At 34.1% G+C, this 68113-nt stretch overlaps 6 protein-coding genes across 9 annotated transcripts; 2 read left to right on the top strand and 4 right to left on the bottom strand.

Annotated features, from left to right (window-relative positions):
- Positions 1–8193: 8193 nt before the first annotated feature.
- LOC136062896 (acyl-lipid (9-3)-desaturase-like) lies at positions 8194–10392 on the bottom strand. The gene has a single exon (XM_065762589.1). It carries the CDS (start codon positions 10036–10038, stop codon positions 8695–8697), a length of 1344 nt encoding a protein of 447 aa, XP_065618661.1. The 5' UTR covers positions 10039–10392; the 3' UTR covers positions 8194–8694.
- Positions 10393–19837: 9445 nt separating this feature from the next.
- LOC112016380 (UDP-sulfoquinovose synthase, chloroplastic) lies at positions 19838–23610 on the top strand. The gene is made up of 3 exons (XM_024048940.2): positions 19838–19970; positions 21085–22164; positions 22984–23610. The coding sequence occupies exons 2-3, from the start codon at positions 21118–21120 to the stop codon at positions 23383–23385; spliced, it is 1449 nt and encodes a 482-aa protein (XP_023904708.1). The 5' UTR covers positions 19838–19970; positions 21085–21117; the 3' UTR covers positions 23386–23610.
- Positions 23611–24386: 776 nt separating this feature from the next.
- On the bottom strand, positions 24387–30325 carry LOC112016399 (uncharacterized). 2 transcript variants are annotated; one of them, XM_024048962.2, is made up of 7 exons: positions 29795–30325; positions 28979–29097; positions 28118–28200; positions 26617–26738; positions 25845–26009; positions 25467–25560; positions 24387–25038 (listed from the first exon to the last, which is right to left on the bottom strand). In XM_024048962.2, exons 1-7 carry the CDS (start codon positions 29835–29837, stop codon positions 24789–24791), a joined length of 876 nt encoding a protein of 291 aa, XP_023904730.1. In that variant the 5' UTR covers positions 29838–30325; the 3' UTR covers positions 24387–24788. The 2 variants fall into 2 exon arrangements, with proteins under 2 accessions (XP_023904730.1, XP_023904731.1); XM_024048963.2 differs by lacking the exon at positions 28979–29097 and having other exon boundaries at positions 29795–30324.
- Positions 30326–32729: 2404 nt separating this feature from the next.
- On the top strand, positions 32730–33254 carry LOC112016373 (cell division control protein 2 homolog C). Its single transcript, XM_024048933.1, has one exon. It carries the CDS (start codon positions 32730–32732, stop codon positions 33252–33254), a length of 525 nt encoding a protein of 174 aa, XP_023904701.1.
- Positions 33255–42758: 9504 nt separating this feature from the next.
- LOC112016381 (ATP-dependent zinc metalloprotease FTSH 4, mitochondrial) lies at positions 42759–49657 on the bottom strand. Its single transcript, XM_024048942.2, is given in 8 exon segments — positions 42759–44078; positions 44081–44153; positions 45505–45981; positions 46815–46939; positions 47040–47276; positions 47499–47762; positions 47897–47984; positions 49416–49657. Coding segments are annotated over 8 exon segments (2145 nt in total). The 5' UTR covers positions 49443–49657; the 3' UTR covers positions 42759–43224.
- Positions 49658–61499: 11842 nt separating this feature from the next.
- LOC112016383 (protein indeterminate-domain 7) lies at positions 61500–65135 on the bottom strand. 3 transcript variants are annotated; one of them, XM_065762582.1, is made up of 4 exons: positions 65028–65135; positions 63931–64783; positions 63401–63797; positions 61500–62754 (listed from the first exon to the last, which is right to left on the bottom strand). In XM_065762582.1, the coding sequence occupies exons 2-4, from the start codon at positions 64109–64111 to the stop codon at positions 61824–61826; spliced, it is 1509 nt and encodes a 502-aa protein (XP_065618654.1). In that variant the 5' UTR covers positions 64112–64783; positions 65028–65135; the 3' UTR covers positions 61500–61823. The 3 variants fall into 3 exon arrangements, with proteins under 3 accessions (XP_065618654.1, XP_065618655.1, XP_023904711.2); XM_065762583.1 differs by lacking the exon at positions 65028–65135 and adding an exon at positions 64944–64958; XM_024048943.2 differs by lacking the exon at positions 65028–65135 and having other exon boundaries at positions 63931–64918.
- Positions 65136–68113: the final 2978 nt, after the last annotated feature.

Here is a 68113-nt window from a genome sequence, read left to right as displayed (position 1 = left end):
TTTTTTCTTTTTTGTGTTTTTTTTTTTTTTTTTTTTTTTTTTTTTTTTCAAATATATTTTTTGGGTAATGGGGTTTGTAGACTTTTGAGGGATTTTAATGATGAGAAATGAATTTGAGAAATTTGGGGTTCACAGGAAATTACAAAAGGACAAAGAGAGCCTTAAGATAAGACGTAAGATTTCAGATTAGAATTTTTGTTTTGTTAGTACAACTTTTTAGTTTTTACGGTTTGTTGCTGTAAACGATTCTGATTTACAGTGGTTATGACTTATGAATGGAATGCATTGTGGTAATACTTTGATAAATATTTAGGATTCTTTTATTATTATTATTATTATTTGTGGGGTTGGATTGTGCATTTGTGCTATCTATGACTATGACAGTTGGGCTTAAGATGCATGCAGTTCATTGTTTTGCCTAATCTGGAATGATCAAAATGTATGTGCTTGATTTAGATATGAGTTATGACTGGTGAGACCACTTTTATTACGATAGTATTACGATAGAATTCTTTATTTTTCAATAAAAAGGAGCTCTGAAGGCCTTGAAAATTTCAGGTCACTCTATATTATTGTTAATGTTACATTATTATATAATGATAAATGGTACTCAACTTTTTATATTTATTTTATAATTAAAATGTTTCACTTTAGCACATCTATATCCAAAATTATTTTATAAAGGTTTTTATTGTCTTATATAATGAATGAAAAATGTTAATGTGGTGTACAAAATTCATTTCAGGTTATAAGCTTTCATGAATCATATTTGTTAAATCAATCTTCTAAAAAAAAAAAAAAGGTTAAATCAATATTCTTTGTCATCAAAACTACCTTGGTTTTATGAATCATAATTGTTAAATCAATCTTCTAAAAAAACAAATGTTAAATCAATATTCTTTGTCATCAAAACTACCTTGGTTTTATGAATCATATTTGTTAAATCAATATTCTTTATCCATCTGATGACGCTAAGAAGTGATTTTGAAGTATTTTAAAGAAAAAGAAAAGTTTTGATATAAAACTAAGAACTTCTGAAAAATACAAGTTTGGGGAGCGGGGGCGGCGGTTGACCAAAATGCATATAGAGCAACCGACACAACTGGAGAGAAAAAAATGTGATTTATATTTTTCTTAATTTCCCTTTCAAGGAAAAAAATAAAAGGTAATTAATGAGCGTGACAACTTTTGGAAGTATTCATATTTTTAATATGAACCACTAGAAAAGAAAAAATGAAATTGGAAAAGTTATTGGTAAGGGTTAATAGCATGAAATTGGAGAAATTATTAGATTCCTCCCCCACCTCTCACTCTAGGTGTGGGCCCTTACGTGAGACTCATGATAGGGCCCATATCTTTGTGAGTTTAGGAAGGACTCTTCTCGTAGCCGTAGGCAGGGGCAGAGCTAGGGCAGTTGAGGAGGGGCAGTTGTCCCCCTTACCCTACCCTAAGCCCCACATCAAACTCAGATATACATTTGTTGTCACACGTTAGTTATTATCTCTACTGTGTTGATTTGTTGCCACACATCATTTATTATCTCTACTATTCTTTGTATTGTACACCTAGATGTATTCTTTTCTTTTTAATAATATTTCTAACATTATTAAGTCAAAATTGCTTCTTTCCTTTATGAAATTATGATATAAGTAGGCTGTATGTAAAGATAGCAAAATAAATAAGAGATTTTAAAAAGGTGGATCACAATTTTTTGTTCCCTAATACAGATTTAGCATGAAAACTTCTCCGTTAATTTACCTTTTTTTCATTCGTGTTTATGTGTTTTACTTGTTTAAAATATTTACTTAAACTTATAATCACCTTAGAATTTAGAATACCTCAAGGATAACAGTGACTATTAAATTTCAACTCTTAAATTAGGCACGGAAAAAAATTGAAAAAAGACGAGAACAAAATATAATTTACATGTACCTTTATATTTAATTTTACTCCCCCAAAACTATAATTTTGGCTCCGCCACTGGCCGTAGGCGAATCATTTCTCATGAAATTGGAAAAGTTGTGTTTGACATTTGTGGTTGTCATTGCCAAACCAGTTTAACAACAAAAGTGAATATAAATGACAAGTTTTTCTCGGCTTTATATGAACTGAATTGTTTGAGCTGGGCTTGGAAAAAAATTTGTTTATATATATTCATTTAGCAAACTAGTCAAATTCAACTTCAAACATGACAATATATTAATGAACAAGCTCATGAACATGAGGTTTGATTTGACTATATTGAAAATTTTGCTTATATATTGTTTAAATTAGTAAATTGGTTCATATGTATATTTTTTAAGTTCTTAAAATACTGACCAATGTGTATTTATTTTCGTATGTATATTGTTTAAGTTTGTAAATTGTTCGAGCTCAGCTTATATTTAAAATAAAATTAAATGAACAAGTTTGAACTTTTAATATATATTTGACTTGGCTTAACTCATTTGTAGCCCTAAATTCGGCCAAGATTACAACCAAATCTTCAAATTTCTTTTTAGCGAAGAAATGGGATAAGAAGTATATATGTTTCCGTAAAAAAAAAAAAAAAAAAAAAAAGCAAGAAATGTCATTTCACCTATGAATAGTTGACAAAAACTTTCAATTTATGACTTATTATTTGTTCTATTTTTTGGATGGCTTGTACCCCAAAAGACACGAGGAAAATCATAGTCATCGAAGTCAGTAGAAGAAAACAGAAGTGGAGATGACAAAGTCACATGTTTTTTGCTTATTGCTTGAGTGGTCATTCAAAAATGGTGTTAATGGGCTGGCATTGGGGGTCCAGTGATTCCCAGTTGCTTTCGTACAGTAGAGCTTTGTTTTGTTTTAGTTTCCATTTAGACTCACTACTCTTGATTCATATAATAGACTTTGGCATGTCCACAAAAAAAAAGAGTAGGCTTTTGAACACCTTGTTTTGTCTTTACTAACAATAGGGGAAGATATATGGTCTTTATCGTGTTAGTAATGTTCCCAATTAAGCACAGATTATCATCCTAGAATTCAAGGTTAACATCAAAAGAGATTGGGCTCTAAAGGCAGTTTTGAAGATCATGTCAATCTTCAGTGATAGTCTGGCCTAAAGATAGGAGCCCGACTTATCTTGAAGATTGTATATCTCTTACTTCATTTCATTTTATTTAGTTGCTTGTAAGTCTTGCAGTTGGCTTCAACTTTACATTTGCAATTGGATTATGATTATGATTTTAGATCTAATTTCTTTCCTATAGTGGATCAATATCTTTATTATGTTGATTTGTTTGAGTAGAAATACTAGTTTAGTTAGATGTCTACAATAGTTGAGGATCTTGTGCCAGTATAATAGGATTATGCAAAATGGAATATGATCCTCTTCATTTCTTGGTTAAAATTTTATTTCTTAAATCTAACAATATATAAAATGCTACGTCATTTAAAAATACAGTTAAAATAGATGATTACATATATAGTTATGGTATAAAATTTATCGATCATTTGTTATATTTAATCTAACGATATACCATATACCACTCTATTATTATTATATTTTTTGGTCTCAACCATTTCATGTAAATCATAACTTAGCAAACCATAAATTGAAAGTCGTTTTGCTAACGTTTCACAAGTCGCAATAAGAATCCACCACGTGCTACTTTAGATTTCCATATATAATAGAATGGAATGAATCTTTTGGTTATTTGATTAATTTAATACCGTTACATGTTGTAGAGTTCTGGTACTAGATTGATATTGTGATTTGTGACCCATTAGATATATGCTAACATTTTTTCAAAAAAAGATATATGCTAACAAACATTGTAGAATTGTTATCATCACTTAATTGATAGCCCCAAATTCTCACTGTATTAGTTTTTCATTCTACTGGGTTTGGTAACCTGTGAACAGAAATACTATACAATTGTTATCAGCACTTCATTTTCTTTCAAAACCACTATAAAATCATATTAGTTTCTAGCTTGCTATTATTAATTGTGAAATTACTTTAAAAAAATTTATTGTGAAATTGATGTGTTAAACATAAATATTTACAAGAAACGCTACCTGATGAATCATTGACATTAAAACCAACAACCTCTTTCTTTTTATAAAAAATCATGACAAATACTTGATTTACTTGAACACACCTGCCAATACAGGTTTTACATATTACATTACTTTGTTCTTGAAGAATCTCGTTTCAAAACTACCTTTCTTACTAAAATCGAAAAATTTCTATAAAGATGTGGGGTAAAACCCAAGTTTTACTACTTCAATCCTAATATATACATCATCATATTACATATTAAACAATTATTAAATTTTTTTTTTTTTTTTTTTTTTTTCGCAATACTACAAAATAAAGGGTCCGGCTCCCCTCCCGTTCAACTATCTCCCATTCTCTCCCATTTTAAAATAGATGAATGACATGTAGCACATAAATGATCTAAAGGTAGGAAAAAGGACACGTCAAACCCCATTTATTTCTCAAGCTATCTTCTCTCTTCTCTTCTCTGCCCCCTCTCTCTTCCCTCTACAACATCACCTTCGTTCAAACTACCTTCTCTTACACCGAGCACATTGCAAAATGCCTAACCTAAGTGAGGAGGAAAGCTTTCAGAATGATCTCGGTAGCAGAGCGATACTTTGTGGAGTGGCCTGACTAGATAAAAGGTAAGAGTTCGATGACTCTGGGTTCTTCGCCAACGGTTGCAAGATTTCTTTTCTCTAATTTTTGGTGGCTTGATTTGGTGGTAGTGGAATGGGTCTCGGCTAGGGTTGGTGGTAATTTGCAACGCTATTATTCTGTGATTCCAATGTGGGTGATTTCTTTGGGTGTTGATGGTGACAGCAAGGTATTACAATTGTTTTGATTATGGGATTACGGTGATACTAAGATTTTTCTATGGGTTTTTTAGTGGGTATAATAAGAACACAACGCAAGGAAGAATTTTTTTTTTTTTTTTTTTGGGGTTATGGGTTTTCTAGTGGGAATGGGTTATTGATTTCGTTACTCATTTCCTAATTTTGATTGTAAAAGTTCACAAAATGAGTTGAATTAAATTAATTTATATACAAGTTTCTAGCTGTGATTATTACACAAGTTTTGGTCCTTGAAAGTATTATATTTGCATTCTTGTAATATAAAAAAATGATCTTTCTATTGATTCCTTTTAAGAGCTCAGGTAGTTTGAAACAATGATGAATTTGTTAAAAACTCTTTGAATTTTTGTGTTGTGTTACGTTGCATACCCAATCCATTGGCAATGGGTTGGCACAGAGGTGATGTTGCAGAGGGAAGAAAGAGGGGAAAGAAGAAAAGATAACTTGAGAAATAAATGGGGTTTGACGTGTCCTTTTTCCTACCTTCAGATCATTTATGTGCCACATGTCATTCATTTATTTTAAAATGGGAGAGAATGGGAGATAATTGAACGGGAGGGGAGCCGGACTCCAAAATAAATAGACATAATATATTCTATTTTGGGGGCATTAGGTCGTTACTTAAATGCCCTAATAATTTGTTATAAAAAAAAAAATGGCCTAATGGTTGAGCAGTCCAATATAAACTAGACATTTAATGCTAAACTTCTATACCAATTATGATATTATCTATAAAAGTTTAACTATGTTGATCTTGAACTAGGCTTAGATTGCATTCAAAAGCCAACTCAAAACCGTTGATCGCAGCTGTATGAAGAATCGACGGAGCTGTAATCCATTTGCCATTGTGGTCACTGGTCCTTAACAATCTTGTTGTTTGTGAGCCCTCCATTGTAGTCTATTTGTTATTGTGGTCCATGATAATATCTTCTTGTTACCATTGTTACATGAATTATTTAGTAGGACTTTATAAGAGATGCTTTCGTGAACAGGGAATTTATGCAGGGTTTTTGCTTCTCACTTTTACCTTTTATAACTCTAACATGAAGGGGATATTGGGCTTTTGCCCTTATTTTGCAAAAATAATAACAATATGTCTTTGTTTTGAAACTAATTAGGTCCGTGTTCTTCTTCTGAAACTTAATTTTAACAAAATCGAGTTCTATGCATATTTTGCCGTTTAATTTAAAAAAAAAAAAAAAATTAAGTGAAACTCGACTTTGGTAAAGTCGAGTTTCAACTAAAAATTTACATATAACTCAATTTTGAGGATATCAAGTTTTATACCAAACTCAACATTGTTAAAATCGAGTTTCAAAAATAGGGACACAGACATAAATAGTTTCACAACAAGGACATATTGCTGTTATTTTTGTAAAATAAGGGCAAAAGCCCAATATTCAGGGATATTGGGCTTTTGCCCTTATTTTGTAAAAAATCAAGCACAAACCCTTATTTTGTAAAATATTCATGTTTTGAAACTATTTAAGCCCGTGTTCCTGTTTTAGTACTCGATTTTAAAAAAAAAAATTGAGTTACAAGTGGAACTTGACATTAGTAATGTCGAGTTCTATGCATATTTTGCCACTTAATTTTAAAAAACAATTTAAGTGAAACTCGACTTTGCTAAAGTCGAGTTTCAATTAAAAATTTACATATAACTCGATTTTGAGGATATCAAGTTTTATACCAAACTTGATTTTGTTAAAATTGAGTTTCAAAAACAAGGACACAGATTTAAATAGTTTCAAAACAGGGACATATTGCTGTTATTTTTTTTCACCTTTTGTTTATTCGAGATAGAAATCCTACTCTATCATAATCTAAGTATATGTGTGAAGCTCCCCACCCCTACTCCACTCCACAAGAACTTGTATTAGAGTTAACCAAGACGGTATTATTTCTAGTTTCCATTTAAAATACACAAGGACGTGGTTAGATCTTAAATTTTAACCATATATCTAACCTTGGTTAGAATTTTAAAATAACTATTACTAGATACACAACAAGATTTTAAAATAATTTTTGTTAAAATGGTAAGTTGTGAGTAATTGGCAATCACTTTTAGTGATCCGCCCCCAATACTTTTAATTTTTCACCTCTCACCCACCATTTCAATGAGTTTTGTGGAAAAAACTCAAATAGTGTCAGTAGACTTGTCTAAAAAATTAAAATAAAATTCAGGATAGGGTTGCCTACTATCTAGCGCTTGCTGCATGGCATCACATCAGGGAAAACTATCATTTCAAGCAAACATATCATCTTCTACGGTGAACTCAAGGCATGCCCTTTGTACTCTCTTGTTAGGAAGTTGCGTTGAAGGTTCAATGCTTGTACTAGGACAAGGAGCCAACACACCCTGTGATTTGAATGTGTGGCACTGGAACTTCTATCAATTTTAAAATCTTAGTGTTGAAAGGATGCACCAAGAACACAAGGAGAAATAAGATGATTGACCTGTATGGATATATATAGTTCTTATGAAAACTCCAATGTAGAGTTCTTAGAATCCAGTTCACTTATTTCAAAATGAATGAACAAAATTTTAGGAACTGCATGACAGAATTAATATTAGAACTCTAGTCTAAATGATACTAATCCAACGGGTATCTGCAAAATTAGAACCTTGGAAGGTAATGAAAAGCTTTATCATTTTTTCTTTTCTTTTTTGTTTGGCTAATGAGAGAAAAGTTTCATCATTGTTTGAATGAAATGACACCTCTTGTATCAGAGCAATCAACAAGATTGGACCTTGGACCTCATACAACATAACCCCAGTATAAAGAAAGAGCGGTTGGGATAATATCACATCTCTGAAAATTAAGTATGGGATCCTGGGTGCTATATTCTGCACATTCAATTATAATTACCAACATGCATCAAGTGAATGAGTTTCTTCAGCTGAAAATTCCAGCCAATTCAAACTTAATTAGCTGAGAATAGACACCTACAGGAATGTATTTATTATAATTGGCAATTATAGTAGGTTTGTGAAGATTAAACAGAATAGCTCTATTGTAATTGGCAAAATTGCAGGATCAGATTCCTACTGGACTCAAACAAATAAGACCCTCAATAAGTTTATTTGAATTGCTTCTTAATTCAAATAAATTTGAGATGCTAAATAGGAGGGACAAATCATCAGAAACATGAAAATAACAAATTGGTATGCCACTGACGGCAGTGTTACAATCTAGAAGGAATCTACAACCTCTGCTCGTAAAAACAAGCTAGTGCAATGAAACTAAACTGATATTATAATAAAGCTGGAAAAGGGAAATATAGTACCAAGTAAAGCAATCCAATAAAACAATAAAGAAAGACCAAATCTTGAAAGTTCAAACTAGCTTTGGCATTGAATAAAAACCAACAATATCAAATGTTAACAGTATTCTCAAAGACAAAGAAGTTCAAAACGCAACACAAATAAATAAATATTTATAGAGTGAGACTAAAAGCCTCCTAAGCACATACTGAGCTATCAAAAACAAACATTGAATGGAATCACAATCCTTTTCATCCCACTAATCCCTAACTGAGGTGTTGAGCGCAAACAGGAGGATAAGGAACTATATCAGCTTGCAGATAATCAGCACGAATTGTTTGTCACCTATTCCAAAAATGACATAAGCTGATCCCACAAACGTGGGAATCAGTAATGAGCGATTGAAGCCTTCAAGCAATGATAAAGATGGTTATTATTGCTCCATTGAAACCAAGGATGACCACCCTCAGATATCAATTGAAATACAGTCCTTATGTCAACTTAACATCAGATAGGCACAAATAACTGCAACACCAAAATCTTAGCAAGCTTCGGAAATGTCTATATCATCCATGAGTGTTGAAAGCTTCCCAAACCATATTCTTTGGAACTGGATTGGCAAGATCACGAGCCTGCAAGGCTGCTGTCCTGAGTGTCCCAATTGTCATTTCATTGGCCTTCCAGAATGAAGCACTGTTGTAAGGCAAATTGTGCTTCTTGCATAGTTCCTGAACCATTGGTGAGACTTTCCTCAGCTGGCATCGAGGCAAACGGGGAAACAAATGATGCTCAATCTGAAACTGCAGCCCACCATGAAACCAATCCATCCAAGAAGGGCAGGTTATATCCAATGTTCCCTTAGTCTGCTTGTCACACCATTCATTCCCACTAGGGTGGCCAACATAAACATTAGAAGAGAAATGGTTCAAACAGAACTGAACATGTTGAATTCCGGTGACCGAAAAACTTATAATAACAAACATGATTCTCTCACCCCAATTAGGCAGGCAAGAAACAAGAAAGGGGTACCAAATCCAAAACACAAGAATCCCCAAGACCTCCTGGCCCCTATTGGCCACCCTTCTCTTAGACAACAACAACATGAATGATTGTGCAAATAAGTTAATCCTAGCCAAACACATGACAGGATAAAATGACCAATGCTGGTAACTAACCAAGAACCTAGAAGCAGAATCAAAATTCAGCTTCCTATCATAAAAATAAGAAGTAAGTGAATTGAAGAATTTCGAAGATACCACAAAGAAAGGCATGTGCTGAAGATCTGGATCGAAATCCAAGCTGTTACATGCAATGTGATGTGCATTGTGGTTCCACTTCCACCAAGCAATACTAATCCCTGCAAGACAATTCCCACTAAGAACTTGAGCAAAGCGATTGAATCCAGTGCTGCTCATAACCTTGTAATGCCCAGAGTCATGTCCAATCCAACCACTTTGAATCCAAAGAACCCCCATTAACGCACCACAACCAAGATGCACCCACATGCTATCAGAGCACAAAATACCATAAACACTCACAACAAACAACAGTGCTATCGCTGTAAGTGTATACAGCGTCACGTGTCCCTTTTTATCAAACAAACCCATCTGAGTAAACTCAGACACAAGCTTCCTGTAATCTTTGGAAACCTCTGAAACAGAATAGTCTTGGAGATAATACCCAGTAAAGAATTTGTCTAGATATTGATAAGCAGTGCCTGGATGGTATGCAACAAAAGCATCAGTGGCATCTTGGCCAGAGAGATTCAACAAAGGAGGCTCACCACCTGGGTGGTCTTTAGCCCAATCAGACACATCGTAGATCTTTCCCTGGATAGAGACCCATAGATCTCCTCGTTTGTTGTGCTTTCCAAGTTCTTCCTGTGAAATGTGCCTCCTTGACTCTGCCATTGAAAGGAACACACAGAAAAACAGAGATCTAAGAATAAAGGTCAAACCTTTTCTCTCTTTCTATGCTTCTCTTCCTTTCTGGGTTGTGAAAGGAAGAGACTTTAAAAAAAAAAAGGTTTATAACATGAGAGATAAGAGATGGGTTTTTTATTTTTTTTCGGGATCTTTATCTCTGTGATTGTATTTCTGCCATACAGTTTTGATTTTTGGCGATTGGGGATATCTTTTGAGAGATAAGAGGTCTGAGAGGGATGATATTTAACGAACCAAGAGTGGAGTTGGAAGTACAACAGCCAAGCGCAATTTGAAGAAGCGCCAATAGTTTAAGAGGAGTGCTAAATTGCTAATGATACAACAAATTGTCGCAGTACACTCACAACAGTCTGTTAGTCAAAAAATTGAGTCCATTTAAAATTAAAAACAACAATGTTACCTGAATTTGTTGTGTTTACACTTTATAGAATTTCTTTACTTTTAACTTTTAAACATGGTCTTCTAAGAAAGAAAAAAAAAATTCATACATTGAGGTGAAAAATGAAAATGTTTGGTCAAAACTCAAAAGGGTAAAAAATAGTTTTTCTTTATAGATATGATTTAATTTCAATTTATGTAGTTCATTTTATGCTGACTGTTTTTTATAATGAGATCATTTTTAAGGTTTTTTTTTTTTTTGAAAGAAGAAGATAAGTTTTAAGTTAACAAATTACTTTTAATTCAAATACCTAGCAAATATATATATATATATATATGTGTGTGTGTGTGTAATTCAAAGAGTGGGGTTTTAAAGAGTAATTTTTAATATAAAAATTTATTGATGTGTGCAAGTTGATAAAGAATTACATCATGCATATTTGTGAGTGGAATTTATTCCAAAAAGATACAGTAGAGAGAATTTTTTTCAGTAAACCTCTATTTTTTTTAGAGGAAAAGGTAAACCTCTAAATTTAGTTAGATATTGGCTTTATTTCTATATAATACAAATAAAATGTTCCTTTCACACACATAAAACTTATATTTGTAAATTTTACATATTTATCTTTGAAAAATGTTGCAACTTTATATGATCGAGAAATATTATTTTTACTACATTTTTACAAAAAATCATAATGACAGGTTATTATGGATTGTTATTAGTGTGAAAAAAATAATTCTTGTGATAGGTTTAATAATAAATTATCACTTATAATTTATTATGAAAATGTTATAAATGTAACATTCTCTTATACCGTATATTTTCTCAAAGATGAGATCACCTCATCTTTAATTAGGTCAAAATACAAGTTTAGGTTTAATAATAAATTATCACTTATAATTTATTATGAAAATGTTATAAATGTAACATTCTCTTATACCGTATATTTTCTCAAAGATGAGATCACCTCATCTTTAATTAGGTCAAAATACAAGTTTGGATCTGAAACTAGGAGTTATAAATTCATTTTATGGATGAATTATTAGTTGTTTTAATATGTAACGAAACATATTACACAAGTGTTAGAAGTAGAACTTAGAAGACATATTACATATATGAAAAAAGTATCACGAATGTCACATTAGTTTGTTATTGGCACAATCGTGGTAGAGTACTAAAAATAAAATTGTGATGCAACCAATGTTCTATGAGCAAAATTGAAACTTTTTTTTTTTTTTTTTTGAGAAGGAGCAAAATTGAAACTAATGAACAGTTTAAAGACCAATATTGTAGCTTGGACCTTTAATTAGCATGCTTGTCAAGTTGGCAAATGAATTAATGGGCAGGAGTTATGTTTGTAGCAATTTTAGGTTATAATGTACTTGTTGCATTTACATGTATGGGTTGGAGCTTTTAAATTGCAATTTATTTCTCGCTAAGGATCCGGTTGCGACATATCCATATAGTCATCATATACACTGATCATGTAATGCAAAGAACTTGATCAATGGCAGCTGTTGTGTCAGGTATGACTGTGATGTGTTGGGCTTTTTACTGTGTTAAATTTTCACATATTCGTGGGTAAGATAATAAACCAGCCTATTTGCTAGCAAAATATATTTTAGATATTGTTAATTTTATTGCATGGATTAAAAAGACTCGTTACTTTATAAAATAGGCTCTTAAATCACGATGTATTGTTATTGCTATAACTTTTAAATAAAGCTTTTAGTCTTCCTATAAATAAATAAATATAAACTTGAAAAGAATGATGTGATGCTTTATTTTCACCATTTTAGAAAGAGAAAGTAGAGTGGTGCGATGAGATGGAAAAGCATGTCTGGCAAGTGGATCAATGGGCATAGGTTAATTTGAAATTTAAAAATAAAGCTACATAATAATTGGGATGTCTTTCGATTTTTTTTTTTCATTTATTATTGAGGCAAGAAAGAAAATAAGAAGTAACAAGTACCCGTGGGGGACTAATATCCACAAAGCTAGAAAAGCAACAAAACACGGAATGCAGATGGGGAAGACGAAAACAAAAGTAAATCCTCAGCTTGAACTCTATCCAAGGCTGTCAAAATATTAGCAAACCTATTCTCTTCCCTGTAAACATGCTTAGCTTCTATGTAAGGGATGGTCGTATCTTAAGAGATACCTAAAATCACAAGAACTCAAATCAGTGTCAACTTTAACATTGTTTAAAAAAGAAACTATCACAAGAGCATTCATTTCAAAAATTGGGATGTTTTTTCATTAGATATGGGAATGGACAAGGAAAAAAGAAAAAAAGAAAAAAAGAAAAAAGAAATTCATGAATAAATAAATGGCTACACCATCTAGGTGGATAGAATCTATCAAGTGGGCATTAAGGGATTATAATTAATGATTTTATCACTCCTCTAAAGAATGACACTTTAATAATGGCTACATCCTCTTGCTGAATAACATCTATCTTTGGATTTTTTGTTTATCAAATCAATCTTGTCAATAACTACTGCTTGAATTTGAATTTCATCTAAAAAAAATAATTAATTAATATCTCGATATGATAACAAAAATAATCTAAAATAGAAATTATAAATTCAAAATACTTTCATATTATTTAAAAAATGAAAAACCAATATCTGAGGGAGAGAGGAAGAGTGCATGTTTGAATAATGTTCAAAATTGAAAGTTTTTAGCGTTCAACATTTTTAGTGGGTCTCATACACTATTCATGGGATCCGCAATCTTTGAATAACATCTATCTTGGGATTTCTTTGTTTATCAAATCAATCTTGTCGGTAACTACTATTTGAATTTGAATTTCATCTACATAAAAAAAAAATCAATTAATATCTCGATATGATGACAAAAATGATCTAAAATAGAATTTATAAATTCAAAATACTTTCATATTATTTAAAAAATAGAAAACCAATATATGAGGGAGAGATGAAGAGTGCATGTTTGGATAACGTTCAAAATTGAAAGTCTTCAGCGTTCAACGTTTTTAGTAGGTCTCGTACACTGTTTATAGGATCTGCAAGTACTTTTTTTTAGCAATAACAACTTTAAAATTAAGTCTCATAATATTATTTACACATTTAAAAATTATTTTGTTACAATATTATTAATTTTTAATTTTTTGTAATAAACGGTATTCAATCCTACCGAAAGTGATGGATTATTGAATAAATACTGGTAGTTAGCAAATTAAGGAACATTGGAATGTTAGGTGAGGCAAAGGTGGAAGCAACAAGGTTATCCTTTCCAGTACATTTGTATCCTTGAGGAGGAGAACCATATGTAGATGCAAATTATAGATTTTGACACGCTAGCTACTCTCAATTTTATAATAATTATTTGCAAGACCCACTTGAGTTTGTACACATTAAAACGCCAAAAGAAGAAAGTATTTGAAGAATATGCTACATGGATATGCTATAACCAAAAATATCTAGCCTCCTTTGATGCAAAATATATATATATATATATCTAGCCTCCTACTAGCTGCTTATTACCATTTATAGTCAGATATCACTTTGGTTTTATCAATTCTCGTGCAGTGCAGTGCAGGTGCAGCCTGCACATGTTAAGTTGTGGGGGGTGGTCAAATGAAAAGAGGTTGCCATCAATCATCATACTCATTTTATTGTCTAGGTTTGCTCCCACGTTAGAGTGCTAAGGTTTTCTCTGACAAGCTTCAGTTGCGTACTCGTATCTACAGTTTTCATGTGTTAATTTGTTAAAGCTCAAGCCTCCGTGATATATTGAAAACCAAAAAAAATGCAAAGTCGTTACTTTTTTTTACAATTTTTGCCTTAATTTACTTGTATGACAAGTCATGAATGATAAATATATACTTGAATTTACAGTTTTTATGTGTTAAAGCTCAAGTCTCCGTGATATATTGAAACTAAAAAATGCAAAGTCGTAACTTTTTTTACGATTCTTATCTTAATTTGCTTACATGACAAATCATGAATAATAAAATTGAGAATCCACTACTTTAATTTCATTACTTACAAACAAAAATTATAGAAAAAATCGTGCTCTAAGTACTTTCAATTAAAACTTAAAGATGGTTTTTCTTTTTTTAATCATTCAAAAAGACACACAAGTTTGACATAAGTTCTAGGTGAAGGTCTTTGAACCTATAGAGGTTCAAGCTAGAGTCCTAGGATAACCCCAAAGCTAGGGTTGGTTTTTATTTTTTATTTTTTTTATTTTTATTTTTATTTATTTATTTTTTTTTAAGTAACGATATCCTTCTCTCTCTTAAAAAAAAAAAAAGAAGAGAGGTTCTACCTTAAATAAATAAATAAAGTAATGTCCTATAAAAAAATGGACAAAATTTAGCTATAAAATTAGTTGTAAACTAAGATTACAACCTTACTCAATAAAATAACCATTACTATATATTTTGAAAATCTAACCATTAAATTTTATACTCTTTATACTCTTAATACACATGTCAAATTTTGTGCCAATTAGATATTATTTACTATATGATTTATATGTTTATTTTCTATGCATAATTTTAAACTATAAAAACTTGCAATTTAAAAATTTTATTGATGATATAGTTATTGATTTTTAATTTTTTTAGAAGTTTTGCAAGTATGAAGAATAGAAAAAGAAGATGTCATCCAATGGTGAATTTGTCAAAATTATCCTCCAATAAAAAGATATTGAGTAAGATTGTAGCCTAAGGTTACAACAAATTTTATAGCTAAACTTTGTCCTAAAGAAAGTAAGAACTACCTAAATTAGCTTATAAGTTATACTGCTTAGCTTTATCCCAAACCGAGAGAAAAAAAAAACCTTGAGCTACTTTATCTATTTTAATACTCACTTTACAATACATTCAACATCAAATATTTTATATTTTTTACAGAAAAAATTTAGTTACAAAATTAGTTGTAGCCTTAATCTACAACCTTACTCAATAAAGTAAACATTACTACATATTTTGAAAATTTAAGCATTGAATTTTATGTTCTTTACGCTCTTATCACACATGTCAAATTTTGTGTCAATTGAATATTATTTATTATATGATCTATACGTTTATTTTCTATGCATAATTTTAAATTACAAAAACTTGCAATTTAAAAAATTTATTGATGATATAGCTATTGATTTTTAATTTTCTAAATATTTTGCAAGTATGGAGAATAGAAGAATAAGATGTCATCCAATGGTGGATTTGTCAAAATTCTTCTCCAATAAAAAGATATTGAGTAAGATTGTAGCCTAAAACCAATTTTATAGCTAAACTTTGTCCTAAAAAAAGTAAGAAGCTACCTAAAATAGCTTATAAGTTATACTGCTTAGCTTTCTCTCAAAACCAACCAAAAAAAAACTAAGTTACTTTATCTATTTTAATACCCACTTTACAATACATTCAACATTAAATGTTTTATTTTTTCTATGGACAAAGTTTAGTTATAAAATTGGTTATAGCTTAAAGCTACAGTCTTACTTAATATCATTAAACCTTTTACATATTTCGAAAATCTAACCGTTGGATTGCATGTTCTTTACACTTTTAAAACACATGTCAACTTTTGTGTCAATCGAGTATTATTTAATATATGATTTATAAGATTATATTTTATGCATAATTTTAAAATACAAAAACTTGTAATTTAAATAATTTATTGATGACATAGCTATTGATCTTTAATTTTCTAAAAATTTTGCAAGCATGGAGGATATAAGAAGAAAATGTAATCCAATTGTGGATTTGTCAAAATTCACATCCAATAAAAAAAAATATTGAGTAAAATTGTAGCCTAAGACTACAACTTATTTTATAACTAAATTTTGTCCATTTTTTACCACTTCATTTAAATATCATTTCTTTATTCATTTTCTACGCATTTCTCTCTCTCTCTTCCTATCTTTCTCTCTCTCTCATCTGAATATTTTGAAGTTTTAATGTTTAGCAACTAGTTACAGTAACTGTTACAAGTAACAGTTTACTATAGCAGTAAACCAAAAAAATGTAGCTATAAACACCATTGATGTAGGAGGGTTTTTTAATATATGAGGTGCTAAAATAACTTTTTAGCACCTTTAGTACCATCAATGTGGATGCTCTTAGAAACTACCTAAACTATCACACGCAAGAGCTCATTATAAGAGCATCCATAGCAGCTCTCTCAAATGTACCAAATGCCAAATATTTGGCACATTTGGCACACCAAACACTAAAACCCCCCTCCTATTAGATGTTCCAAATCTTATAAAATTTGCTACATGCTATAGTATCCTCACAAATTTGCCACGGTACGGACATATGTGGCATATCTTTTTATTATTTTTTTATTCCTCTTTCTCTCTAATCTCTCTATCAGTCTCACCCTCAAACCCCAATCCTCTCTTCTCAAACCCCAACCCTCATTGCTCTTCCACGCCGACGTTGACGTCGACATTGACGATTACTTCCACACCAATCTCTCTCTAGCAATGGTTTTTTTTTTTTTTTTTTTTTGGTGGTTTGATGGGTGGGTTTAAACGGTGATGTGTGGGTTCAGATTATGTTGGCTGGGTTCAGTTCCGACGGAGGTGGGTGGGTTCGGATGGGCTAGGCTATGGGTTCGGATGGATGGGTTGGCAGTGGGTGGGTATGGGTTTGTTATGTTGGTCGTTGAAGCTTTTGTGGTTGGGAGTAATGTCAATGTTGATGACGGCGATGACGAGGTCGGAGTCTGGGTTGACGGCGATGAAGATGGTGGGTTTGGAGTCTGGTTGACTTGGATTATGAAGGTTTTGGGTTTGGAAGTGGGTGTAGGTGAGGGTGTGGAGGCGGTGGGTTTGTCGGGTTTGTGGTTGAGGTGGTGGTGGTGGGGCTTCCGATTTGGTGTTGGTGGCTATGGGTTTGTTTTGAATTGTGTTTTGGGTTGTGGATGAAGATGGTGGTTGTGTGGTGGTGGCTGTTGGTTGTTGGTAGTAGTATGGTGGTTGTTGATTGTGTTTGATGAGTTGTAAATATTATTTTAATATGTAGTAAATATTATTTTAATGTATAGAATTGAATGATAAAATATCTGATAAATGGAATATTGCAAAATAATGTGGTAAAATAATAAAGTAGGCATTTGGTGTGGCAAAATGACATAAATTATGCCACAGTTGCTGTGGATGCTCTAAGTTCCTAATTTCCAGCATTTACACAAAAAATCTTGTAGTTTAGTTGCTTAATATCACTTGATGTTTTTAATGGAGATATTTAGGGTCAAATCTTCTCACCCCAAGTATTAAAATTTCCAACCAAAAAAAGAAAAAGAAAAAACTATCATTTGTAATGAGCTCAATGTGACTTGAGATGGGAGAAAAATACCAGTTGAGAGAGTGGTATAAAAGGTTTTTATAGTAATATGAAACTTAAAATGGTTCTCCTCTAGATCAGCTGCAAATCAATTTATAGAGGGATTTTTTAAAACTCACTATCATGATGTTTTAGATGATCTTTCTCCTGCACTATAATCATGTGATCCAGTTAATCATTTTATTCATGTAAAAACATGTGGATAGTCATTTGAATGACCATATGGTGAAATTGATGAATTATTCTCTAGATCAATTTGGAGGATAATTACATTCATAAAAAATTATCAAAAAATTATTTTTTCTTCGTTCGTGTGTCTCATTAACAAATTTACAGTTACTTAGATCTTTGAGTATTACATTTCTATGTTGCAATTTTTACATCCTAGTATTTTTCATCAAATTAACTCAGCCAACTCTTTTTCTTTAATAAAAATGTTGTAGACTAAAAAATAGAAAACCTCAAGAATATTTTATTTTATTTTATTTTTTACCATAATTATGATATACTATATCTCAATCTCACATAAAGATGAGTGTCATATAGGAGACTCATAAGTAAATTTTGTTCTCACGTGAGAGGAGAGCGTAGTACACCGATAATAATGTATATTTTATTTTTGTTTTTTCCTTCTTTAGTGTATCCATTAGAGCATTAGCATTGGAAAATGCTAATGCTACTCTATTTTACCATTCTAAAACCTCACTTTATCATTATAACATCCAATTTTACAATACCCCCTACACCCCAAACTTCTATTTCACTCTTTTACTCATTAAAATATTATTTTTATCCTTTCTTTATTATTTATTTTCAACCGTTTTTTCCTGGGTTTTTCAACAGTCTCACACAGAGCAAACCCATTCAAACCCACACAGAAGAGCCACATAGAGCTAACCCACACACACAGCCACTCACACACAGCATCCCATCACCACACACACACCGATCAAAAAAATCATCACTGGAGCAAACCCATTAAAAAAAAAAATCATCCCCAAAGCCATCGGAGCAAACCCATTCAAAAAAAATCATTCAAACCCACACACAGAGCCACACACAGAGCAAACCCACACACACAGCATCCCATCACCACACACACACCGATCAAAAAATCATCCCATCACCACACACACACCGATCAAAAAAATCATCACCGGAGCAAACCCATTCAAAAAAAATCATCCCCAAAGCCACCGGAGCAAACCCATTCAAAAAAAATCATCACCGGAGCCACCAGAGCAAACCCATTAAAAAAAATATCCCCAAAGCCACCGGAGCCACCATCGGAGCTCGCCATCAACCGATCGCAGCCCACCGATCCAAACCCAGCTCGCCGATCCACACTGATCCAACCTCCAACCTCAAAAATCCAAAACCCAGCATCGGTGCAATGAGAGAGAGGTCGTGCGATGAGAGGTGAGAGAGAGGCCGTGTGAGATGGGTGAGAAATTTCGGCGAAGCTTCAGAGATGAGAGAGTAGATGGAGAAACAGAGAAGGAAGAGAGAGAAGAGAACAGAAAAAATGAGAGGGATGAGAGAGAAATTTCGGGTATAAAAGGAGTAAAATATTAATTTTTTTTTTGCAATACTGTGAACAGTGCAATTCTATGTTTAGAATTGCACTGTAGCACTATTGCAAAAAAATTTGCAATAGTGCTGTTTGCAATCCTCTGATGCAGCTGGTTTTGAGACCAAAAATGCTAAATATTCCTTAGATTTGGCTTTAGCATTTGCCAATGCTAATGCTCTTAAGACTTGAGCTTGGAGGTCCGAATCGTCTAATTTCAAGTACATTGTTTGGATCTTATTTATAGTCTGTCTAGTGCATTTTTGTACTAAACACCTTACGATTCGGACACGTATCTATTTTTTAAAATGTATTTACGTAGTCTATTATAAGAAACATATGTCATAAATTAAAACTCAAAGAAACATAAGAACTTCTTCTGCGCAAAAAAAAAAAAATAATAATAATAATACAAATGATACAAACCATGCATTTTTTTTGTTTTTGTTTTAGTTTTTGCAAATTGATTATAACCATAATTATATTATCTCTTTAATAGATAAAACGAATATGCCTCCTCTTATTCTTCCTATACAGTCGCACACTTGAAAACTTATTCACTCAGACAGACCCCCTCCGCCATTTTTATCCACAAATTCTACTGAGCTCCCAGCAATCCCATTAAGGTACTAATTTTCTTTCAACTACTTCCTGCTTATTTTATTGTTCTTCAATAGTTTTATGTCTTTTTTTTTTTGGGAAAGAGCGAAATGAGCTTCAAAGAGTTTAGAAATGAATTGGGTATTTTGAAATTTGGGTTTACTTGCTTGTTATGCTATTCCAAAGGGAATAATATGCGAAACCCATTATTATTACGAGCCATAACTCAAGTAAAGCTTGGTTCTTTTGTGTAATTCTTTGGTTTGTTATTGATTAAGACTTCTGATATTTACAAATTTTATCTGTTATGGCTCATTTTCATTCTGAGGAAATCGTGGATTTTTAGGAGGTGCAAGTGTATGCATGTTTGTATTCAGATTGTTGGGCTGTAATACAAGTGGGTACATATGTTAGGTGTGTTTGATGAATCTTGAGTCCCTCTTGAACTTTTGAGTTGGGGATATAAAGGAAAACTTTACATGTTTGTTGGAGCTAAAGTTAAGATGCTTGAATGCACATTTGGTTGGACTGGCATGCATGTGAGATGAGCAGTGATTGGGAATGCCTTTGATGTTAAATGGTGTTGTTGGGAGATATGATCCTTCTCTTCTTGTCTCATTGGCATCGTAACATCCACAAGTGTATTTTTTCCCCTTCTTCCTGTTTGGGTTGGTATAGTTTTATGATTATCACCTTACGTGGTTTGTTTCAGCACTTGGAAGCATTGCTTTACCTTTCTGTTCTTGTCTGCTTGGTAAAACGTATCGGACAAATGTTGACATATATAACCATCTTTTGTTATAATAATCTCTCTCTCTCAAGTTTCTGCCATGTACCAGAACTTGGTGTGATCTGAACTTCTTTTTCTTCTGAAGTTTCCAAGAAATTGAAACTGTATTACTTGACAACAACAACAAAAAATAAACTTTAGTTCCAAAACTTTTGGATCAACTATGGATCCTCAATAGACTAATTAGGGTTGGCTACATGTATTTTTTTTCCACCATTCTATCCTACCCAAAATCATATGTTGTCGCCTTCCTAATTAATATGTCATTTTTACTACTTCTACTAACGTTATATGCATTTTTTTGCCAATTGGAACTATATTACTTGGTCGCTTGCATTTTTCCTTTGCAGGTTTCTGTATATTGGTGGAAGGAAGCAATTGAGATGGCACATTTACTTTCAACTTCATGCTCGATAAAATTGTCCTCTTGCTGCAAACGTTCCTCTAAGCCATTGAACCAAGGCTTAGAGGCATTTCCTACCTCTTTTACCTTGCAAGCTTTCAAATATCCATTTAGAAGCCTTGTCTCACAAGGGCAGAAGCCACTAAGAAATTATACTGTCCGTGCAACCACGCTTCCTATAAGTAAGGAAGCCCCACCTCAACCCAGTTCTGGCACCCATCAGACCTCCAATGAACCATCCAAGCCACAGCGGGTCATGGTCATTGGTGGAGATGGCTACTGTGGTTGGGCCACTGCCCTCCACCTATCCAACAGAGGTTACGAGGTTGCCATTGTTGACAGCCTTATACGTCGTCTTTTTGACCACCAGCTTGGCGTTGACTCCCTGACTCCAATCTCCTCAATCCAAAACCGCCTCCGCTGTTGGAAATCTCTCACTGGAAAAAGCATTGAACTCTACATTGGTGACATTTGTGACTTTGAGTTCTTATCAGAAACCTTCCAGTCGTTTGAGCCTGATGCTGTTGTCCATTTTGGGGAACAGCGGTCTGCTCCTTACTCTATGATTGATCGGTCAAGAGCTGTTTTTACACAGAACAACAATGTGATTGGAACACTCAATGTGCTATTTGCTATAAAAGAGTTTAGAGAACAGTGCCATCTAGTGAAGCTTGGAACCATGGGAGAATATGGGACTCCAAATATTGATATTGAGGAGGGTTACATTACAATTACTCATAATGGAAGAACAGATACTCTGCCTTATCCCAAACAAGCCAACTCATTCTATCATCTGAGCAAGGTTCATGATTCAAATAACATAGCCTTCACTTGCAAGGCTTGGGGGATTAGAGCCACTGATCTGAATCAAGGAGTGGTTTATGGGGTGAGGACAGATGAGACTGAGATGCATGAAGAGCTTTGTAACAGATTTGATTATGATGGAGTGTTTGGAACTGCATTGAATCGGTTCTGTGTTCAGGCTGCTGTTGGTCATCCGCTTACTGTGTATGGCAAAGGGGGCCAGGTAAGAACCATCTACTCAATAATCACTGTAACATTGCTGCATTGCTGCCAATGAGCGATAACTCAACTTGCACTTCTTCCTCCCATAATAATGGGATAGAGGGTGAGGTCATGGGTTCAAGACTCACTGGGTGCATAACTTACTAATAATACATACATACATACATACATACATATATATATATATATATATAAACCCATTGCTGCATTGCTCTAATATAAAAGTGAATGCTTGGAAGCAGTTATGAGGAGGAATGATTTCTTATGGTTGTAGGACAATTTGCAGTTCCTTGTGTATTTGATGCTGTAAGAAAACTCTCTTAAATTTTTATTTGCAGCCCTAGCCCTGCAGTTTTACTCGATGCCTCTTTTGCAGTGTTTCAAATTGTCCCATTTAAGCTTCTTTCATCAAATATTTGGATTTCTTTGCCAATGAGCAAAAGCTCAAATGACACTTCTTCCTTCCATATTAATGGGGTGAGGCTAAGGACCTAAGGTTGTGCTTTAAGACTCACTTGGTGCTTGTGTAACTTAGCAATTAAAAAAAATTAGGAATTTCTTTGGAAGAAGGTTAATGTAAAACTGTTATGATTGATCATTTCTACACATGTACTTTTATGGAAAGCTTTTCTACAGAAATTGGGTAATAGGAACTGGAAAAGGTTAATATTTTCCTGTTTATTTTGATGCGGTAAAAGCAAAACATGCTAAGGTCAATAAGAACCAACCATCCACTGGCAATTTTCTTGTCATTCATTATGCACAAGTTTGTTAATGTGTTTTACCTGTTTTATGTTAATTTATTTGTTAATGTTTTCAGACCAGGGGATATCTTGACATAAGAGACACTGTTCAGTGTGTTGAGCTTGCGATTGCAAACCCTGCACAGCCTGGTGATTTTCGGGTTTTCAATCAATTCACTGAGCAATTTTCTGTCAATGAACTTGCCACACTTGTTACAAAAGCGGGAGAGAAGCTTGGGCTTAATGTTCAGACCATTACTGTGCCAAACCCAAGAGTAGAGGCAGAGGAACATTACTACAATGCCAAGCACACTAAACTTGTTGAGTTGGGACTTGAACCACACCTTCTTTCTGACTCTCTTCAGGATTCATTACTCAACTTTACTATCAAGTATAAGGATCGTGTTGACACAAAACAGATAATGCCGAGCGTTTCTTGGAGAAAAATTGGGGTCAAGCCAAAGACCATTACAGCATAATTTAGATGGAATTTATAGCTATAGACATTATCTGTTGATAAATTTGGACATAACAATCTTGTATCTGCCTCTTTATTTTCTCTCTTTTGGTAGGTTTTGTTTTGTTGCACCTTTATGAACTTCGAACATTAATCTAGTCTATGATTGCTTTGTTGCAATCTAAAAAATGGCTAATGACAGTATAACTAGATATCATACCTCCATATTTCTGAGTTTTTTGTATCAGTTTGGAAGTTTTTGATTAAATTCAGAATCCAATACTGTGTGCTCATATTTTACAATTCTAACAGTAAAGTGGATATCTTCGACAGATAAGCATAGACTTCTGAAAAAGTTAAATTTATAGTCTCATTCATTTAATCTAATGATAGCAACTTAAACAGCTGCTTTTGACAAGAAAATGTGTGTTACTCAACATCCCAAAAGTGCTTAATTGGAGAATGTGTCTCATGCATTATATATACGCATTATCCCCACATTATCCCTCTCACGGTTGGGTGGGTGTATGAGGTCCACCCATTGTGAGAAGAAGGATCCATGTATTCAATGCATGAGATAACTATTAATTCCATTTAGATTAATCCGCATGTGAAGAGTCTTAATATGAAGTTCAGTGAATTTGTATCATATTTTCCCGATGGTTATTTACTTGGATCTAGTCTATGTCATGCTGAAATTTTGGGAAAAACATATAAAGCATGTTGACCATATATGATGCCCCTCTTCTCTCTCTCTCTCTCTCTCTCTCTCTCTCTCTCTCCCCTTCTCATAATTCAATAATTACAACAATAAGGGAGGAGAGATTTGAATCCTGAACATTTTCGTTGGGAACATCAGGAAGAGCCAATTGAACTTTGAACTAAAAACTTGTGGTTCTTACCCTTCTTCTTTCAGCTCTTTAAAATTGTACACTCCAATAAATTTGCTTTACGAAAATGTTGCAAATTATGACTTTCAGATGATACACAATCATGGAAAGCAAAGCAGTATGTGCAAATGTAGAGCAGAAAAGTTTTCTTTGACAAAAGGGAAATTTTCTGATAAGTTCAATGAGATTAAAATATAAGGAATACTGCAAATGTACCCATTAATCTATAACTATAGAAGTTGTTATATTGGGCTCTAAACCGTAGCATAAGGATCATGCGTATAATACAATTTGAATTCCAAATCCTTCAACTCCCAAATGGATAAAATTGCATGATGCCCAAGCAGGAAAGCCTTAAGCTTTGTCTCTGTGGATTGACAACTTCCATCTCTAGTGATGACCTTTAGGTCAGGAATTGGGACATAGGTAGAATAAGTCAACTTATTCAACATCAGGGCACTGGCACAATGTATTCCAACCAATTTCTGCTATTTTTCTGTTGTTATTGAGTCTGATTTTAGTGATGAAAAATCTATCACAATCGAGATTGTATGGATCCATCCACTCTTGTGCATGAAGATAACTGCTCAGACATATCTCTATCCTGATGAGAATGTGTCCTAACAAAATCGACCACTACTGACGCCAACTCATCTTGACATGAAGTGTATTCATGATCAGCTCCTTCTATAATGTGTAGTTTATGATTAGGTATGAACTTAGCAAACTCCATAGCATCTTCAACTGGTACAATTCTATCCATGGATCCATGAACTGTCAACACCCTGTAAATAACAGCATCATCAGAAATGAAGCAGCATTTTCCACTAAAGGTGGTGGAAGAAGAAAATCTAGAACTAGTTTTGCACTCAAATGTCAGAAGGCTATTCCATCAGTAGAAGACCAGAGTAATTTTACAGATGAAAGAAGTAACATATTTTAGTGGGCCTGAGTCAAGGACTGACATTCCTGAAACATCTTGAAAGAACATCCTTTTTTCCTAGCTAGGATTTATGCTTGTAGCCTGAAGTAAAAGATGGTTGCTTTACCAATAAACAGACCAGTACAAATTGAAACAAAGAAGGCACATATAGATTATAAATTACAATATGAAAACATTGTGTCTGACATATATGGTTGAACCTGCTGGAGATGATTACACAACATCACAAACATTGCAGATGCTGTAATTAAAGAAATAGGAATCACTGACCTGCAGTCTGGATAAATCGAAAGGCAGGCTGCTTGAGTATCAGTACTTAGTCGGTCCATCAAACTTTCTTCAGTAACACGATACTCAAACTTCCCTGTGAACAAAAAAAAGTGAGGTACTCATCTATCTAAATCAAATATATTATGGGCACTTTAGTAAATTCCAAAGAACTGCTGAAGACATCAGCCATTTTAATTACAAAGAATATGTGTTTATAAGTTATTGATCAGCACTCAATTTCGAAATCCAAGGTAATAATAAAAACTTCCACTCTATGTTAGAGAAAATGAGATGAAGTAGAGCTGAAAACACCACCAAATGACAAAACAAATAATGTCAACAATAAAATCATTAGACTAATAACATTTGATTGCTTACCTCTTTTATTCCAAACATCAATGAATCCAGTTTCCTTGATTCTTTGTAAAAAATCTTTACCCAAGCGGCCTTCAATGCCTCTCTCCAGATTGAAACGGCCAGACATATTGACAACTATAGGAACATCATTAAACTTTGAAGCATACAAGAGCACCACATTTCCCCCTATAAGAATTAAGGACCCTTTCAAGTATATAGTAAAGGAACTAATAGATGACTAATTTGATTATTTGAATAGATTTGCACAACTATCAAAAACCAATGAAAAATAAGAGAGACACAACAAAAAGTTTTTATTTTTCCTTTGCTGTTCAGAAAAAGTTGTTCTCTAGACTCGCTCTTTGATGCGTATTGCCGTTAAATCAATATTGAATGACAAGGGACTTCTTTGGAGGGCATGGTCAATACTCAAGAAGAAATTTGAGCTTCAAATTTAAGAGTTTCAATAGTAAAATATGGTAGTAACCAAGAAAACCTTTGTTTCAATATTTAATTTAAGGAAATATTTAAAGGTGGACAAAAAGAAAAAAAAAAGGCTGAAACATTAGCAATGACAAAACAGTACTTGTTTCACCTAGGGAAAAAATCTACAAGTATCCTGGTATCACCTCAATATGTAAAAAGATTAGGTTGGAGTAAGATGAGAGCTACACTCTACTACAATGTACTTCTTTCAAAATTTCACCTATCTTCGGATATAATTTACAAAATTGCACTCTTCATTTAGCAGTTATAAGTTTGATTTTATAAAGAGCAGGAACTATTAAAAGACCTTTACTGTGCCCAGTAATTGCAGTTATTACACGTTTCTCCATACAGAAGTGTTGGATTACTGCACGTAAATCATCAGCTTCTCTACGATAGTTACCATAACGGAAAGAACCTTCACTTTCCCTGGAAAAGATACAGCATCATCTAATCAGCATTGAATTGTTCATATCTTCCAAAATTTCAACATTTAGAGTAAAGGCAGGGAGGAATTGCTTCTACATTAAATTTTCTAGTAAAATAATGAATTAGATCCTTTCTATAAAAATACATGCATGATTCCATATAATTTCAAATAAGCATATACATGAATCTTCACGGACACAGATTTAGGTGAAGTAACATGAACGGTGATTTCCAATGAATTAATAGATTTGCAATTATTAAAAAAATCATAAGGGAATCTTTGGTGTAAGTATTCCGATCCCATATGGGGTGTGAGTGTTCTAATTGGAAACTTGTTGGTTGCTGTTTCTAATACCCATTTAGACCTGACAAACGGGTTGGATTTATTAGGTTCGGGTTAGATTGAATTTGAATTAAAAAAATAAAAAATAAAAAAATCGTCCCAAAGCCCTTCTGTGTAGCTAAAGGTTTAGCGGGGACTCTTTTTTGCTGTTGGATAAATTTGATAGTTATAACAAGGGAGCAGGAATTTGAACCATAGACATCTTTATTGGAAACACCAAAAGGTGTCAGTTAAGCTACAGGGCTCTTGGCAAGTTTAGAGGGAACTTTTCTGGCTGGAAAAATATAATTGGTATCCAAAACCTTGTAGCTCAACTGGCACCTCCTGGTGTTTCTAACATAGACATCTAGGGTTCAAGTCCCCCCACCCTCAACTATCAAATTATCAAAGAAAAAAACAAATATAATCGGTCTAAAGTTAAAGCCTTGCAGGGTGTTTTCACCTTCACTTCAGATCTGTCAATTGAGGGCATCTAAAAGGGGCCAATAAAATTGTATGTGGCCGGCAGAGGCCTTTCTTCCTTACAGCATTTACAACTACATCAACATTTTAGGAGACAGGCCCCACATGAAGAAAAATGAACAAAAATGCGAAGGAGGGGAAAAGAGAACTTCAAAGACTATGCTACTACAAGCCTAAATTATTTAATTTAAAATTTTCAATAAAGTAATTACCATAAAAAAAAAAAAAAAAACATTTTGAAGGCAAAATATGCAGACAAAAAGAGATTATTTACTTGGGCTAACTCAAAAAATTGAGTGTAGAAAAAGATTAGTTCAACATACTCAATGGTTATTGCACACTGTAGATTTAGACCAAATAATTTCTGAAAACAACAACAAATTCTTAGGTAGAGAGAATGCCAGTTGCTTAAGTCAGGGCAATATGTAGTTTCAAAGATTCATCCCTAAACTTCCAAGGAAATAGTGGTATATAAAAATACAAAGAAGAACCCACAAACATATGTTTTATGTTCTTTTATTGTAAACATTTCACTCAACAGCTTTTTATTATCTGTTTACTGCAGACAGCTTACCCATTGCCAGCAAAGTCAAAGCGAAAGGCACTGATTCCTTCTTTTTCTAGAGCAGCAGCAAGGTTCACCATCGGAATGCGTTCCTAGAAATCAACAATCAACTAATGTCTCAGATCAATGCACCCAAGTTTTTGACAGATATTATATATAAAATAATATGAAAATTATGTAAGCATATATTTTTTAAATGTATTTATAACAACAGAATTTTATATTGCATCATTAATAATTGAATTGAGTTCCACAATTGAAAACTTGTTTTATTGAAGGACATTCCTTTTTTCTTTTCAAAGGACACTAATAATATTGAATTTTACAAACTACATTCACTTAAGTATAAGATGAGATGAATTGTAATGAAATCATTAGAAAGGATCTCACAACTATGGCCATGTTGGTTTCAGTTGAAAAGAAAGTATAAGGCATGTGAGAGTTGGCATGTAAAGAAATTTAAAGGAATAACTCTACCAACAACTCTATCACTGAAAGGGGAAAAAAAAAAGAATTGAAGCACATTTCATAAGCCCAAGAAAGGGCTTTTGAAAGTTCTGGGAGTTTGTTGATGTATCTTCTGATTTTTTCGTGTATAAAGTTGATTAAACAAACTCACATATTATCAAATACCAATATATATTAGGCAAAATGTCTCAAAGTGAAAAGTTCTATAGCTATGTAGGTTTGCCAGCGAACTCCCAAAAGAGAAGATAGAGCCAATTTCATAATCACTAATCAAAAGTAGAACACAGCGCTATATTTCTCATAATGAACAAAATGAAATATTATGAGAACAAACAAAGCATCACCATTTATAATATATTGAAAATGTAAGGTGCTCAAGTTTAGTATGTCACAGTTAACAACCTTCCAGGACTGAAATCCATGGCACACTATAACAAGCTCCTTTGAACCTGTATCATGCAATATTCCCACAAGTTTTTCACCATGGTAGTTTTCTATTATAACTCTCTTCTGATGAGTCACTGTATGGAGATAAAAAAAAAAATAAAATAAAAAAAACAAGAGCAAGTTTTAATTACCAAGTAGAATTATTAGAATAATGCAGACACCTAAAAAAACAAAAGCAACTTGAATTCCAAATTAAGTGTCAATCAATCACGTGTATTATTGCACATTCTTATTTCAGCAAACATAAGCATAATTATATCAAAACAGCAAACATGTCAACCTGATATACCTTTTTCCCTGATGAATTATTTATAGGGGCACAAACTAATATATATAAAGAAAAATCTTAATCTTATTCACCCCAAATGGGCTCACAGTAGAATTTGAAAAAGCTAGAGCTATTACCCACTACCCACAATAACAAGGACCCATCACCAAAATCTGTGTAAAGAACCAAACTTGATCAGTAATTTACTTGTAATCAATCATGACCCAAGTAATTGCAATGCCAAATTCTCCAACTCATGAAATCAAACATTGTACATCATGAAATGAATCTTTTTTTTTTTTTTTTTGTTTTGTTTAAAATTTCCCTGAATACCCATAAAAGATAACATATACGCAAGCCCTTTGGTCATCTAAAATACCTTGAATTTGGGATATTCTTCAAATGCTTTCTCAATTGCCATTGACAAAATCAAAATCAAAATCAAAATTTTAATTTTTAATTTTTATCATATTTAGAATTCTGAGAAGAGAAATATGGCTCACCAGCGTGTTGGGCTCGTTCTTCTTGAGTCAGAGTTATCGACATGGGTTGGCCTCTCTCTGTGCAGAGGTATTCAAGTGTCCTCCTTCGTCCTTACAACGTTTGATTGATTGATGTGCCACTGAAGCAGCAATCATCTATGTTCATTCATCTCCATTTTTAAATAAATAGCTGATCGACACGTGTAAACTTCTTATTTTGTCATCGCTGCCTCTCCACGACACTGGCTCTCGCCAGACTGAAAAATATTGCACAGCATAAAACCAAAACCCACCGTATTGAAATCCCAGACCCAGATCAACCCAAGACCAAGAACAAGACCAAGACCAAGACCGATGCTTTTGCACTAAGGAGGCGAACAGTGCTGTGACTGTGATTCATGGGGATTGAAGAGGCGATATAGTACCTTAGCTGGATTTGTTTGTTTGTTTGTTTTGGTAAAATTTCATCAATTTAAATGAACCGGCGGTGGTTAGCCACTCCCTATAATATATATCCTATGCATTACATACTTTCTCATGTTTTCCAAACCTGTTTAGCACAAAAATGAATTGATAGACCCGTTTTCATTATTATTAAGATGGTAAGTTATGATCAGGAAGAACTATTTATCATCAAACTAAGACACAAATTATTATTATTATTATTATTATTATTATTATTTTGATAGCTCTTTATGTTAGTTGAGAACATAAATTTATATTACCGTCACTTTTTCATTCGTTAATCACAATTGACCACAAAGTAAATTGTGAAAAAGACTACAAAATAAGTCGTGTACATAGATTTTGAGATGTATTTTTTTGTATGGTTTGAGAATTTCATTAGACTCAAGTCTTTTATTTTTTATTTTTAATACAAGATAGAAATTCTGCTCTAATCTAATTTAAGTGTATATGTATGTAAACTCTCTTATGAAAACTTGAATTCTGGCTCTTAATTACCTCTCCACACACCCCATAAGCATTTATACTTGTGGAGTAACTATCGCATAAGGCTTTTAAGATTAATATTTATGTGTTTATATATAAGTATGATACTATAAAAATAATAACATAATATACTTTTAATTTATAATAAACATCATAATGGTGGCACTTAGAGATTCCATTTGGTAAGGGATTGAAATTTAGGAGGAAGATAATAGAAAGGATTGTAAAATTAAAGGAAAGAACAACTGTTATCTTCTAGATTTTTATTTGGTAGGGATGATAGAAAAGAGAAAAATTAGTTACGGTTGCATGTTTTATATAAACTTGCCACAAACTCATGCGTTGCGTGAGAATAAATAATTATTTTGTATTATAATATAATGTATAAATTTTTTTCTAAATTTGTTTGAAGATAAATTGTTCTCTTTAAGTATTAAACAATTTCTATTTGGTCCAATTAGGGTTACTTCGATCCCATTTATTCTAATTTGGTCCAATTTGTTTGACTTGGTCTTTTTGAAGGTTTTCTTTTCAAGTTTAGCTCAAAAAAAAAAAAAAATCCTTTGTTTTTGGGTTGAAAAGTATAAAATTTTATTATATTTGGGCTAAACTCTTTAGTTTTAAGTTAAAAAAAAAATACAAAGAAAATACTAAAATGGACATTAGAAATTAGAAATATGAGCCCTAAAAATGTAATAAAAATGATAAATATTCAAAAGTCTTATTCGGTCCACATTAGTTCTATTCGGTCCCTTCTGTCCTCTTCGGTCCAGTTGGGTCCTATTCGATCTATTCGGTCTTATTTAGTCCATTCTATACACTAAAGTTCTATTTGGTCTAATTCAGCTCATTCGGTCTTATTCAGTCCACCTCAGTCCAATTTCGTCCATTCAGTTCACATTGGCTCTATTCGGTTCACATTGGTCTACTTCAGTCCCATTCGGTCCATTCTTTCCACTTTGATCCACTTTTGTCTTATTTGGGCCATTTTGTCCACTTTGGTTCTATTCGGTTAATTCAGCTCACTTTGGTCCTATTCAGGACACATTGGTCCTATTCTGTCCACTTTGGTCCACTCTGTCTATTTCAGTCCTATTCAGTCTGATTTCGGTCCATTCTATCCACTTTGGTCCTATTTGGTCTATTCTTTCTTATTCAGTCCACCTTATTCCTATTCAGTCCATTCAATCCTATTAAGTTCATTTGGTCCACTTTGTTTCACTTGGTCCAATTCGGTCCATTTAGATCACTTCAATTCATTTTGGTTCACTTCAATCTATTTTTGTGCACTTACATAATGGGAAAAGACATGTATGGGTTGAAAGCACCTAATTTAAATCTAAATTTATTAAAAAAATAAATATAAACATCAAACTTGTAATATCTAAAATCTTAAGTATTGCACTTATTGTTACTATACTTTTGTTGAACCATATTAATGTAGTATTTCAGTTCACTTAAGTACGACTAAATTTGAGTAAAAGTCTTTCTAAACATAAAGGCTACGAGTATACAAATGTAATCTTTAGGAAAATTATTCATTTGTTTTAACGCCGTTATTTTTAAATGAATTACATGAGTTTGATTATACATTTAAGTAAAATAAATAAGGCGAAAAACCACTTTTAGTCCCTACATTTTCAAGCAATTCCCATTTTAGTCCATACATTTTATTTTTACCGCTTTTAGTCCCTATTCTGAAAAACGTTTTTCGTTTTAGTTCCTGCTGTTACTCATTTAACAGAATTATCCTACGTGGCAAACAGTCCAACAGTAAATGCTGACGTGTTCATTAAAATAATATTAAAAAAATTATTTACATTTTTAAAAATGCCACATCAGCAATTTAATTTTTTTAAAAAGCCACGTCAGATAAAAATAATATAAAAATTTCTAACCTAATTATTAAAAAAAAAAAGAAAGAAATTAGTTAAATTAATTTTTTTTTCTTTTTTTGGAAGAACACGAAGAACTCAGAAAATTTTTTCTAAGTAGAACCTCCAGAATGGACGCAGAAGGCGTTCCCCCAACCGCGCTCCGCGAAGTCTCCTTGCTCCAAATGCTCTCCCAATCTCTCTACGTCATCCGCCTTCTCTTCGTTGAACACTCCCTCAACAAACACGGCAAGCCTCTTCTCTACCTCGTCTTCGAGTACCTTGAAACCGATCTCAAGAAGTTCATCGATTCTCATCGCAAGTGCGCCAACCCTCGGCCTCTCCTTCCTTCCCTTGTTCAGAGTTTCCTCTACCAGCTCTGCAAGGGCGTCGCTCACTGCCACTGCCACTGCATTCTCCACTGCGATCTAAAGCCCCATAATCTGCTGGTTGACAAGGACAAGGGGATTTTGAAGATCGCAGATCTTGGACTCGAACGCGCCTTCACCGTTCCTTTGAAGAGCTACACACACGAGATCGTTACTCTCTGGTATAGGGCTCCGGAGGTTCTTCAAAACGACGATCAACCACATCACCAAAGGCTCTCCTTTGCTCTGGATCCATTCCCTATTCGTCATGTTCTTCCAAAAAAATAGTTTTGAGTTCTGAGTTCTTCATGTTCTTCCAAAAAAAAAAAAAAAATTAATTTAACTAATTTCTTTTTTTTTTTTTTAAATAATTAGGTTAGAAATTTCCAAAAAAATAGTTTTGAGTTCTGAGTTCTTCATGTTCTTCCAAAAAAAAAAAAAAAATTAATTTAACTAATTTCTTTTTTTTTTTTTTAAATAATTAGGTTAGAAATTTTTATATTATTTTTATCTGACGTGGCTTTTTAAAAAAATTAAATTGCTGATGTGGCATTTTTAAAACCGTAAATAATTTTTTAAATATTATTTTAATGAACACATCAGCATTTACTGTTAGACCATTTGCCACGTAGGATAATTCTGTTAAATGAGTAATGGCAGGGACTAAAACGAAAAACATTTTTCATAATAGAGACTAAAAGCGGTAAAAATAAAATGTAGGGACTAAAATAGGAATCGCCTGAAAATATAATGACTAAAAGTGGTTTTTCACCAATAAATAATTATATACATGTATGTATGTATAATTTTTATTTAAATAAATTATTCATTTTATTCAATCTCTTAAAAGAGATTATCATGATAATCAAAACTCATATCAAACTTATATTGAATATGAATTATTTGTTGTCTAAATTTTTTTGTAGAGAGAGAGACTACTTGAGATGGAGAACTAAAAAATACAACACCAAAACGTATGAACCCAAATTAGAGTTCTAAAAATCATAATGATTCATCAATATAAAGTAGAGTTGCAATAAATGATAAAAAAATCAAGAGAAAGAGAATAACTGCTTTTTCAAGAGAGAATGTGAGAGTAATAATAAGAATTTTATAGAAAATAATATGAGAAAAAAATAAAAAAAAAATAGTAATAAACACCAAATTATCCAAGTCATGTTATGTAATAAAATAACATTATATTTTTGTACACTATCTTATAATGCAATATGATAATATTTATGAAATTAAAAAGAATAAAAAAGATAGCGACTTAAAAACACAAAACTTAATCACATCACCCCAAAGTAGAGTTCCAAATAATACAAAAATTCATCAACCTAAAGTAGAGATGCAAGAAAAATATAAAACAAATCCACCAAAAATGAAAAAAAAATGAGAGAGAGAGAGAGAGAGAGAGAGAGAGAGAGACAACATTTTGTGTGTAGAAATGAGAAAGAGAGAGAGAGAAATAACATTTTGTGTGTGGAAATGAGAAAGAAAGAGAGAGAGGGAAATAACATATTTTGTGTGAAAAAACTATGAATAGAATGGAAAAAAGAATTATAAATTTATAATAAGAGAAGGGGAATAAGAATAGCAAAAAATAAAGGAAGATAAATGGATAAAAGTAAAGTAATATTAAGGTAAATAGTAGTGGGGAGATAAAAAGGTAAAAATGAAGAGAAAAGTTAGAAAATGTATTACAATAAGTTTGGAAATTAATAAAAAAAAATTAAAAATAAGAATTAGAATATTGAAAATGAGTGAATGATGTGGCTCAACAAGAGTATAACAACAATAAATATTATGCTTCAACTTTTAAATATATAAATAAATATATAGATAGGAGATGATACATAAAACCTAGTTTCTATCCTCCTTGATATCCAAGGACCAAAAATTTTGGTTCATATTTTGGTAGTAAGATTGTATTAGTCTATTAGATTGATCAAATGTATTACATCTATTAAATCTTTAAATTCTTTTTATTTTTTTCCAAGGTAGTTTGTTAAGAATTAGAGGAACACAATTGGTTCAAGCCCAATCTAAAGTGGTGTGAAACAGTCAATTTGCCGATCAACTAGTGGGATAGTTTTTCTTGCAAGGGATTGGGTGGAGTGGCGGTTCGACCACCAAATCGAGTCCAATCGACCCATGAGCACCAAACTAGAAAGTCTCATGTTGAAATGGAGTCATTTTCGTCTAGGTAAAATGTTGTCAAGGACCATCAATGATTTCACACTTTTTTGAGAGAGAGAGAGAGAGAGAGAGAGAGAGAGAGACAACATTTTGTGTGTAGAAATGAGAAAGAGAGAGAGAGAAATAACATTTTGTGTGTGGAAATGAGAAAGAAAGAGAGAGAGGGAAATAACATATTTTGTGTGAAAAAACTATGAATAGAATGGAAAAAAGAATTATAAATTTATAATAAGAGAAGGGGAATAAGAATAGCAAAAAATAAAGGAAGATAAATGGATAAAAGTAAAGTAATATTAAGGTAAATAGTAGTGGGGAGATAAAAAGGTAAAAATGAAGAGAAAAGTTAGAAAATGTATTACAATAAGTTTGGAAATTAATAAAAAAAAATTAAAAATAAGAATTAGAATATTGAAAATGAGTGAATGATGTGGCTCAACAAGAGTATAACAACAATAAATATTATGCTTCAACTTTTAAATATATAAATAAATATATAGATAGGAGATGATACATAAAACCTAGTTTCTATCCTCCTTGATATCCAAGGACCAAAAATTTTGGTTCATATTTTGGTAGTAAGATTGTATTAGTCTATTAGATTGATCAAATGTATTACATCTATTAAATCTTTAAATTCTTTTTATTTTTTTCCAAGGTAGTTTGTTAAGAATTAGAGGAACACAATTGGTTCAAGCCCAATCTAAAGTGGTGTGAAACAGTCAATTTGCCGATCAACTAGTGGGATAGTTTTTCTTGCAAGGGATTGGGTGGAGTGGCGGTTCGACCACCAAATCGAGTCCAATCGACCCATGAGCACCAAACTAGAAAGTCTCATGTTGAAATGGAGTCATTTTCGTCTAGGTAAAATGTTGTCAAGGACCATCAATGATTTCACACTTTTTGAAATGGAATGCTCTCATGCTCTCTTTAGGGAGGAACAGGAAGAACTATTGCGTAGTAAGAAAAATGTTAAAGACGTAAGTCATGTGGGCTTCCAAGAAAGGCTGGTCTCAACTGCTTCTTCTCTGAGGAACGATGGAGGTGTATGGAACAGACCCACATCTTTCAAAGACAAGCTGGTCGGTGAAATTCCGGGTGCTTTAACTCAAGCTTTCAACTTTGGAAGCCTCATGGAAGACGATGCTGACTCTAATGAAGAGGTGGAAGCCTTGAGGGAAGGTTTGGTGGCTGTGAAATTCTCTAAGGAGCTTAAATAGAGGATGCGTAGTCCGTGGTACAAAGCTCTTATAGTTAAGGTTTATGGGTGGTCTATGGGATTAAATTTCTTACAAAATAGATTGCTATCTATGTGAAGGCCGGCTGGAAGATTGGACTATGTGGACTTAAGTCATGGATTCTTTCTTTCCTTGAGAGAAGATTATGAAGCTACGCTGAAAAGAGGACCTTGGTTTATTGGGGAGCACTTTTTATCAATAAGACCTTGGGAACCAAATTTTTTACTAGCGACGGCGAATGTTTCTTCAATAGCAGTGTGGATAAGGTTGAACGAACTTCCGATAGAGTATTATCATCCAGAGGCTTTGCTTCAAATAGGCAAAGCGATTGGTAATGTGTTAAGGGTGGACACACACACGGCCTTTGAATCTAGAGGTAGATTTGCCAGACTCTGCGTTCAGGTTGATGTTGAGAAGCCACTTGTTATGGCCATTTTGATAGGGAAACGTGAGCAGCCTGTGTGTTACGAGAGAATCCACAAGCTGTGCTACAGGTGTGGAAGAATAGGATATTGTAAGAAGCAATGTCCATATGTCATCCGTCAGCCATCGCCGCCGAGTAAGGAGGTTAACCAACCTGAGGGTGAGACCGAGATACAGGCATGCAATTTGCATGAACCTAACAATGCCAAGCAAAACGAGGGACCCACCTTGAACGTGCATGCTAGTGCGCAAGAGGATGTACCCGAGAGTACTTACGGACCTCGGGTAGTGGTTATGCGCAAGAAACAAGGGACAAAACAGCAAAGGCACGATGGGACCACAATGAACTTGGTGCATGGACAGCCATGCGCAGGGAAGGAGTTACGGCCATATATGCCTTCAGGACTAGCTGAAACGTGCAATAGGCCAAGTAAAGATATTAAAAGGAAGCTATCAGCTCAGAGAACTATTGATGGGCCTTAAGTGGCTAACACAATTTAGTTCCTTGTGAAGAAGGGCATGAAGTCAGCTACAGAACCCATCGAAGAAGGCCCAAGTACTTTGCAAATTGAAAAGATTCAGTTTAAGCCTGGGAAGGTTTTAAATTCCTTTAAGCCCAATGGTAGAGAGGCAATAAAAAAGCCCATTACGTCTAACCAACAAGCCTCAGTTAAGGGCAAGATGGGTATTGCCCGTAACAGAGCAACCCATTCTATTCGAGCTAGCACCGGTAAGGATGATAGTAAAGATGACTCGCCACTCTCTCTTAACGCACTGGGAAGCAACCCACACGATGATGAGCTAGGAAGTAAAGAGAAGCTCATGGATTCTCCCTCTCAGGTTCGCTTCTCAACCTATTCAAAAACTACTGTGGGCTTTCAATTCAGAGGTGGGTTTGGCAAAGATCAAGGTGTATACTGTAATGGAGAGGAGTGCGATGGAGGGCGCAGTGAAAAGTCCATGTTGGGGCTTGATGAGGGAAGGTGGAGGGGAAGAGATTTTTGGTGTGGGAGCCGTTGCCTCAGATGGGTCCAACGGAGTGCCTAATGATGGTAGTTTGGATCGGATGGAGTTTGACGGTGGAGGCGAAGGTACTTTCGGTTTGTGATAAAAGTCCTGTCATAGAGATTTTGATCATCATGAATATTTTAGTTTGGAATTGTAGGGGTGCTCTGAAGCCCTCTTTTCAGAGACATGTAAGGGAGTTGATTCGGTGCCACAATCCTGCAATTTTGATAGTGATGGAGACTAAAATTGGAGGTGAAAGGGCTAGGGAGGTTACAGATAGGCTACCTTTTGATGGTGCTATTCACACGGAGACCATTGGGTATGTGGGTGGCTTATGGATGCTGTGGAACTCTGACAAGGTGGAGATCACGACATTAGCCAACACTGAACAGGAGATTCATACCGTGGTTAAGGTACGAAACTCTAACTCTAGCTGGTTGTTTACTGCAATTTATGCTAGTCCTAGAACTGCAGAAAGACATGTTTTATGGAATAACTTAATTAAAGTTGCTGAGATGCATGATATGCCTTGGGTGTTAGCTGGTGATTTTAACGAACCCCTGTTGGAGGGTGATAAATTTGGGGGTAGGGCAGTTAGTGTCAGTAGATCTTTAGTTTTTAAGGAGTGTCTGGATAAGTGTAGTATAATAGACATTGGGTTTTCTGCTCTGCGCTTCACGTGGACTAATAAAAGAAATGTTCAAGATCTCATTCAAGAGAGGATTGATAGATACTTTGTTAACCCCAGCTGGTGCCTTTTGTATCTTGAAGCAAAAGTGGTTCACCTGACCAGGTGCCATTCAGACCACTACCTTGTGCTTTTGGAATTGCAACTGAGAATTGCTGTAAATAGGAAGAAACCCTTCAAGTTCCAAACTTGTTGGTTATCTGACCCAACATTTCCTAACATAGTCTCTCAAGCGTGGAGAAACCCCATGCTTGGGGATGCTATAGAATGTTTCACTAAAGAGGCAGAGAAGTGGAATAGAATGCAATTTGAAAATGTGTTTGCTAGGAAAAATAATATTATGGCTCGCTTGAATGGTATTCAGCGGGTTGTAGCGATTAGACCGTCAAACTTCCTCCTGAATCTTGAGAATGAGTTACTAAAAGAGCTTGATAATGTGCTGAACCAGGAGGAAAAAATATGGGCTTTAAAGTCTAGAGTTAACTGGATGATTCAAGGAGATCGAAATACTACCTTTTTTCATGTGTCTACCTTGGTTGGGAGGAAAAGGAATTAGATTGTGGCGATTAAAGATTCAGTAGGGGAGTGGCTGTATGAGGATGAGGCAATTAAAAATGTCATTAGGAGTGGTTTCAATGAAGTGTAGTCCTCCTCTCTCTCTAGTGCTTCTTGGTCTATCCCTTTTACCACTACATGGCAAGGCAGATTGTCAGATGAGGAAAGAGAGAGTATTAGTGAGAATGCGTCGGTGGAGGAGATTAAAAATGCCTTGTGGTCACTAAAGGCTTTTAAGGCGCCAGGTTCGGACGGCTTGCATGCGGGTTTTTTCCATAGATTCTGGCTAATTGTTGGCAACTCTGTGATCGAGTTGGTGAAGAAAGTTTTTGTTGAGAGGAAAGTTCCTGAGTTTTTGAATAGGACTTACATTGTCCTTATTCCAAAAATTCAAGGACCGGAGACGTTGGGCAACTATAGGCCTATTAGCTTATGCAATACAATCTATAAAGTGATTACAAAGATTATTGTTGCTAGGCTTAGGCCTTATTTGGAGAAGCTTATATCCCCTCTTCAAGCAGCCTTTGTTCCGGGGAGGAAAGGCATGGATAATGCAATCATAGTGCGGGAAATTGTACACACCCTGAGCAAAAAGAAAGGGAAAGTGGGGTATATGGCCATTAAAGTGGATTTAGAGAAAGCTTATGATAAGCTTGAGTGGAGCTTTATAAGAGGCATGCTTATTAGAGCCAACTTGCTTGCTGATTTGATTGATCTCATTATGAGCTGCATTTCTACTGTTTCAACCTCAATTTTGGTGAATGGAGAAGCTTTGGATCCCATTTATCCATCGAGCGGGATTAGGCAAGGAGACCCGCTCTCCCCGTACTTGTTTATAATGTGTATGGACTTCCTTGGGCAACTTATTCAAGAAAAATGCGAGACAAAAAGGTGGCAGCCTATCAAGGCTGCTCAAAGCGGGCTAGCTTTTTCGCATTTATTCTTTGCGGATGATTTAGTCTTATTTGGGAAGTCTGATGGGAGGGAATGTGCTGTTATTAGAGATGTTCTTGATGAATTTTGTAGCATGTCGGGGCAATCGGGGAGCATTACCAAATCAAGAGTGTATTTCTCTCCTAATGTGGATAGAGATACAAAAGAATCGTTATGTGATATTCTTGGGTTTGCATCCACGGCCTCTCTTGGTAAATATCTTGGTTTTCCCATCAAGCACCCGGGTACCAATTCTCAAGATTTTAATTTTATCCTGGATAGAGTTGAGCAAAAATTGGCGGGATGGAAAGCTAATATGCTCTCCTTGGCTGGCCGGGCTGTTTTGATTCAAGCTTCCTCATCATCAATTCCTTCTTACGTCATGCAAAGCACTTACTTGCCAGGTAGAATTTTGGATGGCATAGACCGGGTTAATAGAAACTTCTTGTGGGGGTCTTCGGAGACTACGAGGAAAATCCATTGGATTGGTTGGTAGAAAGTGACAAAACCGAAAGAAGAATGTGGGCTGAGGTTGCAAGAGGCGAAGGGTAGAAACACTGCTCTCCTTGCCATGTTGAATTGGAGGTTTCATACCAAAGATGATGCTTTGTGGGTGAGAGTGCTAAAAAGTAAATATTGCAGCAATAGGAGACTAAATGCCGTCAATATGGATAGACTGCCTTGTTCTTAGATTTGGAGAGCTATTAAAAAGGGAAGGGAAACTTTTAATGAGGGTAGCATGTGGGTGGTTCATAGAGGTAGCACACTTAACTTTTGGCTGGACAATTGGACATGTAAGGGTCCTATCTGCAGCCTCATTCATGGTCCTTTAACCCGTGATGCAAGCCAATGGAAGATTAAAGATGTGTTGATGAGTGGAGGTTGGGATTGGAATCGAATTCCCTTTGAGTTTACACCTGAAATTAAAGGGATTATCCAAGCCATTCCTATCTCCTTAGCAGATGGAGGAAGGGATAGGATAGGATGGAGCGGTAATGCTAGAGGTTGTTTTGATCTCAAGAGTGCCTATTCTCTTGCTAGAGAGGTGGATGAGGTGGGAATAATAGATGCTGGTTGGATTTGGAAATTAGAAACTCTCCCTAAAGTTAAGACCTTTTTATGGACATGTGTACAAATAGCATAGGGGTTAAAGATTGCCTTGCTAGAAGAGGATTTGTGGATGATAAAGAATGCCCTGTTTGCCATAGAGAACCGGAATCAATTTTGCATGCTTTTAGAGACTGTCCAAGGGTAAAGCATATTTGGAGTCAGCTGGGTGTAAAGGGGAATAGTAGTGATTTTTGGAGGAGTAATCTGCATGATTGGCTGCAAAACAATGGGAAAGTGAGCTGCAGTCCTATACAAGGTAAGCCGCTGTGGAGAATCATTTTTAACTTTGCTGTGTAGAGCATTTGGAAGAGCAGAAATTCTTTTGTTTTTAATAGGAAGAGCCCAAATCCGAACCTATATAGGGAGATTTATAACCAAGCTGCTGAGTTTATGTTTTGTGTAGCTTCACCTCGAAATCTAGTCCGTAAAATTAGCAAGAGAATCAGATGGGATAAACCGCCAATAGGATGGAAAAAGCTGAACACGGATGGATCGGTTATAGGGTCTATGGGACATGCCGGATGTGGAGGAGTAATAAGGGATGAGCATGGGAATTGGGTTGCCGGGTTCACAAGGCATGTAGGAGCTACAAATAGTTTTGCTGCTGAACTTTGGGAGCTTAGGGATGGTCTTTTACTGTGTAGTAGCTTGAATATTCCTTGTATTACTGTTGAGATAGATGCCAAAGTGATTGTGGATGTCCTTCAAAATTCTACCTATGTAAATCATATAATATCTCCTATTTTGAACGATTGCAAGCATTTGATGACTAGATTTCAGTAAGTTCAGTTAAAGCATTGCTACCGCCAGGCTAACCGATGTGCTGACATGATGGCTAGATTAGGGACTAAACAAGAAATAGAGTATAAGTTGTTTTCAAGTCCGCCTGTGGACTTAGCCAAGGTTTTGGAGGATGATTGTAATGGTGTTCCCTTCAGCAGACTATGTTCTGACTCAGATGTAATGTTTTGATTTTAATAAATTCGTCTTTTACCAAAAAGAAAAAAGAAAAAAGAAAAAAAAAAAAAAAGAAAGATAGACTTGTGAAAAGAAAATATTTATCGCATGCGTTGGACATATGCATTTACCCTCTCAATTGTAGGCCCCACAAGGCCCCAATCGTGTAAAACTCACATATGAGCAAGAAAATAGATGTATGAGCTCAGCTTGACAGTCAGCTGAACCAAGCAATAATTTATAGTAATAGCAATATCCGTATAAAAAAAACTATCAATCATTTACCTCAATCATTCCACGGCTCTCATACTTCTCATTTGCTTATATTGAGGAACAAATTAGATTTTCCAAACAAAAATACAATTTTTTCTAGTGCATGAATTTACACTCAGTTCTTCATGGGGTCTAAATGGATAAGTCATTACCTCACCATCTGTTCTTTTGTTAGAGAGCCCATCCCTTTCCTGGCCAATTCAGTCGGGTCTGTACCAACTCATAGGTCCATGAGTACAGCTCAATTTGGAAACTTTCAAAAAACAGGTTACTAGGAGATTTGATTCCCCCCACCCCACACCCCACCCAAAAAAAAAAAAAAAAAAAAAAAAAAAAAAACATTGCAATAAGAATATGGGACAAACATTCAACAGATAAATGTGTATCCAGTAACTGGGGACACAACAGTGAACGCCATAAATTGTGATGGAATTGATGTCAGATATAGACCTTGAGAATTACATCGGTGCTAACCTAGAATCCGGTAACAACTACAAATATGACCAGAAAAGGGAAGGTGATATAGGAACAACTTTATTTAAGTGCTCTACAAATTAGTCTCAAGGGAAGCTAGATTCAAGATGAACATTAGTGTCAACTGTATGAGCAATGACACTAAAACAAAAAACAAATTAAAAAGAAAAAGAAAAAAGAAACAATAAATATCTTTCAATGAGCTTAATTATAACTGCTACACTCACTGCCATTCAATTCTTCTATAGTATTCAGTCAATTCGACTCATGGTGATACATGAATGAAACCTCATGGGGCAGCATTCAGTCCACAGTACTCAAACACAGTAGGCTGGTAAGTATTACTATATGCACATTGAATCTGATAATTAGGACTTGGGTCTCACCAACCTGTGTACTGCTATGATCCGACAGGAGCAATGCCCTTAGTCTTAGCTGCAGCAGTTGCAGCAGCAGCTGCTGCAGCCGCTGCTGCAGCAGCAGATGCAGCTGGATTGGGTGTTGAAGGAGGCACTGGATTGGACTGTGAGGTACTCTGTGTTGTAATTATTTTCTGTGGTTGCTGTTGCTGCTGCGGAGAATCAACTTGGGCAAGCAGAGCCTTAATTTGGTTTCCTGAAAGAGTCTCATGCTCAAGCAACGCATTAGCAAGTGCATGAAGCTCCTTACTATGAGTGGTGAGAATGGTTTTTGCATTGTTGTAAGCCCTTTCCAAGAAGTACTTCACTTCCTTCTCAATAAGAAGCCTAGTTTCTGTGCTCATGCTCTTCCCATTGTCATCATAATTGTGAGTGACAACCCCTACTTCTTTGCTCATACCATACTTTGTAACCATTGCTCTTGCAAGAGCAGTTGCTTGCTGAAGGTCAGAAGATGCACCTGAAGTAACTTCATTTTCTCCAAAGATGAGTTCTTCTGCTACTCGCCCCCCCATACAAACATCAAGCCGGGCAAGCATCTGCTTGCGAGAGATGCTTGTCTCATCCTTGTCAGGCAATTGAGCAACCATGCCGAGAGACATCCCACGAGGAACTATTGTTGCCTTGTGAACTGGAAGAGCTCCATCAGTATGGACAGCCACAAGGGCATGGCCACCCTCATGGAAAGCGGTCAGCTTTCGTGATTCATCAGATATAACAGCAGACTTGCGTTCACTTCCCATCATAATCTTGTCCTTTGCATACTCCAGATCCTCCATGCTCACCGCTTTAGCACCATCCATGGCAGCCTTTAAGGCAGCAATGTTGATCAAGTGGCCAAATCAGCACCAGAGAATCCAGGAGTCCCTCTAGCAATAATCATCAAATCAACATCATCTGCCTTCAAAACCTGTAAAAAACAGAAATTGTACAGAAAAATTAGTGTTAAGACTTTTATTTTATTTATTATTATTTTTAAATAATTTCTTATAAAGAAAAGTTAGGTTTTGAATTGAATAATAGTTTAAGGTATCCACCAGCAAACATATATGCCTCTATATTGGCATCAACAAAGATTGAACACATACCCTTTTATATCATAGATCTGATAATATATGATGCATAGAACTTAGGTACAATTCCATAGGTGCAGTACATTAGGCTCCTCAATTGAATTCAAACATATTAACTATTTGAATTTAATTCTCCTTGGCAAAGATAATGCAACCATGCGTTTAGATTCAATTGGGGAATCTAAAGTGCTGCACCTAAGAAATTGTACCTAAGTTTTGCCCATATACGATGCTTGTTTTTTGATAGGTAGAGAGGGGGACGGGGAGGTGGGGTTCGAACCACTGACATGGGAACCCCACAAAGGATGCTATTACAGCCAGGCTATCACTTGAGCCCCACCTATATATGATAACATAGTGTGTTTTCTATAAGTAGGATAATTTACTATTCTTTTTTTTGTGGGTTAATATAATTATTATGTTATTACGGAAACTATCTTCTTGTAGTGACTGAAGATGATGGTCACAAACCTGCCAGGAAGATTTTTATTGGTCAAATTTTCTTCCAAGGTACTGCCTAGATATAAGTGGGTTACCCATTAGCATAAACATATAGTTTCTTTTCCTTCATTCTATTCAATCTGAAATCATAGTGTCTGCTACTTCCTTAATTGACATGTAGTTTTTAACTACTAGTTCTGTTGTTTTTGGTCTTTGGCTTTTCGTCTACCTTTTAAGGTTTCCCCAATTTGAATCAACTCACTCTTTTAAAGAGGTGCATTTGTTTGCTCTCCTTTGAACAAGACCAAACCATCTCAATTGACTTTCCCTCATCTTTCCATCAATAGGGTTACCCCCATCTTTAAGGGATTTCCTCATTTCAAATCTTATCTTTATGTGTATTTGCACTTATCTATCTTAACAATCACATTTATGAATTAAAGGGCCATTTGGTCATTACAAGAAAATTTACTAAACATGGTTCCTCACTCCTCCTATCTGCTGACATATGGGCAAATTGAAGCTCTAGACTTCTAAGGATAGAAGTTCTCATTCCTTCATTTCCTTTTGCTCCCACTCCAACTCCCTCTACTCAAAGAGATCATTGGTCAAGGTTTTCCATGCACACAGTCACAACAAAGACTTTATGAAAACAGCACAGTCAGTCACCACCATCCCAATCTTAGTCTTGCAGATACTGGAACTTAAGTTTCTTCAAGAGTGGGAAAAATAAATAAAAAAGAATACCTTTGACATGTGGGAATCCATAATCTGCCTTCGTCCTTCAACATCTGGATTAGGAACGACAATATGGCGATCAAACCGTCCAGGTCTCACCAATGCCTTGTCTAATGATTCGGGGAAATTGGTAGCAGCTATAACAATAATTCCTTCATTCTGTTTGAAGCCATCTAGCTCAACAAGCAACTGATTCAAAGTCATTTTCATGTACTGTTGGTCCTTTGGGTTACGGCTTCCTCCTATGGCGTCTATTTCATCAATGAATATTATACAAGGTGACCGCTTCTTTGCAGCTGCAAAAAGATCTCTCACCCTCCGGGCTCCAACACCAACAAACATCTCTTCAAACTCACTGCCACTGCATGAGAAGAAAGGTACCCCAGCTTCTCCAGCAATAGCTCTAGCTAACATTGTTTTGCCAGTTCCAGGTGGACCAACAAGCAAAACACCTTTTGGAAGCTTGCCACCTAGACGAGTGAAGCGCTGCAACAAGGGAAAGCCAATTAAAAGAAGAAGAAAAGTTAAAATCAACCTCTATATAATTAATTAGAAAAGTACATTGGGGATGGAAAGAAAGGAAATGAGATAATCAATCATGGGAAAATTTAACGCATTGACCATTGTGGATCAAGAATAAAAATCATGGACTAGAACAGAGTTTGGTTCCATGTCATTCAGCACATTTGATTCCAAGAAAACAACAGAATCACCTTATTGGAATAAGAGATGAAAAAGGAAGCAATTAAGAGCCATTTTGGTTGTGTTTTATGATGTTTTCAATGGTTTTTTTCCCCCTTAACTAGAAACAGAAAATGTTTATAGGAAGAACAATTTTGGTGTTCCTAAAAACAATCATTTTGAGTTACAGTTCAAAAAATTGAATACAAAGAACACCTACCTAAACAGAGAACTCAGGATTTTTTTTTTCCCTAACTTCTCAAAGACCATTTCCAAATAGTTTCAAAACCTTAAGACATATTCAAGTAAGCATGCAAAGGAACAATAACTATATCACATGGACTTGAATGCAAATTTAACACTGATTACACACCAAAAAATGAAACAGAAAAGCAATCAAATAATAAAGTAGGGAAGACATCAGTAAACAAAAAATGCTTTTATCTCTTCCTAAGTTGGAAAAGCCTGATGGTTAGATAATGAACAATATGCAGGTCCAACACATATATCATATCCATACTTACATGAAGTCTGTCTTAAACATATATACACCATATTTTAAAGTATTTATGTCACAAAAGAGGTGTGCAAAGGGAAGAGACATAAAACATGCATCCATATTTCAAAAATGCATTTACCTTAGGATCTCGAAGATAGTGAACAATTTCTTCGAGCTCTGACTTTGCCTCATCAACACCTTTTACATCATTGAATTTTGTGTTAGATTCCATGCTAGGTTGCACTTCTTCATGCAGACCAAGTCCTGAAAAGTGGAAACAAACATAGGAAAAGCTTTCCATAATATTCTCAACATATTTAAAACAAAATAATGGAGCACCTGAAGTATCAATACATAGTAATACCTTTACTAATTCCTCTATCCTCAATGAGTGCTCCTACACCAGATATCAGGAGAAAGGCAAGTGCAATAGTGCGAATTGTACGCCACAACTGCTCTTTGAAATGCCCTCCTTCTGAAGCTACCATATGAATAGGAGCACTTGCAGTACCAAGAACACCATCTTTAGTAGCTTTTCCCACATTCCTTAAAGCAGAAAGGCCACCAATACTTTCTTCTTCCCTTCCTGAGTTTACAATACCTGCAATTTTGAAGACACATTTTATCATCAGTTGAAAATGATAAGATTCAAATAGAGAGTGAGAGTGTTAAATAAACAGAACCCATAACAACTTATTGGCGATATAGAAGATAATCAATTTACAAACTATTTTAAAGATTCTCTAAAAGAGTGAACAACTTTCAAAACTCAAGCATCTAATATTTGAGTGAATGGAATGCACACCTCGGCTCCTATACCTACCTCTCTGCAATGTCTTGAGTAACTCGCTTTCATCCAGCCGGTCAACCTTGACTAATGCTTTAACATATTCTGAAAGAGCTGTAGAGTTAGAATGTAGTGATGGTTGACTTTCAAATAGTCTTATCACTGCTTCAGGATCATTTCGATGGTAAAGTTCTTTAAGATGAGCAACTTCACTAGCTTCATCTACATCACGTACTCTGCGAGCCAAACTGCCAACATAGCTTGATTGGAACCTCTCTTGAGTACGTAAAAGTCTATTCCCTGCACAAAAGGTAAACATCAAGATTAGATCAAGTACTTACTACATAACCAAAGAGAATACACTTGACTTGTATTAAAATTACATTATAACAACAACAACGACAAACAAAGCCTTAATCCCAAATTACACATACCTACACCACCTCCAAACTTATTGAAAGGTATGTAAGTCCTGACAAACAAATTCTTGAATTGTCCCAACTCCCTTTGATGCCGTGAAACCTGTAGCATAAAGAACATTAAGTTTAATAGACCAAGTGATACCAATGAGTTGTAACTTGTAACACAATACTGTTGAGAATTTCGAATTTCAAGGGATTGAGAATGGAAATCGTTTCAACCCATGTCCAACACATAAATGGAGATTTGAAAAAGTAAAAAAAAGAAAAGAAAAGAAAAGAAAAAAGGTCACCTTCATTTAGCTAATAGTGCAGAATTATATCAAAGTTCTCCTCACCCCATCACTTTTATCTCAATATTTTATATATATATATATATATTTATGGGTTGGATTCAAGTTACCCATAGTATAATTCTAAATAACGTTACACCACCCAATAACTTGTTATTGAATTTATACTTTGAAAATCTCACCGTTGGATTACATGTTCTATATGTTTTTATCATGCATGCCAATTTTTATACCAATCAGACGTTATTTACTTTTCATAAACACATATTTTATGCAATATTTTAAACTACAAAAACTTGAATTTAAACAATTGATTGATGACATGGCTATTGATTTTTGATCACCTTGAAATTTTGCAAATATGGAGAATATACAAAGACAATGTAATTCAACAGTTGATTTGTTGAAATTCGCATCAATTAAGTAATATTGCTTAGAGTTACACTTGGTTTAACTTGAACCCAACCCTATGTATAGATATATACTTCTTTTTTTTTTTTTTTTTGATAAATAACCCAACCCTCTATATATATATATATATATACACACACAATAGATGTGACAAAAGAGTACTTGTAAGATGCTAACCACACAGTGCCATTGCTTTGTAAAAAATAAGCAAGCTGAAAGTGAAATGAGAAATCTACTCAAGCACAAAACTAGCAACATAACTTAAAAGAATTCGAATAAAAACTGCTGCAACAAGCTCGTAACTCTTCATAAATGTAATTCAGAACACAACCATTAATTGTAAAGCCAAATAAACCATACCCAGAACACTGTAACTGGACAAAAAAAAAAAATACAAATAGTGCAATTTAACAGAAAGATGCCCACCCCAAAAAAGACTTCACCTTTGGAAATTTTGAACAAAACCCAGTTGTGATATCAGAGCCAAAAGGCCTTCCTTCTCTTCTTTCATCATATTTTATGATATATAACACTCAAAAATTCAATATTTTCTACATATTCCAAGCTATCAAAACAGACAATAGACCTCCTGAATCGATTCCCAGTGTATTTGGTTTATGTTCCATTGGTGCAATCACAAAAACGGTAATAGATCCACAAACATTAAATATTATATAAATATTAGACAAGTATCAACAACCCAATATTGAAATTAGGGTTTCCAAAATCCAGAAAAGAAAAAGGAATTTTATTTGATAATCCAACCCAAAACAAAAGGACTTACAAATATTTTAAAAAAATTAAAAATTTTGAGTGAAGATTCAACCAACCTGAGTGAGGAGGCTCCTCAAAGCCATATCTTATTCAGAGACCAAAAGGGTCTTACTAATTTTTTTTCTCTCTCTCTATATAAGGTTTCTCTGAGGTGTGTAATTTTTTCTGTTTGGTTAGAGAGAAAATGAGAATGAGACGAGAGAGAGAGAGAGGTATGAGGATTAATCGAACGATGTGGGAAGAGTGGAGACCGACCGTGTGATGCTGTTTTCTGAGTTCCAAATTGAAACATGTGTGCTGACAAATGTTGTGGGAGTTTGTGAAATGTCAATATTGCCCCTGGTGGCTATAAGGATTTGTAACATAATGTCTATGTTTTGACTTGGATTTGGACCCATTCCCATCAACCAATCATGCCCTTGCGTAGCCATGAAGCCTATATATTTTATAAGACCCAAAAAAAATCATCATCGATTCAAATGCTTTTAATGGATCTCCTTTTACTTGTTTAGGGCCAGGGCTTTTATGGGCTTCTTGAGTCTTGTTTATTTCCTACTTCCTTTTTTTGGTAAGGGTACTTAGAAATTGGAATTTTGCATGTACTTCTTTAAAAAAATTTGCATTTGGGTAAATTGTCCGGCCCAACTAGGGTTCAAGCCTCTGAAAACAAATATGACTCTATCTGGCCCAATTAACCTCTCTTTTTTCTTTCTTTTGGTGTGTGTATGTGTGGTGGTGGGGGTGGGGGGTGGAGGGTGAATGAGTAAGGAGAGTCTACCCTATGACATGAAGATTAACGAAGGGTAGGTGCCAATCGGGCTAGAACTTGACCCTATTTATAACTATGATATGATTTGACCATATGATTTTTTTTTGTAATGATTGTGTTTTATCATTAGGTCAAGGCATAAATAAAGTTAAATTTTTTTTGGTATAAGTAGGATCTATAACACTATCTTTATAATGATTGTGCTCATCATCAAGCAAAAGCATTAATAAAGTTTTTTTTTTTTTTTTAATTATAAGTGGGAATCTCAAACCTTGGTCTCTTATTTGACAAGAAATTTTATCAATTGAGTTAATTGATACACACTCAACCAAATTAACTTTTGCTTATCTCATTGATTTTTTTAGTTTATAAGTCATAACCCTTTATATATTTTAGATGAGCTTTGAAGCACCAACATAGGTTTGAAACAAAATTGTGACCAAGCCTAATGTTTAAGTCTGGTCCATCTTGTCAAGAAAGGTGATTCCAAATTAGAACCCACCAACACATCCTGGAGAGAATAGAACACACCTAAAGGCTATACTTGCTTGCATCCCAAACCTCACTCCAAAATAAACCTGAGATTGTCTTGTGTTTTATGTATGAAAAATGTTGGAGTAATTTTCTTATATGAAAATTACTAAACAAGACATTATTCACTTCTATAGAAAGAGTCTTTTCTCCTCTTACAATAAGTGTGGGCCTTTATATGGGACCTTCCGTGAGGTCCACACTCATGTGAGAAGAGGAAGGACTCCTTTCGTAGTAATGAATAATTTCATTATAAGAAACTATACATAAAATATGGATCTAGTAGTAGTCTACACAAGATGAATTACTTCTTGGAAAACTTTCTATATTTGACGAAATCTGTGAGTGGGGAGTGGGATCAATGTGTTGTGAACTTGTGATATTCTGTTTTATTGTAAGCTTAATAAGAAGAAGAAGGCAACTTTAGGCATCAAAATATCCAAGCTACAGTTTTTGGTCTCTCAAGCCCCTTGCCAGCGCAACCCATCCTCAAAGGTCCCTGGCTATGTCTCAGTGCCAGTATATAATTAACCATGTCCAAAGTTCGAGGTTACATATGAGTGTATGACCAATCCAGTAGGCCAACTATCTTGTCTTACCCAAGACTGAACTATCTATGTAATGTGCATGTTAGAATACTAGGTGCTATAGGTGTTTTACTTACTGTATTTTCTTTTATTCTAACTAAGTTTAGCCAATTCTAACTAGGTTAAGGGTATCGTTATACTGTTATACAGCTATTGACATACTTTTTTTTTTTTGATACAGCTATTGACATACTATTGTACAGCACTTTTCATAATTTTCTAATAGTTCAGAAGCTAGGGGCTTAATACTCTTGTTGTACCCAACAAAAACGTTTAATATCTTTGGGTTAAAATTTTCATTAGTTGTTCAATTGGAGCAAAGGAATAAATTTCAAACTTTTGAAATCCCTAATTTATAAGATTATTTAATTCTTGAGATGATCCTCCTTAGAAGTTTCACATTCAACAAAAACAAACTTTGCAAACGGGAGAAAATTAAATTTGAAACTTCGAAGCCAAGATTAATTAAGGCATCCTTTAGGTAAGAAATCACTTCTAATATATATCATATTTTGATACTCTAGAGTTTTGGAGTTGAGGAATTTTCATGTTTAGAAGGATTAAACTATTAAAGTCAATTGAGTGTGAATAATTTCTTAATTTATATGTAGATGTATGAGTTTTATTTCTTTGCAATTAAGAAGTTACTAGGAACATATATTACTACATAGTCACTACTTGCTCCTTGATAGCGTTGGTCAGTCTCAAGACTCGTTGGCAAACCATAGTTTCGCGTTGGTCAGCCCGTTTTTTGTTAGCCAACAGACAGGCGTTGTTTGAGTGGTCCCACAATGGAGTTTCTCGAGGAGGTGGTCCCGATAGCAAAGATATCAGTGGTTAGTAATAGTTCCGCTAGTAATTATTAATTGCTTGGAAATAGAATGAATATGTTTAGTTGCTCATCATCTATTGCTAGGTCACACTTAAGTCAGGCACACACTAATTTGAACATGGAAAATGATAGAATAGTTAATTCTGAGGAATATAGCATGAAAGATATAGACAGGAATTTGTTAGAATGGAATAAATGGAATATATCGACAAAAAGAACTGATGAAATCTACAAACAAACTTCTTTTTCTAAATTATCCTTCATGACAGACTACACTATAAAACCATTGAAAGAACTTACTATAGTAGACTTCATGTACCCTAACAGATACAATGGAAAGACATAAACCTTCCTGAACAATGGCAACTACAGGCCATTGCTCCCATACCAAAGATAGAAAACACAGAACCAGATTTCATAGCCCAGAAGACAGACAGAACAGTTATTATTTCTTTCAATAATAATCACAGACAAACTGATAGCCTTATTAGGCCTAGTAGTTCTCAGGCAAAAATACCTCATAGAAGCTCATTCTCCTCTAGGACATATTTCTCTGATTCCAGACCTTTACCTCCTCAAAATCTTCCTCCAGAAATACACCTTCCTCCTATAAATACCAAAAGGACCCCAGTCCAGATAGAGACAACTTATTTTCCGATAGAAACTACACAACCGACCCCCAATGTTCACCAAGCCCTTTATGAGCCCCAACCTCAACCTGATTCTCCTACCCAAACAGACATATTAGGATTTACAGATCATGGTAGACAAATTAATGTTTTATCTAAGGAATTTATTTTAGATAAAGAATTACTAAAACATGACTACTTAAAACCTGAAAACACTGACAGAAAAAACCAATTTTTGAAGAATATATTGAACAAGAACAGAATAATTTAAGAACTAAATATTATGAGATGGTGACAGACTTGCAGACACACTTTAGTTTCTTTGACCTTTTGGACTATCATAATAAAAAGATAACTGTAATCATGAGAAGATGTACCAAACTTATCCCACCTTTGAGTCAATTATATTAAATCAAAGTAGTAGAGTCTAGGTGTTGGCTACTCCTATCAAAAGACCTAGTCTAAGAGCATCCACAGCAGTGGAGCTAAAAATTTAGCTATTTGGCACCACAAAAAATTACTTTATCTATTTTACCTATACACATGCTGCAGCAGTGAATTTATTTTAGCTTTCAACACAATAAAATAATATAAACATCACAGTAAAATAAGATATTTACTACACTAAAATAATATATCCACTACACACAACCACACATACAACTGGGCAGGGAATAATTTTTTTTTTTTTTTTGCTCTAAGCTACAGTGCACATCCATAGATAGATGTGCATTGTAGCAATGAAGCTAAAAAAAAATAGTTTTAACTCCACTGCTGTATGGTTATTTTTGTGTTTTGGTGAAGCTAAAATAGCTATATAGCTTTTTAGCTCCACTGCTACAAGTGCTCTTAGATGATAATAAGAACCTAGACAGCATAATTCAACAGAATAATTACACTAACATCTATCTAAAAATAATTGGTCAAAAGCTACAAGATATAGAAGATAGAATAACACCCCCTTCCAACTTTATAAAAAAGGAAAATGAGTCTAATACCCCTTTGTTTATCCCTCATGAAATAACTTCTCACTTTAGATCACCTTTAAAGAGAACTATGACAGAGAAAACTGATGATCTACTTAATGAAACTAGAATCACAAAAAGACATGGAGCCACTAAAAAACAAAAATTTGGTGTTAAATACAATAGGAAGAACTGAGTCTTCAGAGGATGAAGAATCAGAAGACAATCAATTGACAGATTTGACAGCCTCATCAAACATAGATAATTTAGAATCACAATTTACAGATAAATTACAAATTAATAAATTAACTCTAGTATCTTCATCACAAGATCGCAAAAAAGGAAGGATTGAAGAAATATACCCCAAAAAGAATTGGTATATTAAACCTATTCCCCCTAATTTACAATTTGAAGAAAGACACACTTTTGTTAATTCATCTTATTCGCCAGATTTAATATATGAGTGAAATATTAATGGAATGTCAGAATATGAAATAATAAATCTTTTACATGAAATGACTTTGCTTACTAATGTTTATAAGAATCATGGAAAATTAGACCACCAGAAATAATACTAATGTTTACTAATTGTCACCGGTTTTACTGGCCAATTGAAAGGCTAGTGGGATCACTATTTAAATAGTAATGACAGAAATCAAATATTGACAGCTGTTAAAAGAGAAATAGATGGAAGTGTTATAATGACAAATAGACAGCTTTCACAAGATGCAGTTAATACTTTAATTTTTACCATAACTAAACATTTTGTTGGAGATCCTAATCAATATAAAGAGATGTCCACAACTTTCAGACTTTAGATTGTATAAAGATGTTTTTATTTCAAAAGTTTTAAGTAGAAATGACTATCAACAATCCTACTGGAAAGAAAAATTTATTGTCGGTTTACCATATTTCTTTACTCAAAAAGTTAGACTCGATATAGCTAATAATGACGGAATTATAGACTATCCTAGCTTAACATATGGTGACATAATATCCTCAATTAATAAAATAGGTCTATGACTGTGTAATGATTTAAGGCTAAAAAATCAAATAGAGAAAGAAAAAAGATATGCTAAAAAGGAGCTAGAAACTTTTTGTGAACAATATGGCTTTGATCCGTTAATTGCTCTCTCTAGGAAAAGAAGGAAAGAAAAGAAAGATGATAGACACAATAACAATAATAGAAGATATAATAAAAGTAGGTCTAAAGAAAAGAAAGAAAAGTCCAAAAGAAAGAAATATGATAGACGTAAGGAAAATGACATTATTTGTTTCAAATGTGGTAAACAGGGACACACTCGTAAATACTGTAACTTTCAAAAAAGGAAATAAACTTGAAATATTAGGAAAGTTAAAGGATGAATTGATGAATATGCTGATAGATAGTGATGAATAAGACAATGAAATTCACCAAATAGATAATTGTGATATTGCTTCAGCATCATCAACTGAAATTTCATCAAATAGTGAAAAGGTTAAATTATGTAACTGAAATAATCTTGATAATTGTTATTGTAGAAGAAAACTAAAAATAAATGTTTTAACAAAATAAGAAGATATAATAATGGATTTAATAGACATACTTCCAGATTTACAGTCCAAAAAAGATTATTTATCTAAACTAAAAGAATCTTTAACTCAAACTGATAGATTTGAAATTGACTTGAAAGATTATAAGTCAGCTTATAATTTTGCAGAAATTACTGACAGATTTAAACTCAATAAACCTGTAACAGTGACAGATTTACAGACAAATATTAATAATCTAAGAAAAGAACTGAAAGAATTAACATCATAAAATTTCCTTTTAAAAGACATGGTTGAGCAAATAGCCGCACAAGTAATTAGTATAAATGACGGAATTAAATATTGTAATGAACCTTTGATAGATTCCCCTATCCCCGACAGACATGATTATACTGATAAAAGTTCTTATAAAGATGAATTTTTAAATATAATTGATAGAATGATATTCCAGAAATGGTATATTGAAATTGATGGTGCAAGAAAAACACCAAGTCAATCACTCGTCCATATGGCCATCCATAGCAATGTTCAGAGCGGAGAGTGAATGGTTGGTACATTCGTCCCTCCTTTACCATCCTTCTTCTTCTTCTATACACTCGTCCAATGAAGGACGAGTGGGCAGTGAACCTCGTCCTTCTTTAATGATGGACGAGGTAAATTCACTAAGAGTTAGACTAAGCACACTTCCAACCAAAAGTCATATTGCTTGAATCTCAACACAGTTCCCGAAGAGGTGACCCTTGTGACAGTTAAGGAAGTTACTCTCTGAATCCTCCAAACTCTATCATGATTAGGAGAAATAACCGATTTCTAACGCTATATAAAGGCCCTTCTGCGTAGAGGTAAGGGGACTTTTTCTCTTTTTGTAAATTCTAGATAAGAAGTTAAGGAAGTCTTGAGGGCTCTTTTTTCCTTCAATCTACTAACTTTACCATCGGAGAATTAAAGGCCGGCTTCCACCGGTCTTCTCTGATTTTCTTTGGTTTTCTAGGACTCATTACTCAAGATCAAGAGCATTCGAAGATTTTTCAGCCCACTGATCCTATAGAACTTATCAGTTGGCGCCGTCTGTGGGGAGAGAAACGTAAAAAATTTGTTGTCATTGGGACTTAATTTATTAAGTTCTATAGTTTCTTTCTCCAATCAAGGGTTGAAATGGTTCAGACAAGATCTAGGGCTACAAGTCCAGGCCCTCAACAAAGCAGGGACGCATCTAGTAACCCTCACCGCGACCGTCAGTCAGCACCCACCATGCAACCCCCCTCATTCCAACATATGCAATCCATGGCTGCTGCTATGGCAGAGTTAGCTCGTCAAAACCAAGAGTTGGTTAGACAACTTAAGTTAAGGAAGCAGTCTCGTGAATGGAATGCTGGAGAACGGGCCCAGAGTCAAGAGGAGGAAAGGAATGTTGAAACTGAAAATCAGTCAAGAGGTACCGTTTCACGGAGGGTACCTCATTTAGAAAGAGAAATGGATCAAATGAGAAGGGTCATGGACGAGATGAGGGAAAACATGAGGAAAGCAAACTCTGTGGAAGACTTAGTTCACAGGACTGATTCCCTCTTTGTGGCGTCCATCAATGCTCATCCTTTGCCACCTAAGTTCAAGATGCCTTCTTTAGATTCGTATGACGGGATGCGAGATCCTTTTGACCATATTGCCACCTTCAAAACTACTATGCATCTTCAAGGAGTTCCAGATGAAATAATGTGCAGAGCTTTTCCTACTACCCTAAAAGGACCTGCACGAGTGTGGTTCAGCAAAATACCTCCTAATACAATGACGTCTAGTTGTTCATAAAGAATGCTCGTTAACAGTTATTGCACTTGTTGATTCAAGTGCTGACATGAATTGTATGCAGAAAGGATTAATACCTTCCAAATATTATGAATCAACAACAGAAAAAATTAGCTCAGGCTAATGGTGATAAACTTAAAATAAGTAATAAATTGACAAAGACATACATATATAATAATAAAATCAATTTCAGAACACCTTTCTTTTTAGCAGACAAGTTATCCTCTAAAGTTATTTTAGAGAATCCTTTTTTGGCTTTACTTTATCCTTTTTCCACGACAGATAGCTGCTATAGCTACCATCAGACAAAATACTCTCCTGGACAGACAGCTGCAACAGATCACTATTCACTTGAGACATATCAATATTCACTTATGACAGATCACTATTCACTTGCGACAGATCACTATTCACCTACACGCATGAATAGCTTCCAGACAGATCTAAGACAGTCCAGACAAATACAGCCAGATGTTCACAAGTCACTACTATTCACTAGCATGCGTGAAAAGAGACCAGCTAGATTCCCATACAGACTACTGCTCATCAATAGTAATTTCCACAATATTCTACAAGTTTCTACTAATAAATTAACTTAAGTTAACTTTATTAACTTAGGTTACTTTTGAAGACTAACCATGGTTCATTCCATCCTATAACCCTTCCTTGTAATCCTATAACCCTTCTCTTCAGACAAAATCTTGTAACTTTTCAATTTCAAAGATAGATTTTACTTTATAATTTTGTAACTCTTCAGACAGTATTTTATTTTCAAGCTTGTAACAAAGACAGAAATTTTCAATTTTAATCAAAGACAGAAGTTTTATTCAAGTAATATTTTACTAGTTTTTGTTTCTATATTTCATACTCTATTTTAACTTATTTTAAATATATATATATATATTACTGTTTTCTTCTTTATCATCTATTCTATCATTGCTTATGATTTCATATTACTGCTGTGCTCACTCCTGGGTAGTTAATGGTAAATAGATTTTTATTTATCATTATGAAATCTATTGTTTAAATGATTTTAATAGGTTGTTTAAATAGAAAAATCAAAATTTCCTTTTTATTATTATTTAATTTTAAATATGTTTGATCCAACGAGTTAAGGTTACTGTTATTTATTGAATTGCCAAGCTCACTTTTTTCTTGTCTAATTTCTCCTTAGGAGGAATAACAAGCATATTATAATCTCGTTGGGATGGTGAGTGAGTAGAATTTAGGATTGAATCATTAAATGTTAAACATTTTAGTAAGTTGATATTTTTTTTAAATTTGTGGATTTTTCTTTTCAATTGTAAAATGACTTTATCATGAGATTTTAACTATTGATAGAATGATCATTGATAAATTATTAGCTATTGAGTTATTTTTGGGAGAATATAGGTCTGGACTTTCAGTGATTAATCCTTATAAAGTGAATTATTTTTATTTTTATTTTGATGGAAAACAAAGTGAATTATTAAGTGCCTTGTTCATGTAGTTGGGTTTGAAGCATGACCCTTAAAATAAGAAATAAAAAGTCCTTAATAGCAATAATGTTCCATGAGAGAAGCTATGAAAACTGAAAAGGAACTTAGTTGGCGTTTGTTAACCAACCCAAATTTAAAAAATAAAATAAAATAAAATAGAAGAAGAAGTAGAAGAGAAGTTGTCCACTTTTTTATTAAAAAAAAGAAGAAGCAGAAGAAATTAACAAACATGTCCTCCTTTTTTTTCTTTTTCTTTTTTTGAGTTTCATTTTCAATGGAATTATTTTTTTTCTCCACTTTTCGATTATCCACCCCCTTGGAATTAAAACCACTTGTACCCATTAAGGTGTCAAATAGCATCTCCTTTTTGTGTTACATACACTAGCTGCCCAAACTATGCAAACATACACGTCTGATCTGCACTATTCTCGAACCTTTCTCTTGCACCATCCAACTTTAGAAATAGACAACACATAGACTAAAGAAATCCAAATCCTAAATAAAATCCATAATTAGAGTCAATATCATATGATTCATGATACCTTTAGTTGGGCACTTGGGCTCCCCTTTATTTTTTTGGGTCTCCCTGCAGGTTTCTTAGGGTCAAAATCCTCAAATTTCTCCCTTTCAACAATAATTAAAATATGTACAAAATGCTATAAAAAAAAAAATTGTAGTTCAATGGTAAACCTAAATCTTAAGCTAAATAGTGTAATCCCGGTAATCAGAAAAAAGTCTTTGTTATGCATGTACGTAAGAGGTGACAAAATCATCAAAACTGTTAAGGCACGTTGTTAGACTAAGTAAAGTCATAGCAACTAACGAAATCGATATATTTTTATAGTTTTGATAAAAATGAAATGATTCAAGTGGAAATTTGAGGCTCAAATCAATATAAAAGAATGTACTTAATAAAATTGGATTTAATGTGTGTGCATAATATCAAATAATTAACTATTCATAATAATGGTGAAGAACAAGGCAATTGGAAAATTTGGGGGCCTCATTTTTTCAAGCAACCAATATGTTTATGAATTCGTAGCAAGAGGAGAAGATTTTCCATTGAAGACAATGAGGTAAAAGACTCATTCTAGTGGGTTCCATACTTCCATTCAACCGAGTGGTGAATAGAGATCTTGTTGGAAAGACTCTAAGTCAAGGGAAAGACTGCTAAGAGGATTGGGGGTAGGGGAAAGAGAATTTTGAGATCCTTCACAATTGCCGATTGATAAATGATAACTAAGCTCTCGCGCGACCTGTAAGAATAATTTTTAGACTAAAGATTTTATGTTAGTATTTGGCTGAGTCCCTTATTTTGTTTTTTGCTTTCCTAGCTACTCTTTTGGGATGTAAAAAATGCTCTAGGTTTTGGTTAGGAACTACTTTTATCCATTTCTTTTGGAATGTCTTAGTGCGTGTCTTCTTTTGCTTTACATTATGTTTGAGCGAATTTAAAATTTAAAAAAAAAAAAAAAAAGGAAAAAAGAAATGTAAAGAAAGATCATTAAAAAGAATGAAATAGTATATATATGATGCATTGTGTGTGTTTGGGAGTTTAATTTATTAAAGAATAAATGGAAAGGATATATATATATATAATTTTACTATTATACTCTTCACCTTTTATTTGTTTTTTTTCTTCAAAATATGTATAAAATCGTTATTAATTTTATTGCTATTTCATTAAAATAATGAGTGTTATCTCCACTTTTGGAAGGAAAGCTTAGAATTTTCTTTTAATTTTTTTTTTATTTATTTAGAAACAAATGCTTAGAAGAGTATGTAATAAAATATAAATTCCTTCATAACTTTGGGGGTCAGTCTAACAAACATGAATAAGCATGTAAAAATGTGCCCAATGAATTTGAACTCCTCCCAATCAGAGGAAAATCCTAAGGATTATCCTAGTCAGCACTCAAATTGTCCCAAGTAATGCAATGACCAAGGAAGATTAGCAGGTAATCTTAACCGAATTCTATTCAATCCTTAGATAGCATCTTGGAGAAGCAAGTTGTCATCTCTGCACAATTACTTCTGCCCACTGACAATCCCCTTGTATTAAATGTTGAATGACCTGTTTAAATAGTAGAAAGCGGTCGATAAGATCAAGTCCTAACCTATCCATGCACCCTGATAAACGGAGGTGAAATGGGACAGGAGCCTTTACTTGACCTATCCCTCTTGAGGAGGAGGGTTCCAGAAAACTTATAAAAAAATCTAATTTTATGCTATTCCATTTTATTATCTCCACTTCCCCAAGTGGATTTTTGGGATTTAACAACAATGAAAAATGCATATTTTGATTATGAGAGAGAGAGGCCTAATATTGTAATGATATCGTACCAAAATCTATGTTATTCTTATAGCATATCAACAAATTTAACTTACCCTTAAAAAAATTAAAATAATTAATGTCACATAATCCTTTAATTAAGATTTTTTTTGAAGGATAATTAATTAAGCTTTGAAAATTGGTTTTAATTTAAATATTTTTACCACCGCACACCCTTGGTGTGATGGTCACTCCACAAATATAAGTGCCTGTAAGATGTGGGAACAAGGGCCGGGGTTTAAGTTTCTAGAAAAGAGTTTCACACACATAAACATTTAGATTAGGCTAGAATATAATTCTATCTTGTATAAATTTTTTTTTCTTAAATACAATTTAGAAATTAATTTGGGATGGTCCACATCAATATATGAAAATTCTAGAGATAAAAACTGTCCAAAATATTTTGATTTTTTTTTTCTCATGTTAAATAAATCCAACACTCAATTTAAAAACAAAAGGGACTTGATGCATATAAATCTGGTAATTGGGAAAAAAAAAATATTCTTTTTTATTGATAAGCTATACATATACCAAATAAAATTTGAACCCATTACCTTACTCTTCACTTCTTTTAGTTAGAAAAAAGGAGGTGTCATTTAAACTATAATATATTAATGATCCGAAAAGAGAAATTAGTGGTGAGAAAATGATCAGCAGGCAGTTTGTCATGACTATGGAGCTAGCCAATTACAAAGAAAAATATATTACTTTCCACATTCTCTGGATTAAGGAATAATTTAATGATTAAGTCTCCCATTGCAGTTGCATATATATTTGTTTATTTATAATAAAAAAACATATAACGAATTACAATAATAAACAATTGACGATCAAAGCAACCAAACCTGACCTGCAAAATCAGAGGTATCCATATGCTCAAGAACTCTTTAGAATGGCTAGGCTGTATGTGCTCTTTTTTTCTTTTAGGTGGGAACTAATCGAAAATGTAGCTACAAAGTTCTCTGAAGCACAAGGAAGAAAGAAAAGGAATTAAGGATGGTCAGCCAGAAGCTAACCTTGCCAAGGTGCTTGGTTCCGATTGTGCTGACCATATGCTCTTGAAGAAGAATTACCATTCATTTGTTCAAACCCAGCGGCCATGTTGATAAAATCTTTATGAGAGAAAGCTCTAAGACCCAAAAAGTCTCTTGTCATTCCCTCATTGCCACCTCTATGATTATTGTTGCCAGTCCCATTGAAAGCCTCTTGAAAGGAAGAACCTTCAAACCCACTTGAAGAAGGCAAAGAAGAACTCATCATGTCATGAAGAAGAGAAGGAGATTGTTGCTGCTGCATGAATCCAGTGGGGACAGTATTTGCAGCAGCTTTATTCTCAAAAGAAACCAAGCTATGAGCAAACCCACTTCCTATTTCTTCACGCGAAGACAGACCTAAACCAGAAACTGCTTTAGATGAGGTTATCGATGTGGGACTCAACCCAGTATGAGTGTCAGACATGTGAGCCTGGTGGTGGTGACCAGGCCTAAGCATGGACTGTGATGGTGATGGTTGGCTCATTGTTGCACCCATTTGAGCTGCTTTTTGCAATAATGCAGTTGCAGACATGTGTGGGGAAGCTGCTGTGGGGTGAAATGGAGGAAGTGTAGTTGAATTAGGTTTAGGGTTTGAGGTAGGGTTTTCATGGTGGAGTACTAGAGGTGGGTCTAAATTTGTTGAGAATAAGTGTGAGGATGAAAGATTTAAAGATGGGGGCCCTGCTGGTCCAGCTGCTGATGGTGTAGGACAAGTTAACCAAGGCGGAATTTCTGATGGAAGATTTAGTACTTCTTGTTCTCTTTTGAGTTGAAGTGCTGCTTGAATGCCATGGCTATGGAGTGGAGTTTGTGAGGACAGAAGTGGGTTTGCTGATGTTGTGATTGCTCTGGCACTCTCTTGTGCTAACGCATCACAGAAAGCTCTGTGAGTGATGAAACTGTCCCTCCTGTAACCAGAAAAACAAGCAGAAAAAACAAAAACAGCGACCAGTAAAATATACGGAATAAACAGTAGTGTTGAAGACTTGAAGTACTCTCTCTCTCTCACATGTCACCTTTTTGTATGTCTTTTATTTATTTATTTTTCTTTCTAAGGAAATAAAACATTGATGCAGTTCTAAGCAGTAAAGGTTCCTAATGTAGCCACTTTTACAGTAGCAATTAGAACTTAAAAGGTTTCAACCAATCTGCTCCCTCTCTTTCTCTCTGTGCTGCATAAGATCACTTTGGTGAATGTTTGAATGCTAACAAAAAGAAAATGCATGAGATTGCAGCTATTATATAAATCCATTTTCTTCTTCTGCTAACCCCACTTACATACAATATAGTACGACACAAGCGTGTCAAAAGTCTTATACCTTAATGATATTGTTTAATTTTATAAATAAGAAAGATTAGGGTTTAAATCCCCATCCCACTTGTTAGAAACAAAATAAACACCGGAAGAAGCACATTGAGAGCATTAAATTAAAGACTTATTTTATTCAATTATGGAGTAAAGATTTTTTTTTTTTTGTAAAATACCTGAACTTTTCTTGAAGTCTTTAATTGCTTTTCTTATGATAATTCTATATACGTTGCTCTTAGTCTTACCTAGAGAAAAGGGTTCCGCAATCACATCTATACTCTTTAGTGCCACAAATCTTGGAGTGAGCTTTCCAATCTGATTGAACTGCATAACGCTTTGAGCACTTTTCACACTTCCACTTCTTTTCACCGTGCTTCCTGCAAAAGTGCTTCTTGATTCCTGTGAGGTCCCCAAGAGCCCTTGAAGGGTCATGATGCACACATGTTGGTTCTGGGCATATATACACCTTCTTCCTCACCTCTTTGCTTGTCCTTTGCTTTAATTTCCATGGTAAATTATGCCCTCTTCTGTGAAGCTGAAGGTTTTGATCTCTTTGAAACCCTTTGTTACAAATCTCACATAAGAATCTGTTTGTTGCCATAAGACTTTTGGGAGACAAAGCTATCACTTCTGCTTCTGGGTCTGTTTAAAAACCAAGAAAATTGAAAACCCATATGACAAAGTTAATTTCTTTAAGTCAAAATCACTATTACCCAGATGATAGATGTGACAATAATTAAACATGTATGTCCAACTCTTTGTAAAGAAACTAAACCTGGATTTCCTGGAAGATTTCTCTTCCTCTTTGGTGGTGGTGCTAGATTGGTTGAAGCAGAGGACTGTTGAGAGTACAGGGTGCCAGTATTTTCATTTCTTGTACTTGAAGAAGCACTTATTTCACCAGATGCAGTAGTCAAATTGGACATATTCTCAGCCATCAGCATATCATTCATCATCTTCTATTTTATATTAAATTAAACAACTTTGTGTGAATAATGACACAAAGTATGAGATTTCACATCTATGACAGGATTTCCCTCAGATCTCAGTGCAAACCCTAATTCAGAAAGGCTTATATATGGGAAGTGATAATACAAAGAAAGGAATGGTTATATCATCGATTTTAGCTTCTTACTAATCCCACTAAATCACTTCTTTTCCTTCACTTGTTATGTATTCTCCTTGATGATTTTTCATAGCTTCTCTTTAACTTTTCAAAACGCTTGGAAAATGAAGTGAAAGAAAGACACAAGTCAAAGAAAATAGTACTAATATAAGTAGATTAGCACCAAACCTTGTAGCCACTAGTCTTTCCTTAATGTTTCAACAACTGGGTTGCTAGCTAGATGCTAAAACCAAGAAGATTCAACAATAAACAAATAAACCAAAATCAATTGCTATACACCCTGCAGAATATCAAAGGGGGAGAGAGAGAGAGAGAGAGAGAGAGAGAGAGAGACTGTTTGTGTCTATGTGAGAGAGAGAGAGAGAGAGAGAGAGAGAGAGAGAGATGTGGATGAGAAGGGATTCCCTTGAAGCTCTCCACCCATCCAAGACCACAGCCCAAGCCAACAGACCTGTGTTCTGACGTGCACTTTCTGTCTTTTCCCTTGTTCTCTTCCCAGTACCTGAAAATCTCTTCCTTTATCAGTTTACTTTATCAAATTATTAGTATATTTCTGCATTAATATTAATTTACTTACACACCACCTTTCCCTTCCCTTAAAAAAAAGTAGATATTAGCAACCAAATAAAAAGAGAACAAAGATAAAACACACATATACCGACCCTATACAGAGAGACAAAGTGATGATATGAGGTTGATTATTATGGGCTTTTAACATGATGGGTAAAAGAGATAAAAAGCAAAACCTCTTTACTCTGTGCAGTTACACTAGCATGATTGGTTCAGTGATTGAAGTCCGGCAGACATGCTCATAGGAAACTGTTCCTACCTATTCTTCTTTTTATAGTTTTTTCATGCAGTAACTTTTTTACATTCTTTCATTTTATTAATCAAACTTCAATTATATATATATAGAACTAGAGCTAGAGCTAGCCTAACATTTTTATTTCAATTCTTTTTTGAAATACACAAGTATATAATATATAATAAAGAAGTAGGTCGATCGGTCCCCAGTGCTGCCCAACCCATCATCACTTTTTTATTTATTTTGCATGAGAGAGAGAGAGAGAGAGAGAGAAAAAAAAGATTAAAGGTCGATCTTGTTTGGCCGTATACTTTCTCTCTCTTTCATTTCTACCCTTCAAAACGACCATATTTCTTAGCAATAGCGTCTGCATTATAATCATTACTTCATTAGGGATTAATATTAATTGTTGGTGCGATGTCAAAGACACTACAAATAGCTGATCTGCATGATAATCATAATCATTTCTTCATTAGGGATTTATATTGTTGGTACGATGTGAAAGATACTACAAAGTTTATTTAGTGACAACAATCATATTTGGTTAACATAGGTTTTCAACTTTTTTACTGTAAAATTAATAATAACTTTGACATTTTTTATGTTATTGGGAGGGAAATTGAAAATTCACTTTATACTTTATCAATAATTATAACTTGTCACATTTTTTTTTTTTAATAAACTAATCAAAGTATAAAAATTAGACACATGACACACACAATTAACATAATATAAAGTAAAACACAGTTCCAACTTCCACAGTCCACTGATATAAAAGTTGAACCCTAAAAATGGAAAAGGTGATTTCTATTCGCTAGGAGGGTATCTAGTATCTACAATGACATCACGAGCATGCATAATTTCACTACTCCACTGACCTTGCTTCACGACTCTGAAGTCTAGTCTCTGTAATCCAATAATATTACATTTAAAAAATAAAAAAAATTATCACATCACAAGTGGAAATGAAAAACGGAGCCCAACACATCTCAACCCTTACTCCACGTAAAACTACACAAAACGTCGAGCTTTATTACTTTGATAATTAATTTTTTATATATTTTAAAAACTGATTAAAATAATTTTGTAATATGAAAAAAAAAAAAAAGATTGAACCCAAAGGGGAAATCTATTTTCCAAATCCCAATTTTAGGCTGCGTTTGTTTTGGCGTAAAATCATTTCCTGAAATGATTTTACACCTCTACACGTGTTTGGTTGCGTATAGAAAATAAAATTTTCAGAAAATTGGTTTCCTTTGACCGTGTATTTTATGACTTTGATCCGGAAATTGGTTTACATTTCTATTTTCACTTCAAACCATTTTCGGGTCTCAAACGTGGAGAGAGAGAGAGAGAGAGAGAGAGAGAGAGAGAGAGAGAGAGTTACCGATTTCACCCCAGCACCGGTGTCGCCATCTAGATCACACCCCAGCACCGGCGCCGCCATCTAGATCGTCACCACCCAAGACCGATCCTCCCAAAACCGATCTCATCGGTGTTGCCGATCTCGTCGTCTCGATCTCATCGCACCAATGATCTCGTCGCCCAAACCGATCTCCTCCCTCTCTCAGTTTGACCGGATTGTGGAGTTTAATCGAATGTTGTTGTTTTGATTTTTGTTTTTTTAAGTTTATATATTGAAATTTTCTATTATAAAATTTGTTTGGTAGCTGCGAAAATAGATGAGAAAATGTGAAAAACTAGAATTTTCAGAACACAACCAAACACTAGAAAATATTTTCTAAAGCATTTTTTGAAATGCAACCAAACACTTGAAAATATTTTCCTTTCCCGAAAATAGCATTTTTGGAAAATATTTATTTTCCAGAAAATATTTTACATGAACCAAACACAATTTTTAGTTTGATTTTGACATGATAGAACTTTAAAGATAATTATTGAGTACTCTCGAAATATCATAAATGTGTACTCTCTCCTTTCACATAACTATGGGTCTCACTAATTAAATTTATGGTGGGACTCAGAATTCATATGAAAGAGGAGAGTACGTATTTATAGTACTTCTGAAGTATTCAATAATTTTCTGAACTTTAAAAGTGACCAAATCAATAACTACTCTTATTTACTTTTAAGTAAATAAAGAAAGAAACAAATCCGGGCCAACACTTATTAATATATATATATATGTATGTATGCGAGTGTTTTTTTCTTCCTGTCATAGAAAATTCAAACTTTTCTCCAAAATAAATAAATAAAAATCAAACATATTGGCCATTACATATGAGTTCTCGTAATAATTCAATTTCCAACTTTCACATCACAAGATAAATAAAATGGTCATGACCGTTACATTTGCTTTACATTTTCACAATGACACTAAAATTGTCCTACCCTTAGCTTTTAAAAAAAAATCAAAACGATAGCTTGTAACGGGGGATTTTGCAATTTATTGTTCATGAGCAAAAAAAAATTGGAATTTTTTTTTTGAAGTAAATAGTAATACTTATTATAACACACTGGCAATTCTATTATCCAATATAAAAAGAATTGAGATTTGATTGAAAGAAATGACATTTGAGAGGGTAGTTCTAGATCCCAGTTGTATATTATGTAGCGGATCAATTATGATTAGTTGATTAACCAATTATATATTCAATATAATCATAGGTTGATTACCACAAGCAAGCATGTCATCATATGAAAAGCAAGAACAACAAAATAAAGGAAACAACAAATAGTAATGAAATGAAAAATTCAAGGAAAACTATCCAAGATAAAAATCACAGAGAGGTAAACCTTCCTCTACAAGTAATACACTGTAATCAAGAGAAGTTTTTACAATTTAGCAAAACCTTTACCTAGACTCTAACTCGTAAATGAACTTATTACAGAAACCTTCTATAACTTCAAATGTTTTGAACTCTTTAATTATTTGGATGTTTCACGAATGACTCACCAATATTGCTTCACGATTGGAAGTTCCGACTGACTTCAAGAACCTTTTGAAGATTTGAACTTCGCAACAGTACCACTAGGATTACTCTGTGGCTTCAACCTTGATCGCCA

This window comes from Quercus suber, unplaced genomic scaffold (genome assembly GCF_002906115.3).
Source record: "Quercus suber isolate HL8 unplaced genomic scaffold, Cork oak 2.0 scaffold_465, whole genome shotgun sequence".
Classification (NCBI taxonomy): Eukaryota; Viridiplantae; Streptophyta; class Magnoliopsida; order Fagales; family Fagaceae; genus Quercus; species Quercus suber.
Note: the sequence above shows the minus strand (reverse complement) of the source record. Positions and strands in the feature narration are given on the sequence as shown.

Bases quoted from the DNA above. Each gene is read 5' to 3' on its own strand.
- LOC112016373 (XM_024048933.1), top strand. From the start codon at position 32,730: ATGGACGCAGAAGGCGTTCCCCCAACCGCGCTCCGCGAAGTCTCCTTG.
- LOC112016399 (XM_024048962.2), bottom strand. From the start codon at position 29,837: ATGTCGATAACTCTGACTCAAGAAGAACGAGCCCAACACGCTG. The intron at 26,010-26,616 runs GTCTTTTAATAG...TAATTCTTATAG, and splicing joins AATTACTGGGCACAGTAAAG to GGGGAAATGTGGTGCTCTTG. The intron at 25,039-25,466 runs GTCAGTGATTCC...TGTTATTTACAG, and splicing joins TCGATTTATCCAGACTGCAG to GGTGTTGACAGTTCATGGAT.
- LOC112016383 (XM_065762582.1), bottom strand. From the start codon at position 64,111: ATGATGAATGATATGCTGATGGCTGAGAATATGTCCAATTTGACTACT. The intron at 63,798-63,930 runs GTTTAGTTTCTT...GTTTTTAAACAG, and splicing joins AAATCTTCCAGGAAATCCAG to ACCCAGAAGCAGAAGTGATA. The intron at 62,755-63,400 runs GTAAGACTAAGA...TTCTGGTTACAG, and splicing joins TGCGGAACCCTTTTCTCTAG to GAGGGACAGTTTCATCACTC.
- LOC112016380 (XM_024048940.2), top strand. From the start codon at position 21,118: ATGGCACATTTACTTTCAACTTCATGCTCGATAAAATTGTCCTCTTGC. The intron at 22,165-22,983 runs GTAAGAACCATC...TAATGTTTTCAG, and splicing joins TGTATGGCAAAGGGGGCCAG to ACCAGGGGATATCTTGACAT.
- LOC136062896 (XM_065762589.1), bottom strand. From the start codon at position 10,038: ATGGCAGAGTCAAGGAGGCACATTTCACAGGAAGAACTTGGAAAGCAC.